At 63.1% G+C, this 68,637-nt stretch overlaps 2 protein-coding genes across 2 annotated transcripts in view; both read left to right on the top strand.

Moving 5' to 3' along the window:
• The first annotated feature begins 15,531 nt into the window (after positions 1-15,531).
• CTNNBL1 (catenin beta like 1) lies at positions 15,532-55,803 on the top strand. Its single transcript, XM_029049339.2, has 16 exons — positions 15,532-15,614; positions 22,455-22,667; positions 24,140-24,246; positions 24,547-24,686; positions 27,628-27,725; positions 28,969-29,062; positions 30,203-30,294; positions 30,971-31,043; positions 31,225-31,283; positions 31,958-32,106; positions 35,692-35,873; positions 40,776-40,873; positions 41,791-41,871; positions 48,442-48,579; positions 48,687-48,759; positions 55,591-55,803. The coding sequence occupies exons 1-16, from the start codon at positions 15,585-15,587 to the stop codon at positions 55,677-55,679; spliced, it is 1,716 nt and encodes a 571-aa protein (XP_028905172.1). The 5' UTR covers positions 15,532-15,584; the 3' UTR covers positions 55,680-55,803.
• Positions 55,804-64,762: 8,959 nt separating this feature from the next.
• Positions 64,763-68,637, top strand: part of VSTM2L (V-set and transmembrane domain containing 2 like) — an 18,187-nt gene continuing 14,312 nt past the window's right edge. The window contains exon 1 of the mRNA XM_029048681.2: positions 64,763-65,096. Within this exon, the coding sequence (XP_028904514.1) occupies positions 64,985-65,096 (112 nt within the window). The 5' untranslated portion in view covers positions 64,763-64,984. The remainder of the gene's footprint in view (positions 65,097-68,637) is intronic.

The following is a 68,637-nucleotide window of genomic DNA, read 5'->3' on the forward strand; positions in this document are numbered from 1 at the left end:
CCGGTGGCCGATTTTCTCCTCCAGTTATAATCCGTTCCATTTTCCCGTTTCAGTGAAAACGAGAGCAGCCGGAAACTTCACCGAGGCGACGGAGGGGTCGGCGGGGGGCGGGGGGCGGACCACGACGCCCGGTTTCCGACCATTTATCATCTCTGCTCCCCGACACCTTGAGGCTTCATTTGCATTTCCTAATGACCCCGCATTAATATTCACGAGGCGGGGAGGGCGACGTCGGTTGAGCGCGCACCGGTAATTCGGTTTCCAGCGGCCTCGGCGTGTTTAGTTAATCGCCAGGGGGGGGGAACGTCCCCCTCCCTCGGTCCGATGATTTATTCCAAATTAAAACCTCGGGGGCTCTGTATTGAACGGCGAAGCGGGGGTCGGGTGGGAAGGAGAATCTCCCCTCCCCAGTCTGCACCGGTTTCCCCGCCCGACGCGCACGCGACCGGCGCCGCCGCTTCCGGACGTCGTCAGTTCGCCTCCACAGAGGAGAGCGTGGCCCGAGAGTCGGAAGGGCCTGGGTGCGAATCCCCGCTCTGCCACTTGGCAGCTGGGTGACCGCGGGCGAGTCGCTTCACTTCTCTGGGCCTCAGTGACCTCGCCTGTCAAATGGGGATGAAGACCGGGAGCCTCACGTGGGACGCCCCTGTATCTCCCCCAGCGCTCAGCGCAGCGCTCTGCACGTAGTGAGCGCTTAACAGATACCAACGGTGTTACTATCGTCCGCTGGGTGACCCTGCGCGAGATGCTCCACTTCTCTTGGAGAGGGAGCCTGGCCCGGTGGACAGAGGCCGGGGCTGGCAGTCGGAAGACCTGGGTTCCCATCCCGGCGCCGCCACTCGTCTGTTCTGCGACCTTCAGTGGCATTTCCTGAGCGCTCACTCCGTGCGGAGCGCTGGGGACGGACAATACGGGCCACGGTTAGAGACGATCCCCGCTTCTCTGGGCCTCGGGTCCCCCGGCTGCGAAAACGGGGATGGGGAACGTGAGGCCCCCGGGGGCCGGGGACGGGGTCGGCCCCGGCGCTCAGAAGGCCCGCTCTTTTCCTGCGGCAGACTCCGCTCCTCTAACGCCAACCTTCTCCCCGTCCTTCCATCTCGTCTCCGTCGCCGACCTCTCGCCCACGTCCCGCCTCTGGCCTGGAACGCCCTCCCTCTTTATATCCGACGGATCGTCGCTCCCCCTGCCTTCAAAGCCTTATTAAAATCCCATCTCCACGGGAAGCCGTCCCTGACTAAGCCCTCCTCTCCTCCCACTCCCCGGCACTTGGATTTCCTCCCTTTATTTCCTCCTCCCCCGGCCCTTCTATCCACATCGGCCACGGATCTATTTAACGTCCGTCTTCCCGCCCCGGACCGTCGGCTCCGTGGACCCCGGTACCGCGCTCTCCCGAGCGCTAGGTTACAGTGCTCTGAAGCAGGGCTGGTCCATCGATCGTATTTATTGATAATAATAATAATAACGTTGGTATCTGTTAAGCGTTTACTACGCGCAGAGCACCGTTCTAAGCGCCGGGGTGGACACGGGGGGGAATCGGGTCGTCCCACGGGGGGCTCACGGTCTTCATCCCCATTTTACAGATGAGGTCACTGAGGCACCGAGAAGTGAAGCGACTCGCCCACAGTCACCCAGCTGACGAGTGGCAGGGGCGGGATTCGAACTCATGACCTCGGATTCCCGAGCCCGTGCTCTTTCCACTGAGCCGCGACCCGTCAGCTCGTCTGGGGCGGGTCATGTGTCCGTTGATTGCGGTATCCTACCCCCCCCCCAAGCGCTTACCGCAGCGTTCCGCGCCCGCTATGCGCTCAAGACCGTCCCCTGGGTTCGGGGCAGTGTACTGAGCGTCTGGGGGAGGCCAGCGGGAGCAACACACCTCCCCCCCGCCCTCCGTCTAACGAGAGAGGCACACGAGAAATCGATTTCCAGTCAGCGTCGGCCGGAGGCAGAACACGGCAAAAGCAGGAGGCTCAACAAGCCCTTTGGGGGGAAACCGTGGAAAAAGAATTATAATAGAATCCACAGAAAAATATCGTTACGGGCAGGGAACGTGGCCGTTAATTCTGCTTTATTGCGCTCTCCCAAGCGCTTGGTACAGGGCTCTGCACGTAGTAAGCGCTCCATAAATACCAGTGATTGATTGGGTGACATAAATAAAGAAGAATCACCAAAGATATAGATACAAATGCCTAGTGTATAATAATAATGCTGGTATTTGTTAAGCGCTTATTACGTGCCGAGCACTGTTCGAAGCGCTGGGGGAGATACAGGGTCATCGGCCTGTCCCACGTGAGGCTCCCGGTCTTCATCCCCATTTTCCAGATGAGGGAACCGAGGCCCAGAGAAGTGAAGTGACTGGCCCGCAGTCCCACAGCTGCCGAGTGGCAGATCCGGCATTCGAACCCATGACCCCTGACTCCCAAGCCCGGGCTCTTTCCATCGAGCCGCCCTGCTTCTCCAAGGTAGAGCCCGGGCCTGGGAGTCAGAGGACCTGGATTCCAATCCCGGCTCCGCCACATGTCAGCTGTGTGACTTTGGGCAAGTCGCTTCACTTCTCTGGGCCTCGGTTCCCTCATCTGGAAAATGGGGATGGAGACCGTGAGCCCCACGTGGGACGACCCGACGACCCTGTATTTACCCCAGCGCTTAGAACAGTGCATGGCACATAGTAAGCACTTACTAAATACCATTATTATGATGATGATGATGATGGAGTGCGTCTGTTTATTGTTATACCGGACTCTCCCAAGCTTCCCTCTCTCCTGGGATTGAGACTGCCAAGTGGGACAGGGACTGCTGAGAAGCAGCGTGACTCAGTGGCAAGAGCCCGGGCTTGGGAGCCGGAGGCCCTGGGTTCTAATCCCGGCTCCGCCACTCGTCAGCCGTGTGACTTTGGGCAAGTCACTTCACTTCTCTGGGCCTCAGTTCCCTCATCTGGAAAATGGGGATTAACACTGGGAGCTTCACTTCTCTGGGCCTCAGTGACCTCATCTGTAAAATGGGGATGAAGACCGTGAGCCCCACGTGCGACTGCCTGATGACCTTGTATCTCCCCCAGCGCTCAGAACAGTGCTGGGCACATAGTAAGCGCTTAACGAACGCCAACATCCTTATTATTATTATTATTAGAACAGTGCTTGGCAAATAGTAAGCGCTTAACGAATACACTTATTATTACTTCCGACGCGACTCGCTTGTATCCGCCCCAGCGTTTAGTCCAGTGCCTGGCACATGATAAACGCTTCACAAATACCAGAATTATTATTAATAGTAGTAAGCGCTCAATAAGTACGATTAACTGCGCTTGCCTGCCTTAAAGGGGGGTACGTTTCGGAACCTTCTCGCGTCTCCTCGACCCCCTCTCCCCCTGAGAGGCCGGCCGACGGCTTATAAGGTCGGGAACGATGACGACGCGGAGAGAACGGCTGCGGGCTTGGGTCGAGGACGCGCCTCGGAACTTCGTCTGCGGGACGGGACTCGTGCGAGCCGGGCGACGGAAGCTCGGCGGAAGCTCCCGACACCCCGACTTTCCCGTCTCCTCCTCCGCTCTGCCTCTGCTCCCCACGTCCCGTCTCTGCTCGCTCTTCACGCTGTCTTCCTCTCCCTCACTCGCTCGTTTAAGGTATCTGTTAAGCGCCTGTCGTAATAATAATAATATTTGGGCTATTTGTTAAGCGTTTCCTATGTGGCAGGAACTGTAATGATAATAATAATGTTGGTATTTGTTAAGCGCTTACCATGTGCCGAGCACCGTTCTAAGCGCTGGGGGAGATACAGGGTCATCAGGTTGGCCCACGTGAGGCTCACGGTCTTCACCCCCATTTTACAGATGAGGGAACTGAGGCACAGAGAAGTGAATTGCCCCGAGTCCCACAGCTGACAAGTGGCAGAGCGGAGATTCGAACCCATGACCCCTGCCTCCCAAGCCCGGGCTCTTTCCACTGAGCCACGCTAAGCTCTGGGGCAGACACAAGCAGATCGAACTGGACACAGTCCCTGTCTCACATGGGCCTCATGGTCTTCATCCCCCTTTTACAGATGAGGGAAGAATAGTAATAATAATTATGGAATTTGTTAAGCGCTTACTATGTGCCAGGCACTGTACTAATCGCTAGGTGGGGACGAGCAAATCGTATCGTACACAGTCCCTGCTCCACGGAGGGCTTGCGGTCTCAATTCCCATTTTACAGAGGAGTAACTGAGGCCCAGAGAAGAGAAGTGACTTATCCAAGGTCACCCAGCAGACAGGAGGCGGAGCCGGGATGAGATCCCGGGTCCTTCCCACTTCCAGGTTTGGGCTCTACCCGCTAGGCCACGCTGCTTCTCATCCTCTGCCTCTCTTTTTTACGCTTCCTCTCTGCCTCCGCGCTCTCTCGTCCTCTCGCTCACACCCGCACTTTTAAAAAATGGTATTTGTTGAGCGTTTACTTGGTGCCGGCCACTGTGCCGCGTACCGGGATAGATACGAGATCATCGGGTTGGACACGCTCCGTGTCCTACGTGGGGGTCGCCATCTTAAGTCACTTCACTTCTCTGGGCCTCAGTGACCTCATCTGTAAAATGGGGGTGAAGATTGTGAGCCTCACGTGGGATAACCCGATGACCCTGTATCACCTCCAGCGCTTAGAACGGTGCTCGGCACATAGTAGGCGCTTAACAAATACCAACATTATTATTATTTCCCGTTTTACGGACGAAGGAGCTGAGGCACAGAGAAGTGAAGTGACTTGTCCGAGGTCACGCAGCAGATGTGTGCGACAGACACTCTCTCGCAATTCCCCAGATTATCCTGAGTCTCTCACATCTCTCCATCTCCCCCTCCTCACGTTGTCTGCCTCTGCTCTCTGTCCCACTTGACTTCTCCTGACTCTCACACTCTCCCCTCCTCTCCTCACGTCCTCTGCCTCCGCTCTCTCCCACGGTCTCTCGGCTTCCGTCTCTCATGCTCTCTCGGTCTCTCCTCCCTCGTATTCTCTGCTACTGCCCTCTCTCGCACTCAGTGTCTCCTCTCTCACGTCCTCTGCCTCTGCTCACACTCGCCTTCTCCCGTCTCTCACACTCTCCCTGTCTCTCCTCTCTCATAGTCTCTGCTTGTGTCTCTCTCACAATCTCTCAGCTTCTCCCGTCCTCTCTCATAGTCTCTGCTTCTGTCTCTCTCACAATCCCACAGCTTCTCCCGTCTCTCCTCTCTCATAGTCTCTGCCTCAGTCTCTCACAATCTCTCAGCTTCTCCCGTCTCTCACACTCTCCCTGTCTCTTCCTCTCTCATAGTCTCTACTTCTGTCTCTCTCACAATCTCTCAACTTCTCCTGTCTCTCCCCTCTCATAGTCTCTGCCTCTCCTCGCTCACACACTCGCCTTCTCCAGTCTCTCACACTCTCTGTCTCTCCTCTCTCATGGTCTCTGCCTCTGCTCTCTCTCACAATCTCTCAGCTTCTCCCGTCTCTCACACTCTGTCTCTCCTTTCTCACGGTCTCTGCCTCTGCCGTCTGTCCCACTTGACGTCTCCTGACTCTCACACTCTCCCTTTCTCTCCTCCTATTCTCTGCCTCTGCTCACACTCGCCTCCTCCCATCTCTCACCCTCTCCCTGTCTCTCGTCTCTCACAATCTCTGCCTCTCCTCGCTCTCACACTTGTCTTCTCCCGTCTCTCGCACTCTGTCTCTCCTAGTCTCTGCCTCTGCTCTCTCCCACAATCTCTCAGCTTCTCCTGCTCTCACGTTCTCCCAGTCTCTCCTCCCTCTTATTCTCTGCCTCCGCTCACACACTTTCGGCTTCTCCTGTCTCTCACACTCTCCCTGTCTCTCCTTTCTCACGTTCTCTGCCTCAGCTCTCTGACACATTTGACCTCCTCACTCTCACACTCTTTCTCTCCTCACGCTCTCTGCCTCTGCTCTCTCTCACACTCGGCTTCTCCTGTCTCTCACGTTCTCTCGGTCTCTCCTCCCCCGAATTCTCTGCCTCTCTCACACTCGGCTTCTCCTGTCTCTCACGTTCTCTCGGTCTCTCCTCCCCCGAATTCTCTGCCTCTCTCACACTCGGCTTCTTCCGTCTCTCATGTTCTCTGCCTCTGCTCACACTCGCCTTCTCCTGTCTCTCACGTTCTGTCTCTCCTCTCTCCTCACTCACACACTCGCCTTCTCCTGTCTCTCACACTCGGTCTCTCCTCCCCCTTATTCTCTGCCTCCGCGCACACGCTTCAGGCTTCTCCTGTCTCTCCTTTCTTACGTTCTCTGCCTCTGCTCACACTCGCCTTCTCCCGTCTCTCACACTCTCTCGGTCTCTCCGCCCTCACGTCCTCTGCCTCTGCCCTCTCTCACACTCGGCTTCTCCCGTCTCTCATATTCTCTCCGTCTCTCCTCCATCGTATTCTTTATCTCCGCTCACACGTATTCTGCATCGTCTCCTGTCTCTCCCACTTTCCCTGTGTCTCCTCTCTCACACTCTCTGTCTCTGCTGTCTCTCATACTTGGCTTCTCCTGTCTCTCACACTCTTTGGGTCTCGCTTCTCTCACATTCTCTACTTCTGTTCACGCATATTCAGCTTCTCCCAGCTCTCACTCTCTCTCTCTTCCCTCATTATCTCTGCCTCCGATCTCTCCCTCGGCTTCTCTTGTCTCTCAAACTCTCTCTTCTCTCAGGCTCTCTCACACGGCTTCTCCCGTCTCTCACACTCTCCGTCTCTCCTCCGTGACATTCTCGGCCTCGTCTCTCTCTCACCTTCGACTTCTGTTTCTCACACTCTATCTCTCGTCTTTCACGTTCTCTGCCTTTGCTCTCTCTCATTCGGTTTTTCCCGTCTCTCACGCTCTCCCTGTCTCTTTCTCATAGTCTCAGCTTCAATCTCTCTTATAATCTCTCAACTTCTCCTGTCTCAGTCTCCCTCTCTCCCCTCTCTCCTAGTCTCTGTTTCAGTCTCTCTTACAATCTCTCAGCTTCTCCCATCTCTCACAGTCTCCCCGTCTCTCCTCTCTCCTAGTTTCTGCTTCTGTCTCTCTCACAATCTCTCAGCTTCTCCCGTCTCTCACAGTCTCCCTGTCTCTCCTCTCTCCTAGTCTCTGCTTCTGTCTCTCTCACAATCTCTCAGCTTCTCCCGTCTCTCACGCTCTCCCCGTCTCTCCTCTCTCATAGTCTCAAGCCAAAACTCCTCACTATTGACTTCAAAGCTGTCCATCACCTTGTCCTCGCTAACGTCGCTTCCCTCCTCTCCGCCTCCATCCCAACCCGCCCACTCGGCTCCTCCGGTGCCGCTGACCACCTCGACGGGCCTCGTTCTCACCCGTCCTTCCTCTGGCCCGGAACGCCCTCCCTCCTCAAATCCGCCAAACGATCACACTTCTCCCCTTCCAAGCCCCCCGAAGGGGCACCTCCTCCGGGAGGCCTTCCCAGACTGAGCCCCCCTTTCCCTCTGCTCCCATCTCCCCGACTCGCTCCCTTTTCTCTCCTCCCGCCCGCGGCACCTGTGTGTATATGTACCTGTTTATAATTCTATTTATTTCTACTAATGATGCGTATATATCTATGATTCTATTTATTTATACTGATGCCCCTGATGCCTGTTTACTTGTTTTGATGCCCGTCTCCCCCCTTCTACACCGCGAGCCCGTTGTGGGCAGGGATGGTCTCTATTCGTCGCCGAGTGGTACTTCCCAAGCGCTCAGCACACTGCTCTGCACCCAGTAAGCGCTCCATAGAGACGATCGAATGAATGAACGAATGAATTCTCTGCCTCTGCTCTCTCCCAGGCTCTCGGCACCTCTTGGCTCTCTCACACTCCGTTTCTCTCTCTCCCTTTCTTTTCCCCAAATGACCTTGGAGTTGAAAAATGAGTTTCTCCAAGAATCAGGGGAAGGAAAATTCCAGAGTGTAAAGGGACTGAGTAGCCTGCCTGATTGATTGGTTTTTGCTTTTCCTGCTGACAGATTTGGTCTTGACGGGTCTACGTGACGCCTCCTCGCTGCCGAAGCCGCTAGCTTATCTGCTCTTACCTTTCACGGCTGCCATTTGTCTCCCCGATTTCTCCCTCCAGGATCCCTCCTGCTGCCGCCCCCTCGGCTTCCGGAGGGGACGGGGGGTCTCCTGGCCCGGATTTGGGGGGGGGCGGGCGCGGAACCGGGGGCCGGGAGACCTGGGTTCTAACCCCGGCTTCGCCGCGTGTCCGCTGCGTGACCTTGGGCTAGGCGCTGAACCTGATAATAATGACGGTGTTGGTTAAGCGCTCACTATGTGCCAAGCACCGTTCCGAGCGCTGGGGGAGCTACAAAAATAATAATAATTTGTTTTTTGTTAAGCGCTTACTATGTGCCGAGCACTGTTCTAAGCACTGCACAGATACGAGGTAATCAGGTTGCCCCATCTGGGGCTCCCCGTTCTAATCCCCCTTTTCCAGATGAGGTCACTGAGGCACCGAGAAGTGAAGTGACTTGCCCAAGGTCCCACAGCGGATAAGTGGCAGAGCCGGGATTAGAACCCATGACCTCTGAGTCCCAAGCCCGGGCTCTTTCCACTGAGCCGCGCTGCTACAAGGTCATCAAGGTGGAAAGAGCCCGGGCTTGAGAGACAGAGGACATGGGTTCGAATCCCGGCTCCACCACGCGTCCGCTGTGTGACCTTGGACAAGTCACTTCACTTCTCTGTGCCTCAGCTCCCTCATCTGTAAAACGGGGACGAAGCCTGTGAGCCCCACGTGGGACAACCTGATTGCCTTGTATCTCCCCCAGCGCTTAGAACGGTGCTCGGCACGTTGTAAGCGCTTAACAGATACCACCATTATTATCAGGTTGCCCCACGTAGCGCTCAGTCTCCGTTTTACAGATGAGGCCGCTGAGGCACAGAGAAGTGAAGTGGCCTGCCCAAGGTCACCGAGCAGACAAGTGGCGGAGCCGGGATCTGAACCCACGCCCCCGGACTCCCAAGTCCGTGAGCTCACCACTAAGCCGCGCGGCTTCTCTGGGTGTCGGTGTGGGCTAAAATAAATAAAAAGCAGCGTGGCTCAGTGGAAAAAGCACGGGCTTTGGAGTCAGAGGTCATGAGTTCGAATCCCAGCTCTGCCACTTGTCAGCTGGGTGACTGTGGGCGAGTCACTTCACTTCTCTGTGCCTCAGTTCCCTCATCTGTAAAATGGGGATGAAGACTGGGAGCCCCACGTGGGACGACCTGATTCCCCCGTGTTTACCCCAGCGCTTAGAACGGTGCTCTGCACGTAGTAAGCGCTTAACAAATACCAACATTATTAAAAAATGATTTTGACTGGACTTTCCAGTCCTCCACCGGTCTCGGCTACGGGAGGGAGGGCGGAGCAGTCCAGTCCATTCCCGGACCAGCGGCCCGCGAGGGAAAGGCCATCGGCCACAAGTCCAAACTCCCCCGGGCCGGCCACCGGCGGTCGGGAGTCGAGGCCGGAGACTCGGGATGGCCGCGCGGAAGCCGGCGGCGGTCCCCCGCTTCCGGATTTTTCCCGAGAGAACTCTACGGATCCGGAACGACGGCGGACGGAGAGCGGGGCGGTCTGGGAGAGACGTGCCCGTGGCGTCGCTACGGGTCGCCGACGACTCGACGGCGAAAGACGCGAAGGGGCGACGGGCGCTTACTCTGTGTCGAGCACTGTGCTGGGCACTGGGGGAGGGAGAGACGAGATGATCAGCTAGGACACAGGCCCTGTCGCACACGGGGTGACCGGCCTCAGTTTCCTCGGGATTGTGTCCGGTCTGACCGTACTGTATCCACCCCAGTGCTTAGCCCAGTGTGTGGCATAGATTAATTAGTCTAGAAACGCTATGCTCTCTGATCTGTCCCCATTAAGCCTTTTTTTTAATGGTATTTGTTAAGCGCTTGCAATGTGCCAGGCACTGTTTCGAGCGCTGGGGCAGATACAAAGTAATCGGGTCGGACCCAGTCCCTGTCCCCCGTGGGGCTCACGGTCTTGACCCCAATAGTATTTAGAATAAACAGATACTATTGAATTCACCCCCATTTTACAGATGAGGTGCCTGAGGCCCGGAGAAGTGAAGCGACTCGCCCCGGGTCCCGCAGCCGATAAGCGGCGGAGCCGGGATTAGAACCCGGGTCCTTCCGACGTCCAGGCCCGGGCTCTATCCCCTAGGCTATGCTGTGACCTTGGGCAAGTCACTTCTCTGTGCCTCAGTGACCTCATCTGTAAAGTGGGGATGAAGCCTGGGAGCCCTACCTGGGACGACCTCATTGCCTTGCATCTCCCCCAGCGCTTAGAACGGCGCTTGGCACGTAGGAAGCGCTTAATAAATACCAACATTATTATTAATTCTTCTCAAACACTTGATCATCACCCCACCCTCCGCTCCACGGCACTTATCTCCATATCCTTAAATCCCTCTCACTTCCCCTCTCCGTAATTTTATCAGATACTTGCTCTCCTCCACTTCAAAGCCTTACTGAAGGCCCGTCTCCTCCTCCTCCTCCTCCTCCTCCTCCTCCTCCTCCAAGAAGCCTTCCCTGACTACGCCCGCCCCTCCTCTCCTCCCGCTCCCATCATTCATCCTCCCGCCCAACCCCGCGGCACACACGTGTAGATCCGCAACTTATTTATTCATCTAGGTAATAAATAAGAATGTTGGTATTTGTTAAGCGCTTACTACGTGCAGAGCACTGTGCTAAGCGCTGGGGGAGATCCGGGGTCATCGGGTTGTCCCACGTGAGGCTCGCAGTCTTCATCCCCGTTTGACAGATGAGGCCCAGAGAAGTGAAGCGACTTGCCCACAGTCACAAGTGGTAGAGCCGGGATTCGAACCCACGACCTCTGACTCCCAAGCCCGGGCTCTTTCCACTGAGCCGCGCTGCTTCTCTGGCACAGTGCTCTGCACGAAGTGAGGCCTCGGGAAATACAAATGAATGAAAGAATGAATAATAGCAGCAATCGTACCAGACCATGAGTCTGATATGGTTTATTCACCCTCTCCCGAGCACTGAATGCTCCGCATAGAGTAGGCGCTCAATAAATAGACCGATTATAATGTTGGTATTTGTTAAGCGCTTACTATGTGCCGAGCACTGTTCTAAGCGCTGGGGTAGACACAAGGCAACTGGGTTGTCCCACATGGGGCTCACAGTCTTAATCCCCATTTTACAGGTGAGGGAACTGAGGCACTGAGAAGTGAAGTGACTCGCCCAAAGTCACCCAGCTGACAAGTGGTGGAGCCGGGATTAGAACCCATGACCTCTGACTCCTAAACCCGTGCTCTTTCCACCCAACCACGATTAATAGTAGAGACAATAATAGGAGCAGAAAGTCATGGGTTCTAATCCCGGCTTCGCCACTCGTCTGCTGTGGGACCTCGGGCAAGTCATTTTACTTCTCTTTTTCTCGGTTCCCTCATCTGTAAAATGGGGATGAAAAGCGAGAGCCCCACGCGGGACAACCTGATGACCCTGTGTAATAATAATAATAATAATGATGGCATTTGTTAAGTTCTAAGCGTTGCTCTAAGCGCTGGGGGGATACGAGGTGAACAGGTTGTCCCGCGTGGGGCTCACGGTCGACCCCGGCGCTTAGAACAGTGCTTGGCATTCATTCAGTCGCATTTATTGAACGCTTACTGTGTACTGAGCTCTTGGAAAGTACAACCCGGCAGCGGAGAGAGACAATCCCCGCCTGCAAGGGGCTCACGCGTAATAATCGCTAAAGAAATACCCCGATTATTATTATTATTAGCCGTAGTAATAGCATTTATTTATTAGTAGCAGTGTTCTGCGGTGGGAAGTACAGATGAAAGCCGTGACACATTTGCTGCCCACAGGGAGGTTACACTTCAACGGGGCACAAAAACCTTAAAACGCTGCCAAACGAGGAGTCAAAATAAACGTCGCGAGCGGACGTACGCTCACCGCGCAGCAGGAAAGTTGTGGAGCTGGGATTCCTCGGCTCTCATTTTTCCACCGTGCCTCGGTTTCCTCACCTGTAAAGTAGCGACCGGATACCCATTCTCCTTCTCCGTAAGACAGGGAAGTCTCGTCAGGTGCGGGGACGGCGTCCGACGGGCTCGTATTGTTTCCGGCCCAGTGCTTCGCGCACAGTCAGAGTTGAACACCGTCCGTCGTCACTGTTATTACTATCGCAAAGCAGCAGGGTGTAGTGGGTAGAGCCGGGGCCTGGGAGTCAGAAGGTCACGGGTTCTAATCCACGTGTCTGCTGTGTGACCTTAGGCCAGTCGCTTCACTTCTCTGGGCCTCAGTCTCCTCATCTGTGAAATGGGGAGTGAGACTGTGAGCCCCACGTGGGACGGGGACTGTGGCCAACCCGACTGGCTTGTATTCAGCCCAGCGCTTAGAACAGTGCCTGGCACATAGTGAGCGCTCAACAAATACCATCGTCATCACTATTATTATTATTACTATTATTATAGAACAGGCTTTACCAATGCTTGGTCCACCACACAGGAGGGCCTATGAGAAGCGACGGAGCCTGGTGGAGAGAGCCTGGGCGTCAGGAGGACCTGGGTTCTAATTCTGCCTCCGCCACTTCAGTCAGCCAGTTCTATTTACTGAGCTCTTAATAATAATAATAATAATAATGGTGGCATTTAAGCGCTTACTATGTGCAAAGCACTGTTCTAAGCGCGGGGGTAGATACAGGGTCATCAGGTTGTCCCACGTGGGGCTCACAATCTTCATCCCCATTTTACAGATGAGGTCACTGAGGCACAGAGAAGTGAAATGACTTGTCCACAGTCACCCAGCTGGCAAGAGGCAGAGCTGGGATTCGAACCCAGGACCTCCGTCTCCCAAGCCCGGGCTCTTGCCACTGAGCCGGGCTGCTTCCCTAATAATAACGGTGGTATCTGTTAAGCGCTTACTATGGGCAAAGCACCGTCCTAAGCGCTGGGAGGATACAAGGTGATCGGGTCGTTCCCCCGTGGGGCTCACGGTTTTAATCCCCATTTTACAGATGAGGTCACTGAGGCGCAGAGAAGTGACTTGCCCACAGTCACACAGCAGACAAGTGGCAGAGCCGGGATTAGAACCCGTGACCTTCTGACTCCCAGACCCCGGCCTTAACCCACTACACCGTGCTGCTTTTCAATAGTAATAACAGTGATGATGGAGGAGCCAGTTTTCCAACCCAAGACCCCTGACTCCCAAGCCCGGGCTCTTTCCACTGAGCCACGCTGCACAGCATTCATTCATTCATTCAAAAGTATTTATTGAGCGCTTACTAGGTGCAGAGCACTGTACTAAGCGCTTGGAATGGACAAGTCGGCAACAGTTAGAGACGGTCCCTGCCGTTTGGCGGGCGCACGGTCTAATCGGGGGAGACGGACAGACGAGAACGATGGCGATAAATAGAGTCTCCCCCAGCGCTTAGAACAGTGCTCGGCACATAGTAAGCGCTTAACAAATGCCCTTATTATTACAATATAACAATATCAGAGACATATTCCCGGCCCACAAGGAGCTGACAGTCTAGAGGGGGCGAGGGACAGGAAGAGAAATAAATAAATGAGGGACGGGGACGTGAGCGGCGCGGGGCCGGGACGGGGGAGGAAGAGAGGGAGTCGGGGTGACGCGGAAGGGAGGGGGAGAAGAGGAGAGGAGGGCGCAGCCAGGGAAGGCTTCTTGGAGGAGGAGGTGGGCCTGTGATAAGATTTGGAAGGTGGGGAGAGGGATAATAATAATAATAATAATGGTGGTATTTGTTAAGCGCTTACTATGTGCAGAGCACTGTTCTAAGCGCTGGGGGGATACAGGGCGATCAGACTGTCCCACGTGGGGCTCGCGGTTTTAATCCCCATTTTCCAGATGAGGTCACTGAGGCCCAGAGAAGGGAAGCGACTCGCCCACAGTCACACAGGTGCCAAGCGGCAGAGCCGGGAGTCGAACCCACGACCGAGCCCGGGCTCTTTCCCCTGAGCCACGCTGCTTCAGGGATGGTCTGCGGGGCTTGAGGCGGGACGCGGCCCGGGGGTCGGTGGCGAAAGAGACGAGACGGAGGGTGGGTTGGCTTGTCCACTGTGTGACTTCGGGCAAGTCAATTCGCCTCTCTGAGCCTCCGTCCAGCGTGGCTCAGCGGGAAGAGCCCGGGCTCGGGAGTCGGGGGCCATGGGTTCGAACCCCGGCTCCACCGCTTGTCCCCTGACTTCAGGCCTGTCCCTTCGCTTCTCGGCGACCTCACCTGGAAAATGGGGATGAAGACGGTGAGCCCCACGGGGGTCGACCCGATGACCTTCTATCTGCCCCGGTGCTTGGAACAGTGCTCGGCACAGCGTAGGCGCTCAACAAATACCATCGTCATCTGTAAAATGGAGATGAAGACCGTGGGCCACCGACTGTGTCCGACCCGATGAGCTTCTATCTGCCCCGGCGCTTAGAACAGTGCCTGGCACATAGAGAAGCGGCGTGGCCCAGTGGCAAGAGCCCGGGCTCGGGGGTCCGAGGTCATGGGTTCGAATCCCGGCTCCGCCCCTTGTCAGCTGGGGCGACCGTGGGCGAGTCACTTCACTGGGCCTCAGTTCCCTCATCTGTCAAATGGGGATGAAGACCGGGAGCCTCACGGGGGCCGACCCGATGCCCCCGTCTCTCCCCCAGCGCTTAGAACAGTGCTCGGCACCTAGTAAGCGTTTAACCAATCCCACATTATCATTAATAATACTGTCGGTATCTGTTAAGCGCTTACTAGGTGCCGAGCACTGTTCTGAGCGCTGGGGTAGACATAGGGCTGTGTGACTGTGGGCAAGTCACTTCACTTCTCGGTGCCTCAGTTCCCTCATCTGTCAAATGGGGATGAAGACTGTGAGCCCCACGTGGGACAACCTGCTTCCCCTATGTCTACCCAGCGCTCAGAACAGTGCTCGGCACATAGTAAGCGCTTAACAAATACCGACATTATTATAGGGGAATCGGGTCGTCCCACGTGGGGCTCACAGTCTTCATCCCCATTTGACAGAGGAGGGAACTGAGGCACCGAGAAGTTAAGTGACCTGCCCAAAGTCACACAGCTGACAAATGGCCGAGCCGGGATCTGAACCCATGACCTCAGTCTCCAAAGCCCGTGCTCTTTCCACTGAGCCACGCCGCTTCTCATTATTAGTAGGGGCTTAACAGATACACTGTGCCCATCGCTATCACTTGAGTTCTAACCTTGGGCAAGTCACTTCACTTGCCTGGGCCTCGGTGACCTCATCTGCAAGATGGGGATGAAGCCCGGGCGCCCCACGTGGCGCCACCTGAGGACCTCCTATGTCTCCCAGCGCTTAGTACAGCGCCTGGCACACGGTGAGCGCTAAGCACATCCCCTTATAAGCAAAACGAAACAAAGAAGGGATGGATCAAAAGGAGAGGCGGCGTGGGGCAGCAGCGCAGGCCTCCCTCCTGCTGCTTTACGACAGTGTGGGCCCGGAGGCTCCCGCCCGCCTCTCGCTTTACGGCAGTGTGGCGTCGCGCCCCCTCCCCCCCGCGCGACTTCCCGCCTTTTTGCTTTACGGCAGCGTGGCCGGGCGGTGGTTTTCCCTGGGCCTCCCTCCGCGTTTACGACGCCGTCCGGGCGCGCTTGACGGCGGTGTGGCGGTTGCGCGACGCGTGCGGGCGCGCTTGACGGCGGTGTGGCGGCGGCCGCGGCGATGGACGTGGGCGAGCTGCTCAGCTACCAGGTCAGGCCCGGCCCCACCCCCGCCGCCCCCCCCCCCCCCCCATCCCGCCTCACCTCTCACCCCCGACCCCCGACCCGCCCTGCCCTTTCTCCCTCCCTCCCTGCCCGATCTTCTCTTGCTGCCGCCCCCTCCCTCCCCGCAATCTCCTTCTCCCCCCCGAGTCTCCCTCTCCCCATAATCTTCCTCCCCGCATTAAAATCTCCCTCCCCGCAATCTCCCTCTCCCCAAAGTCTCCCTCTTCCCCCAGTCTCCCTCTTCCCCAAATCTCCCTCTTCCCCAAATCTCCCTCTTCCCCAAATCTCCCTCTTCCCCCCAGTCTCCCTCTCCCCAAAGTCGCCCTCTCCCCAAAGTCGCCCTCTCCCCAAAGTCGCCCTCTCCCCAAAGTCGTCCTCTCCCCAAAGTCTCCCTCTGTCCAAAGTCGTCCTCTCCCCAAAGTCTCCCTCTTCCCCCCAGTCTCCCTCTTCTCCCCAGTCTCCCTCTCCCCCCAGTTTCCCTCTCCCCAAAATCTTCCTCTGTCCAAAGTCTCCCTCTCCCCCCAAGTCTCCCTCTTCCCCCCCAATCTCCCTCTTTCCGCCAGTCTCCCTCTTACCCCAGTCTCCCTCTCTCCAAAATTTTCCTCTCCCCAAAATTTTCCTCTCCCCAAAATTTTCCTCTCCCCAAAGTCTTCCTCTCCCCAAAGTCTCCCTCTCCCCAAAGTCTCCCTCTCCCCAAAGTCTCCCTCTCCCCAAAGTCTCCCTCTCCCCAAAGCCTCCCTCTCCCCAAAGTCTCCCTCTCCCCCAAAGTCTCCCTCTCCCCCATAGTCTCCCTCTCCCCCAAGTCTCCCTCTTCCCCCGATTCTCCCTGTCCCCCAGCCCCCTCTCTGTCCCGACCCCCCGGCCCATCTCTCCCCAAGATCTTCCCTCTCCCCTAACCTCCCTGTGCCCCGGCCTCCCTCCGCCCCAACCCCTGACCCATCTCTCCCCAACCTCCCTCTGGCCCGACCCCTTCCCCCTTCCCCCTCACACCCCACCCTTCATCCTCCCCACGCCCTCCTCCGCCTTTTCTCTCCTTCCACTTCCGTCCACCCTCCAAAATGTGGTCGGGACCGTCCGCCTCACGGCGGTGGGGCTGTGGGAGAAGACCCGGGTCTGACAGGACGCCGGGGAGGGGGCTTTGGAGAAGCAGGGATGGGGTCCCTCCTTCCCCCATATCCGAAACTCCTTTTTCTTCTCTGACAGACCACCATTCTCCCCCCCCCCCCCCTTCAAAGCCTTACTAAGGTGACATCTCCTCCAGGAGGCCTTCCCCGATGAAGCCCTCTCTTCCCCCCGCTCCCTCTCCCTCCCGCGTCGTCCGTGGACTCGGATCTCTACCCTTGGGGTACTCACCCCACCCTCGGCCCCACGGAACTCGTATCCCAAGTCATCCTTGATTTACTGCTATTAATGCCCGTTTTCCCCTCTAGGCTGTCAACTCGTGGGCGGGGAACGTGTCTGCCAACTCGGCTTGATTATACTGTGCCAAGTGCTTAGTACACTGCTCTGCGCGTATTAAGGGCTCCATAAACACCTCTGACCGACAGCAGGAGCAGCGATGTTATTTACCGAGTGCCTGCCGAGGGCAGGGGACTGGAGTAGGCACCCGGGAAAGCCCCAGAGCAGCCCCAGAAGTAACCCGTTATGGTATATAGAAGCCTACAGTGTGCCGGCCCCTGGGCTAAACGCCGGGGCATCCAAGTTAATCAGGTTGGACACGGTCCCCGTCCCACGTGGGGCCCACCCTCTCGACCCCCATCTTACAGACGAGGGACCTGAGGCCCGGCCAAGTGACCTGCCCGGGGTCGCCCGGCGGACGGGAGGCGGGGCCGGGACGAGAACCCGGGTCCTCCCGATGTCCACCGGGCCACGCTGCCTCTCGGTCCTGCCGGACGGCGGGGGGATCCCGAGGAGCGGAGAGGAGTCGACACGCAGCTGGGTTGGAAATGGGATAAGATTTGTGGAGGCCTTGTTATCCAGAGATTAGGGGAATGAATCTTCATCGAGCCAAGGAAAATAGCCCGTAATGTCGGAAGACGTATGCTAATTCAGCCGATTATGCCGTGCTTCGTTAGTAAACCCCCAGAGGTACCTTCTCCCAGGGAGAGGAGGAAAAGCCCCTCGTCTGCCGAAAGTTGGGTTTTTTCCCCCTCTGTGATGCCCGGCGCTTACTACGTGCCGGGCATCGTCCTGGGCGCCGGGGTAGATTCCTTCAATAGTATTTATCGAGCGCTTACTATGTGCAGGGCACCGTCCTAAGCGCTCGGAACGGACAGTTCGGCCACAGATAGAGACCATCCGAGCTCACCGGGTTGGACTCGGTCCGTGTCCCGCGTGGGGCTCACGGTCTTCGGCCCCATTTGAAAGGTGAGGGAACGGAGGCCCAGAGAAGTGAAGTGACGGGCTCAAGGTCACCCAGCAGACAGGTGGCGGAGGCAGGATTAGCACCCAGCTCCCCTGGACTCCCAGGCCCGGGCTCTACCCACTAGGCCACGCTGCCTCTCTAAGACAAGTGAGGTGACTGGCTCAAGGTCACCCAGAAGACGAGCGGCGGAGCCGGGATTAGAACCCAGCTCCTCGGGCCTCCCGCGTGGCTCGTTTTGACATCATTGGCTCTCTGCTTCTCCCGTGAGAGCGGGAGCTCTTGGAGGGCGGGGAATGTGTCGCTTGCCTGCTCTGGACTCTCCCAGGTGCTCAGCACAGTGCACCGCACCCAGCGGACGCGCAATAAGTGGTACCGCTCTCGTTCGGAATTGGTCTTGGGAAGGATGGCGCATTTTGGCGTGGTGGTAGGACTGTCGGCTCGCTGCGGGCAGGGAGTGTGTCTGTTAGATTGTTCTGTCCCAAGTGCTCAGTACAGTGCTCCGCACACAGTAAGCGCTCGATAAATACCATCGATTGACCGTTAGTGGTGTGTGCCGGGCTGCCGCTGGCCGCCGGGCTACGTTCGAAACGACTCCAGAGAACGAGTCACGGGCCCCGCCCGCGATCAGTCGATCGGTGCTATTTTCTGAGCGCTAACTACGTGCAGAGCACCGTATTGAGGGCTTGAAAGAGGACAACACGACGGGCACATTCCCTGCCCAGAACGAGCAGGCAGGCTAGAGGGGGAGACGGATATTAATAAAGATAAATGAATGAGGGATGAGGAGAGGGAGCGAGTCGGGGCGACGCGGAAGGGAGCGGGAGGAGAGGAAAGGAGGGCGCAGTCAGGGAAGGCCTCCCGGAGGAGGAGACGGGCCTGCCATAAGGCTTCGAGAGTCATGGTGGGATTTCAGGTATTCATTCAGTAGTATTTAGTGAGTGCCCGCTGTGTGCAGAGTAGAAAAACGACGCGGGCAGCAGAGCGAAGTCCGGACCGGAGCGGGGAGAGACGGGAGGCCGGGGGCGTCGGAGAGGAGGCCGACACAGTCGTCGGGGCGGGAGAGGAGAAGTGCTTGGATTAACGCGAGAGCGGCCTGTGGCTCGACAGCGGAAGACAAGTTCGGAGGCAGAGGAAAGGGCGGACTTTAGCAACGTCGCGAAGGTCAGACCGGCGGGATTTAGTGACGGATCGAATATGTGGGCGGAATGAGAGAGAAGTTGAGGGTGATGCTAAGGATACAGGCTTGGGAGACGGAGGGGGATGGTGGGGTCTTCTACAGGGATGGGAAAGTCATGGGGAGAAATGGGGTTCGGGGCGGGGGACGAGCTCTGCTTCGGCTCTGGTAAGTTTGAGGTGACGGCGGGACATCCGAGGGGAGACCAAGGCGGGAGGAGATGCGAGACGGCAGATCGGGGCCGGAGATGGGGATTTGGGAATCGTCCGCACGGAGGTGGGAGTTGAAGCCGTGGGAGGGAATGAGTTCTCCGAGGGAGGGGGCGGAGATGGAGAAGAGAAGGGGATCCAGGACCGAACCTTGGGGGATCCCCACGGGTAGACGGCGGGAGGAGGAGGAGGAGGAGAATTGGGAGAGGACGGCGTCCGGGACGCCGAGGTTGGGTAACGTTTCCAGGAGAAGGGGGTGGTCCACGGTGTCGACGGCGGCCCGGAGGTGGAGGGGGATGGGGACGGAGTAGGGGCCGTTGGGTCTGGCGAGGAGGAGGTCACCGGTGACCTCTGAGAAGGGCGTCTCTGTGGCACGAAGGGGACGGAAGCCAGACGGGAGGGGGCCGAGGAGAGAAACGGAGGAGAGGAATTGGAGACGGCGCGTGGAGACGACTCGCTCAGGGAGTTCGGAGAGGAGGCGTAGGAGGGAGGGGGAGCCGCGGGGTCAAGGGAGGGGTTTTTCTGAGCGGCAGAGACGTGACGGTGTTTGAAAGCAGTGGGGAAGAAGCCGTCGGAGAGCACCGTTCTAAGCGTCTGGGAGAGTCCAACCCGACACGGTCGGTAGGCGCGTTCCCCGCGTCAAGCTGACCGTCCGGGGGACAATCGGTGGTATTTCCCGAGTGCCGACTGTGTGCAGGACGCCGGGCTTAGCGCGTAGGAGAGTCCGACCCAACAGGGTTGGCCGACGCGCTCCCTGCCCACAAGGAGCCGCCCGTCGAGAGGGACCCGATCGGTGGGATGAGCCTAGGGCTTCCCGCGTGCGCAACACTGAGCTAAGCGCTCGGGAGAGTTCCGACCCAGTCGGAAGACACGCCCCCCCCGCCCGCGACCCGCCGACGGGCGAGAGGGAATCCGTCGGTGGGATTTACCGGCGGAGCCCAGTCCAACGGAGTCGGTAGACCCGTTCCGGGCCCGCGGTGAGCTGTTAGTCTAGGGGGAATCACTCGTTGGTATTTATTGGGCGCTCACTCTGCGCGGACCACTGCCCTAAACGCCAACCTCCCCCTCCGATCCCCGACCGATCTGGACGGGCAGCGCCCACGGGAAAAATGAAAGCCCGGCCACCTCGCCGACGCCACCCAAGCGGGCGATGGGCCCCGTCCCTCCCGGCGGGGGCGAGGAAGTGTAATTGAGGTCGAAGCAGATCGTCAGCGCTGATAATTCCCATCGCCCGGCTCGGGGGAAATTGAGTTGGCTCCGTGGCGGAATTTTAATTTGGGCTTCCGTTCCGGCGATGTAACCTCTTCCCGTGGTACGTTAGTCCGAGCCCCACGTAATCGGTTGTTCCCGCAACCCCCGGCTTCCCCTCCTTCCGCTCGCTGCTTTTTAATTAAAAATAATAATAATAAGGGGGTGCAGGGGAAGGAGAAGCAATGAAAAGGCAAAGCTGCGGTTGGATAGCGCCCGAGTACCTAGGGGAGTCTGCCTCGTCGGGGGCGGATTTAGCGTCTGAAGCCTCCTGCCGCAGCGTCTCGCGCCCGGCCCCGGTTCCGGCGGTCGAGGGAAGTGTCTTGGACACCTCCCTCCCCTCCCAGGGACCCCATGGGAGATTCACAGAAGGAGCTGGGAGGGTGAAGACCCCCGTGTCGGATTCCTGCCGCCCTGCTGTCGTGGGCCCAGGTGTGAAGCGCCGTGGCCTAGCGGGAAGAGTCCGAGCCTGGGAGTCAGATGGCCTGGGTTCCCATCCCGGCTCCGCCGCCTGTCTGCTGTGTGACCTTGGGCCAGTCTCTTCCCTTTTCTTTTTTCCTTTTTTTTTTTTTTTTTGGTATTCTTTAAGCTCTTACTGTGTGCCAGGCACTGCTCTACTAAGCGCTGGGGTGGATGCAAGGAAATCGGGTAGGACGCAGTCCCTGTCCCGCATGGGGCTCCCAGGCTTCATCCAGATGAGGGAACTGAGGCACGGAGAGGTGAAGCGACTGGCCCGAGGTCCGGCAGCAGACAGGCGGCGGAGCCGGGATAATAATAATCATAATGTTGGTATTTGCTAAGCGCTTACTACGTGCAGAGCGCCGTTCTAAGCGCTGGGGGAGATACGGGGTCATCGGGTTGTCCCAGGGGAGGCTCCCGGTCTTCATCCCCATTTTACAGATGAGATCGCTGAGGCCCAGAGCAGTGACGTGGCTTGCCCAAGGTCACACAGCTGACAAGCGGCAGAGCCGGGATGAGAACCCACATCCTCTGATTCCCAAGCCCACGTTGAACCCACTAGGCTACGCTGCCCCTCTTTTATTTATACATAGAGTATCTGTTAAGCGCTTACCGTGTGCCAAACGCTGTCCTAAACACTGGGAGAGCTACAAGTCAGGTTGGATGCAACCCCCGTCCCGCACGGGGCTGGCAGCGTTAAAAGGAAGGGCAGTGGGAGGACCGAGGCTCAGGGAAGCGAAGTTACTCGCCCGAGGTCACACGGCAGACGGGCGACGGAGCTGGGGCGAGAAGGCAGGTCCTCTGACTCCCGGCGCTAGGCCGTGCTCCTCCTCTGAGAGAAGTGAAGTGACTTGCCCGAGGTCACCCCCAGCAGGGGTGAGAAGCAGAAGCAGAGAAGCAGCGGGGCTCAGTGGAAGGAGCCCGGGCTTGGGAGTCAGAGGTCCTGGGTCCGAATGCCGGCTCTGCCACTTGGCAGCTGTGTGACTGTGGGCGAGTCACTTCACCTCTCTGAGCCTCAGTTCCCTCATCTGTAAAATGGGGATGAAGACTGCGAGCCTCACGGGGGACCACCTGATGACCCTGTATCTCCCCCAGCGCTTAGAACGGTGCTCTGCACATAGGAAGCGCTTAACAAATACCAACATTTAGGGAAGCGGCCGGGTCGGCGTGAGAACCCAGGTGAGAACCCGCGTTCTACCCGCTAGACCGCGCCGCTTCTCCCCGCCTCGGGAGGTTAGATGGAAGTCCGTCTCCCGAGGCCTCCCCGAGGGAATTCCGGAAAACCGGAATAAGGCGGCGCCCCGTCCGGGCCCGTGGGGCCCCGGGGAGTCCCTCCGCCCGCCCCCCGCCGACTCCATCCTCCTCTCTCAGCCCAGCAGGGGAACGCGCCGGCCCCGGGAGGAGGAGGAGGAGGAGGGGGCCGCGGCAGCCAAGACCCGCCGGAAGCAAGGCGGGGGAGGCCGGGACCGCGGACGGTTCCGGGAGGACGAGGCGCCCGGCCCGGACGAGCCGGCGGCGGCCGACGACAGGAAGAGAGCGCTGCCGGTCGCCGACAAGCCCGCCGACGAGGAAGAGGAGCAGGAGGTATCCGGGGCGGGGGCGGATCTCTGGGCGCTTTCTCTCCGGAGTCCTCGACGATGATGACGACGATGGTGGTATTAAGCGCTTACTGTGGGCTAGGCACCGTGCTGGGCGCGGAGTGGATACAGGCAAAGCGGGTCGGACACCGTCCCCGTCCCACGGGGGGGGCTCCGGCTCTCCACCCCCCGTTTTCCAGACGAGGGAACCGAGGCCCGGGGAAGCCAAGCGACCCGCCCCAGGTGTCGCAGCGGCCAAGTGGCCGAGCGGGGGTTGGAACCCGTGACCTTCTAAATCCCGGGTTCTAGCCACCGGGCCGTTATCGTCGTCACCGGTCCGTCAGTCGGTGGTATTGATTGAGCGCTTACCGGGCGCAGAGCCCTGTACTGAGCGCTGGGGAGAGCCCTTTAGGCACGTTCCCTGTCCACGACAGATCTAGAGGACGATCTGTGGTATTTATCGAGCGCAAACTGGGTGCGGAGCCCTCTGCCGAGCGCTTGGCAGAGCCCATTCCGAAGGAATTTATTCCCCCTTCTCTCCCCGCCTCCAAAGTCCCGTTCCGCAGAGACGTGGGAGACCCCGCCCTCATCCGCCCCCGCTTCCCCACGTCGAGTAAAATATCGCCGTCCCTCTCGGGGAGCCTCCCCTTCTGGCCACAGCGAGAGGGTCCGGACGGGTCATCTGGGATTGGGCCGACGTCGGATCCGGAGCGCCGGATCCGGCTGCCCGCTGTGGGGATTTCCCGACCCATCCCGCCACTGTGGTCTCGAGTGGATCCCTTGGAAAGGAACCCCGGGCTTCCCGCCCTCTCCGCCACCCTTAACCTCCCCGCCGGGTGGTGGGTGGGTGTCACCCCCCCCCCGGTTGCCCAGGCGACGGGGTCAACAACCGACCGGGGGGGGGGGGGGGCGGAAATCGACATTCCCGGGTCGCGGGCTCGCACCTCAGCGCTCAGAACAGTGCCCGGTACTTGGTAAGCACTTAACAGGTACCGTTATCATCATCGGTACCGTCACCCGGCCGGTCCAAGACGGTCGCCTTCTAGACGTCTCTGGTTCGGGTCCCCTCGAGGCCCCCCGAGGCTGCTGGGATTCGGCGGGGGGGCGTGGAGGGGGTCCACGCTCCGCGGCCCCGGTGGGATCGGCATCGACCCTCCCTGAGACGGCAGCGGCTCCGGTGTGCCGCTGACCCCGGTCGGCCCGCGCCTCCCTCGGGCGTCGGGGTCGCCGAGCGGCGACCTCGATCCCGCCGATGCGATCCCCGGCCCCGGCGTCCATCAGTCGTTCGGGTGACGGAGCGGTGACCGCCGACGCAAGTGATGACCTCCACCCCGCCCCCGGTCAGCCGTTCGGGTGACCGAGCGGTGACTTCCAGAGGGGACTGGGGCCTCCTTTCTGACCGGCCCCGTCCCGCCCGAGGCACCGGGGGGTCCCCCGCCCGCGGAGACCCGCGCCCACCCGCGCGTCCGTTCCATCCAGGACGAGCCCCTGGACGAGAGCTCGGTGAAGAAAATGATCCTGACGTTCGAGAAGCGGTCCTACAAGAACCAGGAGCTGCGCATCAAATTCCCGGACAACCCCGAGAAGTAAGGCCCCGGGGCCGGTCCCGCCCTCCCCTGCCTTTTCCCCGGCCCTCGTCGGTATCGCGGTAGCCGCCGGCAGCGGGCGCGGTGCCGGGTCTCCGTCCCCATCCCGAGGGGCCTCGCGGCCCCGGAGAAGCGGCCCGGCCCGGCGGATAGAGCCCGGGCCGGGGCGTCAGCGGACCCGCATTCCCACCGCCACGGGCCGCCGCCGTGGCCGAAACAGCGGCTGGGTGGGAACGGGGTGGACGCTCCCCGTCCCGACCACGCGGCCCGGTCCCCCCCCGCGCCCCCGTCCCTCCGCAGGTTCATGGAGTCGGAGCTGGACCTGAACGACATCATTCAGGAGATGCACGTGGTGGCCACGGTGCCGGACCTCTACCACCTGCTCGTCGAGCTGAACGCCGTCCAGTCCCTGCTCGGCCTCCTCGGACACGACAACACTGATATCCTTCGCCCCGCGGCCCGGGCCCCCGCCTCCCCACGTCCGGCACCCCCCGCCGCCTAAAGGGACCCCCCCCCCCGTCACCCGTGGTCAGCGGGGCCCGCACGCTCGGCGGGTCCGAGTCTCCCGTTGGTCCCGCCCCACTCCGGCCTCCCTAGCGGGTAGAGCCCGGGAGTCCGAAGGACCCGGGTTCTCATCCCGGCCGCGCCGCGTGTCTGCCGGGCGACCCCGGGCGTCAGTCCCCTCACTTGTCAAACGGGGATGGAGACCGTGAGCCCCGCGTGGGACGGGGACCGCGTCCGACCCGTCCGACCCGACGCTGAAACCGCGCTTCGCGCCGAGTAAGCGCTTAACGAGCACCGTGATGACGACGATTAATCACGAGGCTCCGGGCCCCGAGCCTCCCACGGTCGGAACCCCTCAGAATCCCTCTCCAATATCCTTCTCAAAACACGCTCCTAATTTCCAGTCCTCGGGGCCCACCTAAACGGACCGGAGCATAAAATGGGGTATTAAGCAGTAACGGCCCCCGGCGCGAGAGCCTCCCGGACCTCCCCGATAGCCGCCCCGCGCTTTACGCCTTCCCCGTGGCCGCCCGGCCCCGGACCGCCTCTCCCCCGTCGTCCGAGGAGAGCCGCCGTGGCCCGGCTGACCGTCCCTCCGGGATCGGTAGGCCGGAAACTCCTCGCGGGCAGGGTACGCGTCCGCCGGCTCTGCCGGCGGACGCTCCCCGGTGCCCGGCGCGGTGCCCCGCACACAGTAAGCGCTCAGTAAAGGAGAGGCGGCGTAGCGGGACGCGGAAGGTCACGGGCCTCTCGTCCCGGCCCCGCCACCTGTCTGCCGCGCGACCTTGGGCGAGCGGCTCCGTTTCTCTGGCCTCGTTTCCCGCGGCGTTAAAATGGGGATTGAGACCGTGAGCCCCACGAGAGACAGGGAGAGGGTGCTCAGCACAGTGTCCGGCCCAGAGCGAGCGCTCGACAGATACCGTGGTCGTTATCGGTATCGTTAGACGCCATCGATCGGCCACCCGCACCGAGGGGGAAGAAGTTGGCCCCGTCAAAGGAGGGTCCAGACTTCCTCCGCCGCTCCCGGCGGCATTTAAAACGGGGGGGGGGGGGAGAAAAATCGATTTTTCCATCCTTCATCCCGTCACCCCGTTAGAGCATTTTCTTCATCGATTTAATTGCGGTAATTAGAAGCAACGATTAGTAAGGTATTTGCTGGAAGATGGCATTTTTTGCCCTCCCTCCCGAAACTCCCGCCGAGGGCCGGGAGGCCGGCCGGTCTCCCCTCGAGAAGGCGCCCCCCCCCCCAGCCCCTCGTCTCGGATCTATAATGGAAATTCTTCTGCAGGAGCCGCTCGTTAGCCATTTGCTGTTCTACAGCTGTTTCGCCGGGAAACGCGGCCCATGAATAACCAATTTCACGGGCGTCGGGACTGATTTTATTTTCATTTTTTTCTTTTTTTTAACCCTTCCCCCTTAAGCCCCGACGGGGGGTGGCGGGCGATATGGCGCGGGAGGACCCTCCCTCCGACACACGTACACCCCGTCCCCACCCCCGGCTGGCTGTTCCCTCAAATTGTGGGTATTTTTTTTCCCCCCCCATCCGGGGCCTCACCCTTTTGAGAACGATAACGGTGTCCGTTAAGTGCTGAGCGCTGGGGTCGATACAAGCAAAGTGGGTTAGACACGGTCCCCATCCCCATTTTACAGATGAGGGAACCGAGGCCCAGAGGAGCGAAGCGACCGGCCCCGGGTCACACAGCAGACGAGCGGCGGAGCCGGGATGCGAACCCGGGACCTTCTGACTCCCGGGCCCCGGCCGTTAAACCGCACTGGTTCTCCCGGAGTTATTAATAATCGACGATTCCGCTCTCTGTGCTTACTCCGAGGCCGGGCACCGAACTGAGCACCTGGGTAGATAATAATAATAGTGTCGGTATTTGTTAAGCGCTTACTATGTGCAGAGCACCGTTCTAAGCGCTGGGGTAGATACAGGGTCATCATGTTGTCCCACGTGAGGCTCACGGTTAATCCCCCTTTTACAGATGAGGGAACTGAGGCACCGAGAAGTGAAGTGACTCGCCCGCGGTCACACAGCTGACAAGTGGCAGAGCCGGGATTCGAACCCAGGACCTCTGACCCCAAAGCCCGCGCTCTTTCCACTGAGCCGCGCTGCTTCTCTGGCTCATCCGGTCGCGCGGCTCACGGTCCTTCCTCCCCGTCTTCCGGATGAGGAAACTGAGGCCCGGAGAGGTGAAGTGACCGGCCCAAGGTCGCCCAGCGGACGAGGGGAGGAGCCGCATTAGAGCCCAGGGATTTCCAGCCACGCTGCTTCTCTAACCCTGGGCTTAGCACAGTGCCGGGCCCATAGTAAGCGCCTCACGAATACCCCGGTTATTAGGAGCCGGGGAAAAGGGGGTTCCCGCGGACGAGGTGACAGCAAGAGGGGACTGGGCACCGGGGGAGGCCGAGGGCGGCGTGTTGAGAGTCTCCGGCTCACTTTATCGGACTCCCCCGAGCGCTCAGCCCAGTGCTCTGCGCGCGGTAGGTCCTTGAGAAATACCACTGTCCGTCCGTCGGATTTATTGAGCCCTCCCTGGGCGCAGGGCGTGGTGCTGAGCCCCGGGGAGAGTCCGATACACCGATAGCCAGACTCCCCGCCTACACGATAAGCAGCGTGGCCTAGCGGGTGGAGCCCAGGCCCGGGAGTCGGAAGGACCCGGGTTCTAATCTCGTCTGCTCCCGGGTGAAGACCGGGAGTCTGTGTCTCCCCCGGCGCTTAGAACGGCGCCTGAGACATAGTAAGCGCTTAAACGGACGCCGTCGTCATCGTGGGCAGGGAACGGGGATGGGTTCCCCGGGTCCCCCGTCGTCGGGGCCGGGGGCATCCGGGGGTCCCGGGTCCGTCGAGCTCCCTTAACGCCCCCCGCCCCGAACATGTGTCGATCGCGGTGGTGGACCTGCTCCAGGAACTCACGGACATCGACACCCTGCACGAGAGCGAAGAGGGGGCCGAGGTCCTCATCGACGCCCTGGTACCTCACGGGGGGCCGGCGGGGGGAGGTGGGCGAGGCGGGCGGCGGAGCGAGAGGAGCCCCCTTTCTGTGGGGGACCCTGGGGCTCTGTGCGTGCAAGGGCCGGTGGGTGGTACACGTGTGTGCCTGTCCCGCCGAGCCCACCTGGGATCGACGTGTACGGGAAGAATAATAACGTTGGGACGTGTTAAGCGCTTACGGTGTGCAGAGCACTGTTTAAGCGCTGGGGGAGATACAGGGTCGTCGGGTTGTCCCGCGTGAGCCTCACGGTCCCCGTCCCCGTTTTCCAGATGAGGTCCCTGAGGCCCAGAGAAGTGATCTGCCCACCGTCACACAGCTGACGGGGGGCGGAGCCGGGATTCGAACGCGTGACCTCCGACTCCCGAGCCCGGGCTCTCGCCGCTGAGCCCCGCGGCCTCTCCAGCTCTTTGAGGGCAGGGATCGGGTCGCTCTCCCCCCCCGCCCCGGCGGAGCAGCTAGAACCCGGGCCTGGGAGTCCGGAGATCGTGGGTTCCGATCCCGGCCCCGCCACTCGTCTGCCGTGTGACCTCGGGCCGGTCCCTTCTCTGGGCCTCAGCTCCCTCATCTGGCACGTGGGGATGGAGACGGTGACCACCGGACGCGGACCGGGTCCGGTCCGATCGGCTCGTATCCGCGCCAGCGCTCGGTCCCCGGCACGTACTAAGCGTTCAACGCAGACCGTGATTATCATTTATCGAGCGCTGTGTGCGGGGCGCCGGGATGAGCACTCGGGAGCGGACGACGCAGATAAAGAGACCCGCTCCCCGCTCACAGCGAGCTGACAGCGTAGAGGGCCGTAGGTCGTGAGCCCAGCGCGGGCGGGGAACGCGTCTTTTCCGTCGTCGCATCGTCCTCGCCCAAGCGGCCGGTGCCGTTCCCCGTCCCCGCTCGGGGGGCTCCCGGCCTAAGCCGGAGGGAGAAAGAGGCGTGGAATCCCCGCGGGGAAACTGAGGGACGGGAAACTGAGGTCACCCAGCCGGGAAGCAGCATGGGCCCGGGGAAGAAGGCTGGTATTTGTTAGGCGCTACCTACGTGCCAGGCACCGTGCCGAGCGCTGGGGGGGGGGGATGACGAGCTCCTGGAAGGGAGAGGTCCTGGGTTCTAACGCCGCCATCTCACCCGCTCGCCTAGCCCTCGACCCTTAGAGGTGTGTGTGTGTGTCTCTCTCTGTCTCTGCGCGTCCCGGGTGGCGGCCCCGACTGTGACGGCGGCGTCCCCACAGGTGGACGGGCAGGTGGTGGCCCTGCTGGTTCAGAACCTGGAGCGACTGGACGAGTCGGTGAAAGAAGAGGCCGACGGCGTCCACGACACGCTGGGTAAAGCCGCGACCGCCCCGGGGGGAGGCGAGGGGGCCGGGGGCGTCTCCCAGCGCCCGCCGGGGGGATTTAGCCTTTGATTCGGGCTAGCGGAAATCCACTCAGGTCAGTTTCCCGGGTGGAAATGACGGGCTTCCTTCGGACCCGCCCGGAGACGAAGACCAAACGCCGACGGTTCGTTTGCTCCCGGGAGTTGGATCTCCTTCCCGGTCGGCACTTCTTTGAACGCTCAGTGGCGTTCGCTCCGAGCAGGGCGCCGGGCTAAGCACTGGGGAGCGTGAATAGAGCTGGGACACGCAGTCCCCGCCCTGGGGGGGCTCACGGTCAGTCGGCCGGTGGCAATAATGATAATGTCGGTATTTGCTAAGCGCTTACTACGTGCAGAGCACCGTGCTAAGCGCTGGGGGAGATACAGGCTCATCGGTTAATCCCCGTTTTAGGGATGAGGGAACCGAGGCCCGGAGAAGCGAAGTGACTCGCCCACGGTCACACAGCTGCCAAGGGGCAGAGCTGGCATTCGAACCCGTGACCTCTGGCTCCCAAGCCCGGGCTCTTTCCACTGAGCCGCGCTGCTTCTCTAATTGAGCGACTCCTGGATGCACAGCACTGGACTGAGCAGCAGCTGGGGCCCTTTGGACGTTTGCCAGTCACCCCCCGCCGCCGTTGGAGCCGGATGAGGTCGGGTCCCCCCAGAGTAGGAGGGAGAACCCCGTCTGGATCCCCATTTTACAGACGCGGTAACTGAAGGCCAGAGAAGCGACCCGGCCGAGGTCCCGCAGCGGGCGGTGGCCAGAGCCGGGATCGAAAGCGGGGGACGATCGGCCCCCGGAGGCTCGCCCCGCCTCGGCCCCCGGCCTGCCGCTCACCTCGGCCCGGTCCCTTCACCTCTCCGGGCCTCGGTTTCCTCCTCCGTAAGACGGGGGGGAGATCTTGTGTTCTCGGACTGCGGAGCTCCCCTCGGAGCGCAGGAGCCAGTCCTCGGCCGATATCCCCCCGCCCCCCGCCGGGGTGCTTAGCGCAGGGCCAGGCAGGAAACAGTAAGCACTTAACAGATGCCGCGGTGATTTTAAAAGGTTGGGGGAGAAGCGACCACCACGATGGGTCTCCCCCGGCCCCCCCAAAACTCCTCGCCCCCGACAGCTATCGTGGAGAACATGGCGGAGTTCCGGCCCGAGGTCTGCACGGAAGCCACCCAGCAAGGCCTGATGCAGTGGCTGCTTAAGAGGTTGAAGGTGGGTTTCGGCGGGGGCCGGAGGGGCGGGTGACAGGCCCCGTACCGAGCGCCGCGGTGGATGCGAGCTGACCCGGTCGGACACGGTCCCCGTCCCCCACGGGGCTCCCGCCTCAATCCCCGTTCTCCGGGAACTCTGAGGCCCGGTGAAGTGACCGGTCCGAGGTCACACGGGAGACGAGGGGCGGAGCCGGGGCGAGGTCCTTCCGACCCCCCCGGGGGGAAGCAGATCGGGTCCCCCCCAACTCGCCTTCCCCCGCCGCCCCTTGCCCTCGGCATGGTCCTCCTCCCTTCACGGCGCCCTCGTTACTAACAATAATAATAATAATTACGGAAGCTGCGGGGCCTAGCGGCTAGGGCCCGGGAGTCGGAAGATCACGGCTTCCCGTCCCCGCTCTGCCGCTGGCCTGCTGCGTGACCCTGGCTGAGTCGCTTCACTTCCCTGAGCCTCAGTTGCCTCATCGGTAAACCGGGGCTCGAATTTGGGCCGGGGACTGCGTCCAACCCCTTTTGCTCGTATCCGCCTCGGCACAGAGTGAGCGCTTAAGAGACGGCGGCGGCGGCGTGGTATCCGTTAAGCGCTCGCCGCGTGCCGGGCACCGCGCCGAGCGCCGGGAGAAACCCATCCCGCTCCTCGTCCGGCGATCGGACCCCGCTCTTCCGTCCTCTCCGCCCAGGCCAAGATGCCGTTCGATGCCAATAAGCTGTACTGCAGCGAGGTGCTGGCCATCCTGCTGCAGAATAACGACGGTGAGGACCCCCGCCCGATCCCCGCGGCCCCGGCTCCGAGGAGCCGCGTCGATTTTTGATTCCCCCCACCCTCCCGTCCCCGCCGCGCCTCCGGGCTGTGAGACGTGACGGTCCGTGTCATCCCCGCTGTTGTTTTTTCCGTCTGTCGCCCCCCCCCCCCCGCCCCCGCCCCCGCCCTCAGACAACAGAGAATTCCTCGGGGAGCTGGAGGGAATCGACGTGCTCCTCCAGCAGCTGTCGGTGAGTGGGGATGGGGCATCTCTCCCGGCGGGGGACCGAGGGGCCGGAAGCCGCGGGAGGAGGGAGGCGGCGGAGGGGCGAGGGTTGGCGGTCGCGGGGCGGGGGTCCGGCCCGCTTCCCCGTCTCCCGCCTCAGCCGAAATGGCTGGATTTCCCGCCGGCGGGTGACGGACGGGACCGGGGCGGGGGGGCCGGGCGTCGCCAGCCTTCCCGCCCAACCTTTCGATTCAAAAATAAACGATGCTGGTATTTGTTAAGCGCTTGCTATGTGCCCAGCGCTGTCCTAAGCGCTGGGGGAGATCCAGGGTCATCAGGTTGGCCCACGTGAGACTCCCAGTTAATCCCCGTTGGACAGATGAGGTCACTGAGGCCCAGTGAGGTGACTCGCCCACAGTCCCACAGCTGCCCGGCGGCGGAGCCGGGATTCGGACCCGTGTCCTCCGACTCCCCAGCCCGGGCTCTTTCCGCTGAGCCGCGCTGCTTTGCGATTCAGTCCCATTGAGCGCCTCCCGGGTGCGGAGCACTGTACTGAGCGCTCGGGAGAGCCCGACAGGCCCGCAGCGAGTTCCCCAGAGCTCCGCAGGCAGCAAGTGGAGGCGGGGGGGGCGGCGAGGACCCCCCACCCCAGCCCCCGAATCGAACGGCGTCTTCCGGGGGGACCGTGGGGGAGAACAGGTGTTCAAGCGGCACAACCCGAGCACCGCGGAGGAGCAGGAGATGATGGAGAACCTGTTCGACTCGCTGTGCTCCTGCCTCATGCTCAGTTCCAACCGCGAGCGCTTCCTCAAGGGCGAAGGGCTGCAGCTCATGAACCTCATGCTCAGGTACCCCCGGGCGCCCGCCGCCCCCCCAGACGCCCCCCCCCTCCGCGCTCCAGCCGGATTCCCTCGTTGGTTTAATGGAACTCACCGCGCGGGTCCCGGGTGCGAAACACTGTTCCGAGCGCCCGGGAGAGGGCGGCTAGAGGATACCGGTGGCGTCCGTTAAGCGCTCGCTAGGTGCCGGGCGCCGCACTGAGCGCCGGGGCGGATGAGGACAGATCGTCCCCTCGTGGGGCTCACGGTCTCGGCCCCCGTTTTCCAGAGGAGGGAACTGAGGCCCAGAGAAGGGGAGGGACTGATCCAAGGTCACACGGCAGGAAGGGGCAGAGCCAAGTGGAGCACCCGGGGCCTTCCGACCGGGCAGGCCCGGGCTTTAACGCCGGTTTTCCCGTGCCCGGTACGGGGACGGGGCATCTCCCCCAGGGCTGGGCGCAGCCCCCGGCACACAGCGAGCACCTCACGGGGACCACGGGTCCGGCCCAGCTCGGGCCGGCGGCGTCCGGACCTCCGTTTTCCCCGACGGGCCGTTCGTCCCCGAGGACGCTGGGATCCGAGCGGCCCGGAGGCTCCGCGTCTGGCAAGGGGTCGGACTCTCGCGGCCGCTCAGTGCAGCGCTCCGCCCGCAAGCCAGCGCTCGGTTCGGCGCCCGGCACGCGTGGGCGGGGGACGTGACCGTCGACCGTGCTCTGGCGACGCGGCGTGGCCTAGTGGAACGAGCCCGGGCTTGGGAGTCGGAGGTCGTGGGTTCTGATCCCGGCTCGGCCACTCGTCTGTCGTGTGACCTTGGGCAAGTCGCTTCTCTGTGCCTCAGTGACCTCATCGGCCAAAATGGGGATTAAAAAATGAGCGCCGCGTGGGACGGTCGGATCATCCTGCATCTACCCCAGCGCTTAGTGCTCCGCCCGCAGTAAGCGCTTAAATCCCATAATTGTTATTATTCTCCAGGACCCTCCCAAGCGCTCAGTCCAGGGTTCTGCACACGGGTGCTCAGTAAAGACAATTAAACGGAACGGAGCGCTTAACGAACGCCGTGAACGGAGGCCGCTCGGAGGAGACGATGGGATTTTAATAAGGCCTCGCAGGCGGGGAGAGCGGTGGTCTGCGGGATGGGGTGAGGGAGGGCGGTCGGGGCCGTGGGGCGCCCGGTCGGCGTTAGGGGAGCGGGGGGCGCGGCTTGGGTTCGTCAGCCAGAAGGATTCACGCCCTTTGTTTTCGAGCAAGAGCAACGATCCGCCCGCCCTCCCGTCGCCCTCCCTTTCTCCGGCGCACAGGTTTCATTGTGACACCCCCCCGGCCGCCGTTGGGTTTTGGTTCTCCCCTCTTCCCCGTCCCCACCGCGGGGACCGGCGGCAAAATGAAATCATTAATTCCGAGAGATAAAAGAGGAGCGGTAATTAAAATGATAGACTAAAAGCCGTTGGCCTGAAAATGCCACCTCCCCAGCCCCCCCCCCCCCCCCGCCGCCCACCCCCAGGAGAAGGGCAATTTATAAAGACAACTCGGGCTCGCTGAAGGTCAGGGAGTTGGCCCGCCGCCAGGCCGGGGAGGCGGGGGAGGCGGGGGAGGAGGGTCCCCCGGGGGCCACTTCTCCAAGAAAAATGCCACCTTCGGCTCCCTCGACCTTCCGCGCCCGGGGATGTCGTCGGGACGGGGAGGAGGGCGGCGGGGGGGAGGGGGCTTGGGAGAGGCGCTTGGGAGAGGACTGTGGGGGACTCGGAGGGGACGGTCCCCAGCGGGACCGGGCCTTTTTGAAGAGGCCCCGAACCGATAGAGGCGATCGAATGAATCGAGCCCTTCCTGCGCGCGGAGCGCTGCGCCGAGCGCTTGGGAGAGGACGAGAGAGCCGTAGTAGAGACCCCTTCCCCGGCCCCGACGGGGCCGGGTCCAGAAGCGGCGCGGCCTAGGGGGTCGGGAGTCGGAAGGATCCTCGTCCCGGTTCCTCCCCTCTGCCGCGCGACCTCGGGCGAGCCGCCTCCCTTCCCCGGGCCTCGGCTCCCTCGTCCGGAAAACGGGGATTGGGACGGGAGCCCCGCGGGGACGGCCCCGATGGGCTTGGCTCCACCCCAGCGTTTAGAACGGTGCCTGGCGCGTAGGAAGCGCTTAACAGATACCGTTAGAGAAAGAACGGGAGAAAGTCCGAACGGCGGGCGGAGGGGCGGAGGCTGCGGCCCCGGGGCGGCGGCGGCGGCGGCTCGGACCCCCCCCCCCCCCCCCCCGTTTCCGCGACCTCCCCCGAGACCGGAGCCCCGGACGCCGGGTTTCGTTAAGGTCCGCTCTCCGCCCCGCCGGGTCCTGGTCGGCTCCGAGCACCTCCTCTCCCCCCGCCTCCGCCGCCGAGCCTCTCCCCCCTCCCCGCCCGGCCCCTCGCCGCACGTCCCGGTGGTAAAATAGGCTCCGTGTTCTTTAAAAGGCAACAAAGGGGAAAAAACACAAGAATGAGCTTGTCAGTTCCCGTGAAAGCCTTGACACGAGCCTTATTACTTTCGCCGGAAAGCCCTGTCTCAGCAAGAGAGAGAGACACCAGAGAGAGAGAGGGGGGAGGCCGAGGAGCTCCCGGGGGGGGGGGGGGGGAGAAGGAGGAGCCGCTGTTGAGTCGGGGGGACGCGGGGGGTCATTAACTGAACGCACGGAAGAGACAGGCGGAGGCGGACGGGGTGGCTACGGGTTCCCGTCGTCGCCTCCCCGGCTCGCCCCGCCCGACTTGTTCCGCGGGGCATCCGGGGCTGGCTAGGAGCAGGCCCGCTCCCTCTCGCCTGGGGGAGGATCCCGTCCCACGGGGGAAGGTGTGAGATCTTCTTCTCACCGGCGGGAAAAACCCGTCCCGCCGGAGCGGCGGGCTCTTCTCATCCGGGGCGCATCTCTCGCCCGTGAAAACAGCCCACCCCAAGGGAGAGGGGCAGCGCAGGGTGGGATGCCGTCTACCGAGCGCCCGCCGGGCCGCGCCGGGGGCCCGAGACCCCCCCATCCCTGCCAACGGCGGCCTCCCAGCCGGGCGCCGAGAGGGGCCGGGGAGGCCGGCGGGACCCCCGGCTCCCCCCGCCCTCCTCCGCCTCTCCGAGGGCCCCCCGTCCCCCTCCCGGGCCGAAAGACAGCTCGATGAACCCCGACGAGGCTAAGACAAACCACCCGTCCTCAGGCGGAATAAATATTTCACATCAAGATCACCCCAAGACGGTCCGGTCGAGCGACTAGTGATCTCTAAAAGCCCGCCCTCCAACCCGGAGGATGTGCCGGGGATCAGCTCGCTGCGTCGCGCCTAAGCGGCGATCGATATGCAATTAAGCGCCCCACCCCCGCGCCCGGCCGGCGCCCGCGGCCCTCCCCCCCGAAGTAGGGAGGGGGGCTGTCGCTCCTCAGGTTCCCCTCCCGGGTCCGGGGTCGGGAGGGGGAGGCGGCGACGGGCCTCCAGCCTCTCCGGGACGTGTCCGGTAAGCACGGCGCTCTGCGCGGCCCTTGCGTCTCCCCCGGCGCCCGGCACGCAGCGAGCGCCCCGAGCGATGAAACGGTCGATCCGCGGAGGCGGTCAGGGGTCCGCGGGCCTTCCCGCGCCCCCTACTCACGTCCCCCCCCGCACCCGTCCGCCCGCAGGGAGAAGAAGATCTCCCGCAGCAGCGCGCTCAAGGTCCTGGACCACGCCATGATCGGGCCCGAGGGCGCCGACAACTGCCACAAGTTTGTGGACATCCTCGGCTTACGCACCATCTTCCCCCTCTTCATGAAGTCCCCCAAGAAGGTGAAGAAGGTGGGCGCCACCGAGAAGGAGCACGAAGGTGAGAAAGGCGGAGGGCGGGACGCGGTGTCCCCCTCCCTCCCACGCCGGGAAGCCCCCGTTCTCCCCACCCGCCGGGGAGCGCCTCGCTCCGCCGGGGCGCTTCGTCGGCCGACGGTATTTCCCGTGTGCGGAGAACTGCCCCGAGCGCTTGGGAGAGTCCAGTCCCCGCCTACAGGGAGCCCACGGTCTAGAGGGGGGAGGCGGACGGTAATAGCAAATGATTAATAATGTAGAATCGATCGGTGCTACTTACTGAGCGCCCGCTGGGTGCGGGACGCCGCGCCGAGCGCCTGGGAGAGTCCAACGCGGCGGCCGGCGGATTCGTTCGCCGCCTCCGCTGAGCTGACGGTGTCGAGGGGGGAGACGTTGATATCAAATAATGGGTAATACAGAATCAACGAGTGGTATTCATTGAGCGAGTATTGGGTGCAGGGCATTACGTTTGTACGTTCCAAGCGCTTAGTACGGTGCTCTGCACAGAGTAAGCGCTCAGTAAACACTATTGAATGAGATACTATTGAATGAATTACATCGAGCACTTGAGAGAGTCCAGTAGAACGGAATGAGCAGACACACGCCCCGCCCACGGTGAGCTTTCACTCAACTGTGTTATCTACCGAGCGCCCGCGGGGTACAGGAGGCCGCCCAGAGCGCCCGGAGGAGTCCAGTACGACAGAGTCGGCGGGACACGTTCCGTGGCTCGGCGGCTAGATCCTGGGCCGGGGAGTCGGAAGGACCAGGATTCCGATCCCGGCTCCGCCACGTGACCTTGGGCAGGTCGCTTCCCTTCTCTGTGACTCAGTTTTCCCGTTCCACTCAGACTGCGAGCCCCCCCCCCCCCCCCCCCACCGTGGGACGGGGACCGGGTCCCACCTGATAATGATGTTGGTATTTATTAAGCGCTTACTGTGTGCCGAGCACCGTTCGGGGCGGGGGTACAAGGTCCTCAGGTGGTCCCACGTCGGGAGGCTCACGGTCTTCCTCCCCATTTTCCAGATGAGGGAACTGAGGCCCAGGGAAGTGAAGTGACTCGGCCACGGTCACCCGGCTGACAAGGGGCAGAGCCGGGATTCGAACCCCTGACGTCTGACTCCCAAGCCCGGGCTCTTTCCACTGAGCCGCGCCGCTTCCCTAATTCACCTGTATCTCCCCCGGCGCTTAGAACCGCGTCTGACGCATAGGAAGCGCTTCCCAAATACCTTAAAAAGCGGGCGGGAGGGATGTCCCCGTTGCGGGCGGGGAACGTGTCTGCTTATGGTTCTGTCGTCCTCTCCCAAGCGTTCAGGACAGCGCTGTGCACAGAGTAAGCGCCCAGTAAGTCCGATCGAATGAATAAATGAATGTCCGGGGAGGCGAAGCCACCCCAGCGACGAGCAGCTCCGCTTAGTGGGAAGACCCCCGGCCCGGGAGTCCGAGGACCTGGGTTCTAATCCCGCGCGTCTGCTGCGTGACCTCGGGCAAGTCACTTCTCTCCTTGTGCAAAAACGGGAGCGAAGACCGAGGAAACCCCCCCCGGGAGACACAGACCGCGACCGACCCCGCCGAGCTCCTGTCTTCCCCCGACGCTCGGTACGGGGCCCGGCCCCTAGGGAGCGCTTAATGAATAGCCCGACGATTATGCAGTCCCCGGCACGTAGTGGGCGCTTAACGAGTCCCCTTAATTATGATCATTAAGGGAGTTTAGACGGCATCCAGAAATGTCGTTTGACCTTTTCCTTTTCCGTCTCTATTTTTAAATTCTTATTAAAATAAGTCCAATTCCCCCGAATTGCTTCATTAGGTAGGTGAGTTATTGAGTTCGCTATCGAGCCCGAGTTAATTGAGCGGCTTCGACATGGTTTTCCCCGTTCGCGGCGTTAACCGTGTGTGTCTCGGAGCGGAGGGGAGATGCGGGAGGTTCCCCCTCCCCCGGCCGGCCCCCCGCCTCGGCCCGGTGGGAGACGGGGGGGGGGGGGGGGGGCCGGGGGTAGGAGGTCGGGGCCGGGAGGTCGCCCGGGGTTTTCTCCGCGGTGTTGGTTAAGCGCTTGCCACGTACCGGACCCCGCGCTGAGCGCCGACGTAGCTCACGGCGTGGCGTAGCGGACAGAGCCCGGGCCTGGGCGTCAGAAAGTCACGAGTTCCGATGATAACGCTGGCGTTGGTTAAGCGCTCACTATGGGCCAGGCACTGCTCTGAGCGCTGGGGGAGATCCAGGGTCATCGGGTCGTCCCCCGGCGGGCTCCCGGTCTTCACCCCCGTTTTCCGGATGAGGTCACCGAGGCGCAGAGAAGTGAAGTGGCTTGCCCGAGGTCACCCGGCTGACGAGGGGCAGGGCCGGGATTAGAACCCAGGGCCTCTGACTCCCAAGCCCGGGCTCTTTCCACCGAGCCACGCTGCTGCCCTGGGCCTCGGTTCCCCCCTCTGTAAAATGGGGATTGAGTCCGGGAGCCCCATTTGGGCCGGGGACTGGGTCCCACCCGATTTGCTTGTGTCCACCCCAGCGCTTAGTCACAGAGCTTGGCGCGGAGGAAGGGATGAATGATCATTACTGTCGTCGTCGGTCGACGGGTCGTATTCTGTTGAGCGCCTACCGTCTGCCGAACGCTCCGCTGAGCGCCCGGGAGAGTCCGGTACGGCAGCGTGGGTAGGCACGTTCCCCGCTCGCCACGAGCTGAGGGTCTAGAGGCGGACGTCGAGAGAGAGAGAGAGAGAAATAAAGGACGGATCTGGACGGAAAGGCCGGGGGGCCGAGGATGGAGGGAGCGAACGCGAGGGCCGGGGGACGCGGAGGGGGTGGGAGGAGAGGGGCTGCGGGCCTAGTCGGGAAAGGCCTCCAGCGGAGATGGGATTTCTAATAAGGCTCCGAAGGCCGGGAGAGCGGCGGTCCGGCAGATGGGAGGAGCGGGAGGGAGCTCCGGGCCAGAGGCGGGACGTGGGCGAGAGGCCGGCGGAGACGGGGAAGGGGGTTGGCGTGAGAGGAGCCGAGTGTGCGCGGGGGAGAGCGGCGAGGGGATCGAGGGCTCGAAAGCCCACGGAGCCCAGTTTCCGTTCGCCGCGGAGGTCGGATGGGCGACCGCTGGACGTCCTTGAGGAATCGATCGTGTGCTGAGCGCTCGCTGTGGGCACGGCACTGTATTAAGCGCTCGGGAGAGTCCGGTGGAACAACAGAACTGACACGTTCCCCGCCCGCAACGAGCTGACGGTCCGGAGGGGGAGACGGGCACGGGTAGAAACGAATAAGTGAGGGAGGTGGACGTGAGCGGTGCGGGGCTGGGGAGCGGGGGAAACGAAGAAAGGGAGCCGGTCGGGGCGACGCGGAGGGAACGGGGAGAAGAGGAAAGGAGGGCGCAGCGGGGAAGGCTTCTCGGAGGAGGAGGCGGGCCTCCCGGAAGGATTCGAAGGCGGGGAGAGTCATCGTCCGTGGGATGGGGAGGCGGGACGTGGGGCGGAGGGCGGCGGCGAGTTCGATCGAAGATGATCGGTTGGACCCGGTCCCTGCCCCCCGTGGGGCTCCCGGCCTTCATCCCCCCCCTTTCCGGAGGAGGGAACTGAGGCCCAGCAAAGTGACGTGACTGGCCCGGGGTCACACAGCAGACCGGGGCCAAGGCTCTAACCCCTAAGCCACGCCGCCCCTGGGGTAGATGAAAGATAGATGCCCCGGTCTCCCCCCGCGGAGACGACGGCGCGGCCGGCGCCGGCCCCGAGATAAACCCGTTGTCGCGGCCTGCCCTGCCCGCCCGCTGCCGCTTCCGCCCGGCTCCTTGCCGCGGGAAGGATCGGCAGCCCCTCGGGCGGGAAGCTCTGTGCCCGAGGAAGCGACGTCCGTGTCTGTCTGTCTGTCTCTCCCTGCTGTGCGTGGGCTCGTTCCTCTGTGAGGATGACGACGACTGTGGTGTTGGTTAGGCGCTCGCTACGTGCCAGGCGCCATTCTGAGCGTCGGGCCGAGTGACGGTGACGATAAATAACCGCGGTATCCGTTAGGCGCCTACGACGTGCCGGGCGCCGTCGCGAGCGCTGGGGTGGAGGCGAGCAAATGGGGCTGGGCCCGGCCCCCGTCCCACCCGGGGCTCGGGAATCTGCGTCCCCATTTTCCAGATGAGGAACCGAGGCCCGGAGAAGTCACCCGGCGGACGAGGGGCGGGGCCGGGATGAGAGCCCAGGTCCTTCCCACCCCCGGGCCCGGGCGCCATCCGCTCGGCCGCCCCGCCTCCCGGAGGGTCCGGCTGGGTGTCCCCGTGGGGTCGTGGGGGTCTCCGCGGTTGTGCGGTTTTGGCCGTGTGGCCGGTCGGGGCTCTGGTTGTGACGGCTCCGCCGCACCCATCTCAGCGCCCCTGTCTGCTGCGCGGCCTCGGGCGAGCCGCTTCGCTTCCCCGTGCCTCGGTTCCCTCTCCCGTCAAGTGGGGATGAAGACCACTTGAGCCCCGAGTGGGACGGGGACCGTGTCCAACCCCATCCACCCCAGCGCTCAGTCCAGAGCCCCGGCGGATCGGGAGCCCTTAACAAGTACCGTTCATTATTATCACCACCGTAGCGCTTAGCGCGCCGCTCGGCGCGTAGCGAGCGCCGACCAAGTAGCGCGGTGGTTATCGCCGTCGTCATTCTCCGCGTCGCGGTTTCGAGCGAAAAACGGGGAGCCGGGCCCCGTTCTCCCCCATCATTCGCCCGACCCGGATGGACTCGGCCCCTCTCCGGCGTCCGGCACGGTGCTGGGCACAGGGTTGGGCCATCAGCCGGTAGCGTGACGGCGACGATGACGCGAAGGGTCCCCCCTCCCCGGGAGCTCGCAGCCGGCGGGGAACGTGTCTGATGTCAGGCTGTACTCTCCCAAGCGCTCGGTACGGTGCTCGGCATTCAGTAGGCGCCCGATAAATCCGATTCTTACTATTACTGATGATGACAATGTCGTGGTCCCCTCCCGCAGAGCACGTCTGCTCCATCTTGGCCTCCCTCCTGCGGAACCTGAAGGGTCAGCAGAGGACCCGCCTCCTGAGCAAATTCACCGAAAACAACAGCGAGAAGGTGGGCGGCCGTTCATTCGGTAGTATTTACCGAGCGCTTACTGTGTGCAGAGCGCTGGTCCCACCCCGGGCAGGGGAGGCGACGGGAAGGGGGGAGGGCCAGCTAGGCCCTTGGCCGCACCCCGGCTCCCTCCCCCATCTCCTCCCTCGGGCTCTCCCCGGGAGAAGCAGCCTAGCGGCAAGAGCACGGACTTGGGAGTCAGAGGTCGCGGGTTCTAATCCCGGCTCCTCCACTTGTCTGCCGTGTGACCTCGGGCGAGTCGCTTCACTTCTCCGGGCCCCAGTTACACGTCTGGAAAATGGGGATTGAGAGCCCCGTGTGGGACAGGGATTTGTCCCACCCGATGACCGCCTGTGTCTACCCCAGGGCTTAAAGCAGTAAGCGCTTAACAAAAACCATTATCATCCAGATCACCCCCTCAGGCGCTCCCCATCCTTTCGCGCTCTCCCCACCTCCTGCACTCCGGCTCTCAGTTTCTCGCCGCCGACCTTGTGCTTTTTCCCCCGCCCGGTCCCCTCAGCCTCTCCCCTCCTCGCGCATTCCCAGCCCCCGACCCTCCTCTCTGGTTCTCTTGGCCCACGGCCTCTCCCCGCCTCGTGCCCTCCCTGTCCCCTCAGCCTCTCCCCGCCGGGTGCGCTCCCCGTCCCTCTCCCCCTGACCCGTCGGTGTTCTCCCCGTCCCCTCGGTTCCTCTCCTCCTCCTCCTCTCCGCCCCAAGTGCTCTCCCCGTCCCCTCGGGCTTCCCCGGCCCGCAGTCTCTCTCCCCGTCCCCTCGGGCTCTCCCCGCCTCGCTCCCTTCCTGGCCCGTGCGGCCCCCGTGCTCTCCCGGGCCCGTGACTTCTTCTCCTCTCTTCCTGGCCCGCGGGCACTCCCCGCCCGGCACGCTCACCTCCGACGCGGGTATCCCCCCCACCTCAGGTGGACAGACTCATGGAGCTGCATTTCAAGTACCTGGACGCGCTGCAGGTGGCGGACAAGAAGATCGAAGGAGAAAAGCATGTAGGTGTCTCCGGACCCCCGTGGACCCCCCCCCCCCCACAAGCCCCCCCACTTCCCCGGGGGATCGGCGGGAGTCCCTGGGGCAAGGAGCGGCGGGCCTGCGGACGGAGCGGGAGTGGCCAGCTGGACGAGGGGCTCCGGGCGGGCGGAGGACGGGCGGGGACGGAGCCGCCCGGCGCGTCTCCCCTCTCCCAGCAAGGGGAGGCCTTCTTCGCTCCATGAGAAATCCAACCCACAGTCCGCCTCCTCCCGGTACGAGGGGACTGGTTTTTATATGGCATTTTTTAAGCACCTATTATGTTCCAGGCACCGTACTACGCGCGGGGTAGATACAAGGTGATCAGCTTGGACATCGTCCTTGTCCCACGGGGGGCTCCCAGTCTTCTTCCCCGTTTTACAAAGGAAGGCACCCCAGAGAAGTGAAATGACTTGGCCAAGGCCCCGCGGCGGACGAGTGGCGAAGCTGGGATGAGAACCCAGGTCCTTCTGACTCCCGGGCCCGAGCTGTATCCGTCGGGCCGCCGCCGCTTCCCAACTGAAGTGACCCGCCCGGGACCTGGGATTAGGACGCGGGTCCTCCGACTCCCAGGTCGGGCTCTATCCATTAGGCTTCGCTGCTTCTCTAAGAGAAGTGAAATAATAATAGTAATAGTAATGTTGGTATTTGTTAAGCGCTTACTAGGTGCAGAGCACTGTTCTAAGCGCTGGGGGAGAGACAGGGGAATCAGGTTGTTCCACGTGAGGCTCACAGTTAATCCCCATGTTAATCCACGGTCACACAGCTGACGAGTGACAGAGCTGGGAGTCGAACCCATGACCTCTGACTCCGAAGCCCAGGCTCTTTCCACTGAGCCACGCTGCTGGCCGGAGGTCACACAGCTCACGCGCGGCAGAGCCGGGATTAGAACGCAGGACCCTGACTCCCAGGCCCGCGTTCTAGCCACTGGTCCACGCTGCTTCTCCGGGGCCGTGGGGCGGAGTCCTGCTCTCGTTCATTCAGTCGTATTCGCTGAGCGCTTACTGTGGGCAGAGCGCTGTCCTAAGCGCTTGGGAGAGGATGACATAATAGCACCCCGCACCCCAGAGGCTGCGCAGATGTCGGGGGGTGAGGGGGATAGAACGGCGAAGCGCATTTCTAAAATTCAAAAATAGCACCCCCAAAACCATCTGTCTTAAAGCCCCCGTCCCCCCTGGTCGTGGTGTCGGCGGGTCCAGAATCGGGGGTCGGGTTTTCGGTGAAATAATCCGTCCACGGTGCAGAGGAACTGAACGCGTTGAATATGTAAATATTTTAATGCTCTCCGGGAGCTGAGCCCGTTCCAGCGAACTGCACCAAAATGCTTCACGTCCCCGGTCGCAGAGCAGCCCCCGCCCCAGCGGGGCACGGCGCGGCCCTCCCCGAGGAGCAGGGGGTTAGGGACCCCCCGGGGGTCCGCCGGGGCCGGACAGACGGACGGACGGGGAGAGAGGCACGGAGAGAGAGGCGTGAGACCGAGGAGCCAGAGGAGGAGGAGGGAAGGAGGCAGAGAGGTGAGGTAGAAGGATGGGAAGGAGACAGATGGATTAGGGACGGATGAGGGGAGAGCTAGAGACGAGAAGGAGGGAGAGACAGGGAGAGACGAGAAGGAGGGAGAGACGGGGGAGATGGGAAGGAGGGAGAGATGGAGAGACGGAGAGATGGGAAGGAGGGCGAGATGGAGAGACAGGGAGAGATGAGAAGTAGGGAGAGACGGGGGGAGATGGGAAGGAGGGAGAGATGGAGAGACGAGAAGGAGGGAGAGACGGGGGGAGATGAGGAGGGAGAGATGGAGAGACAGGGAGAGATGAGAAGGAGGGAGAGATGAGGGGAGATGAGATGGAGAGACAGGGAGAGACGAGAGGAGGGAGAGACGGGGGGAGATGAGAAGGAGGGAGAGATGGAGAGACAGGGAGAGATGAGAAGGAGGGAGAGATGGGGGGAGATGAGATGGCGAGACAGGGAGAGACGAGAGGGAGGGAGAGACGGGGGGAGATGAGAAGGAGGGAGAGATGGAGAGACAGGGAGAGATGAGAAGGAGGGAGAGATGGGGGGAGATGAGATGGCGAGACGGAGAGACGAGAAGGAGGGAGAGACGGGGGGAGATGAGAAGGAGGGAGAGATGGAGAGATGCGGAGACGAGAAGGAGGGAGAGACGGGGGAGATGAGAAGGAGGGAGAGATGGAGAGACAGATGAGAGAGACAAGGATGGGAAGGAGAGACAGAGGTGAAAAGGAGAGAGACAGGGAGAGATGATGATAAGGAGAGCGAGAGAAAGAGAGGGGAAGAGGAGGAGCCCTGTATGAAGAGTTTGGGAGAATTCAATACAAGAGAGAAGGAGCTCACGATGTAGAAGACGCCCTAGCAGATTTGGAAATTTCCTAATCTCCCCCCCCCCACACCCTCGGATGGCGAGTCCCGGACGGTTAGCGTTGACCCCGGCCCCGCCACTCATCTCTGGGTGACCTCAGACAAGTCACTTCACTCCTCTGGGCCTCGGTTCCCTCGTCCCGGAAAACGGGGGTGAAGACCGGGAGCCCCGCGTGGGGGACGTAGACCGCGTCCGACCCGATCAGCTCGTACGTCCCCCGGCGCTCAGTACGGTGCCCGGCGCGCGGGGAGCGCTCATCGAGTACCATAAAACGTGAGGCCCACGGGGACGGCGGACCGCGTCCGACCTGATCGGGTCGGATCTCCCCCGGCGCTTAGAAGGGCGCCGGGCACGTGGTAAGCGCTTAGCGGATCACACGGACCGTGTCCGACCTGAGGAGCTCACGCGTCCCCCGCGCTGGGTACACGGTTCCTAGCCCATAGTAAGCGCTTAACGAATACCCTGAGAACGAAGAATGCGTGGAGACGAGCGCCGGCGTTCCCTCGTCCGCTTTTTCCGTTAAGGGTGACGAGCCCGTCTTCCAACGCCGCAGGGGTTGGGGGGCCGAGGGGAGAGGGAGGGGAGGCCCTATTTTCCATCTGTTCCCCTCCGCGGGAAACAAATGGGATGACGGCGCGCCGATTCCGAGCCCCGATTCGCGTCCACGCGGCCTCCGGCCGGAGAGGCGCCCCCCCCTCCCCGCCTCTTTACGGAGAAGCGACGTGGCCTAGTGGGTAGAGGGCCCGGGTTCGCATCCCGCGTCTGCCGGGTGACCTCGGACAAGTCACTTGACTTTTCTTAGAGACCGGCCTTGCGGAGAGAGCCCGGGCCCGGGAGTCAGAAGGACCCGGGCTCTCATCCCGGCCCTGCCGCTCGTCCGCTGGGGGACCTCGGGCCCGTCGCTCCTCTCGGAGAAGCAGCTCGGGCCTCGTGGATGGGGCCCGGGCCCGGGCGACGGGAGGACCTGGGTTCTCCTCCGCTTTCGAAGCGGGGTGAGACGGAGGGAGCCGGGGCTCCTCTTCCGGAAGGGGAACGGGACGGAGCCACCCCGGGGCCTCCTCTTCGAGAGCGGGGACGAGATGGAGGGAGCCCGGGGCTTCTCCCCTGGAAGAGGGGGACGAGATGGAGAGAGCCCGGAGCCCCTCTTTCAGGAGGGGGATGAGACGGAGAGCCCGGGCTGCCCTCGTACTTTCCGAGAAAAAGGGCCGTCAGCAGGTTCGCCCGCGCCAGAGCCGGAGAGCGGGGGAGCCTTCTCACCCCATAATTGGCACCGTAATGACTTACAAATCGCATGCTAATTGTGCCACCGTGAAATCGTCGGCGGGCCCGCCCCCTCGGAGGAGGGGGGAGAGGGGGAGGCCGCGGCCCCCGGTCGCGCCCCCACCCCCGGATGCCCTTGCGGGTCTGCATTTGCACATTTTGCCGGCTTTTGTGTCACCCCCGGAAAATGGCTCGCACGGCGGGCGGGGAGGGCAGGGGTCGGTGCCGCCGTTTCAGACAGAGCCGAGGCCGAGGCCGCGGGCTCCAGATGTGTGCGGCCGCCGCCGCCTTTGAAGGGGGCGGGGAGAGCACGGTGGGGTCCGGGAATCGAAGCCTGCCCGGGAGAGAGGGAGAGAAAAAGGGAGAGGGAAAGCTAGAGGGAAAGAGAAGGGGCGGGTGGGGAGAGGGAGAGAAGGGAGAGAGGAAGAGGGGAGGTGGGAAGAGAGAGGGGGAGAGGGAAAGAAGAGAGGGAGGGAGAGAGGTAGAGGGGGAAAATGGGGAGAAGGGGAGGCGGGGAGAGTGAGGGAAAGGGGAAAGAGGCACGGGGAGAGAGAAAGGTAGAGGGAAAGAGAAAGGAAGAGAGGAAGGGGGGATGTGGGGGGAGAGTGAGAGAGGGGACGAGGCAAAGAGAGAGGGAAAGAAAAGGAGAGAGACAGAGGGGAAGACGGGGAGGTGGGGAGAGGGAAAGAGAAAGAGGGAGAAAGGTAGAGAGGAAGAGGGAGAGGTGGGGAGAGGGAAAGAAAAGGAGAGAGGGTGGGAGAGAGAAAGGTAGAGGGGAAAAATAGGGAGAAGGGGAGGTGGGGAGAGTGAGGGAGAGAGAAAGAAAAGGGGAGAGGGAGAGAGAGAGGTAGAGGGAAAGAGAAAGGAAGAGGGGAATGGGGTTGTGGGGGGAGAATGAGAAAGGGGACGAGGGAAAGAAAAGGAGAGAGAGAGGAAGGGGGGAGGTGGGGAGAGGAGAGAGAAAGAGGGAGAAAGGGGGAGTCGGAGAGAGGGCGAGGGAAAGGGAAAGGCAGGGAGGGGAAGAGAAAGGGAGAGGGGGACAAAGAGCCAGAGAAAAGGAAGGAGAGAAAGATGAGGGGAGAGGGCGCGATGGAGAAGGAGAGAGCTAGAGAGGGATAAAGAGCTGGAGGGAGGGCGGAAGAGGGCCAGAGGGACACCGATGCCAAGGTGGAACGTGGGCCAGAAACGCAGAGGAGGCCGAGGCCGCCTCCGGCCCGGCCGCCGTCCCCCCGCCCGCGCCCCCGGCCCCCCGGGGCCCCCGGCGGGGCAGCCTCGGGGCTTCCTGTTTCCCGGCAGAGGGACGTGGGGGTGAGGGGAGGTTGAGGGGCGGCTGGGGGGGCAGAAGCAGCGCGGCTTAGTGGAAAGAGCCCGGGCTTGGGTGGCGAAGGTCGTGGGTTCTAATCCCGGCTCCGCCGCTGACCAGCTGCGCGCCTTTGGGCAAGTCACTTCACTTCTCTGGGCCTCAGTGACCTCATCGGTAAAAATGGGGATTGAGACCGGGAGCCCCACGCGGGACGACGTGATGACCTCGGATCGACCCCAGCGCTCAGAACGGTGCCTTGCGTGTAGTGAGCGCTTAACAGATACCACGGTTATTTACGGCACACCGGCTGCGAGCAGAGCGCCGTACCCAGCGCCTGGGGGAGTCCGGGAACCATCGGAGGCCCGGACCCACCCCGGAGGGGCCGACGGAAAGCCGATGGATTTCCAGAGGCGGGGGGCCGACCGTCCAAGCCGGCCCCCTCCCCGCGGTTTTCCGGTCGCCTCAAGCTCGGGGGCCCGGACCCCGCCCGTCCCCGGCTGCGTTTACTAGCACGTTTCATGGCCATCTGGTAATCGTGGGAAAAATCTACACGGGGTCCAGCGCACGAGCCGGGAGTGACTTGCGGAGCGTGGCGAAAGTAAAGACCCCTTTTAGTTCCTCATTTAGACACGATCCTGATTTCCCGCTCCGCAACTCCTAAGCTTCCCGGATGAGGGGGGATCGGGCGGGAAGATGGGCTCCGACCGGGACCCCCCGGCCGGATGCGGGAGATTCCCAGGATGGCGAAGCGAGGCCCCGGGATCGCTGTCGTACGAGAGGTCCCGGAATCGCCGGGGGGAGATCTGACTCGGTATTAAAATTTGAGACGGGAATTCGAAGTGCAAGTCCCGCTAGACCGGAAGCCCCCTTCAAACGGTGGTATTTACTGAGCGCTTACCGTGTAAAGAGCACCGTGCTAGGCGCTTGGGAGAGGACAACCTAACCGAGGGATTTTTTGCTTTTGTCTTTTAATGGTATTTGGTAAACGCTCGTTCTGTGCCAGGCACTGGAGTAGAAACAAGCCAATCAGTCCCACGTGGGGCTCCCAGTCTTCGTCCCCATTTTACTGACGAGGGAACTGAGGCCCAGAGAAGCAAAGTGACCGGCCCAAGGTCACGCAGCAGACAAGGGGAGGAACCGGGACGCGAACCCGGGTCCTCTGACTCCCAGACCCGGGCTCTACCCGCTAGGCCACTCTGCTTCTCCGCCCGCCAGGAGCTGACAGTCCAGAGGGAGACGTTAATATAAAAAGCAGCATGGCACAGTGGAAAGAGCCCGGGCCGGGGAGTCAGAGGTCATGGGTTCTAATCCCGGCTCCCGCCGCTTGTCTGCCGGGTGACCTGGGGCAAGGCACTTCACTTCTCTGTCACCGCATCTGTAGAAAGGGGATTAAGGCTGTGACAACCCGATGATCTACCCCAGCACTTAGAATAGTTCTTGGAACGCTTACCGAATACCGTCTCAATATAAATCGATAAATCACAGATCTGGACACAAGTGCTGGGGGGCTGAGGGAAGGGGGGAGGCTGGTCTCCCGAGCGCTCAGTCCAGCGCCCACAGTAGGCGCTCAGTAAACGGGCCCGACCGCCTAAATGAGCGGGCCGGTCCCTTTCCCCGCAGGACATCGTGCGCCGGGGCGAGATCATCGACGACGCGGCCGAGGACGAGTTCTACGTCCGCCGCCTGGATTCCGGCCTCTTCGTCCTGCAGCTCATCTGCTACGTCATGGCCGAGATCTGCAGCGCCAGCGTCCCCCAGGTGAGCGGGCCGGCCCCCGCCGGACCCCCGGACGCGTCCCCGTCCCCCCCCCGCCCCGGACTCCGTCCCCGCCCCCCTCACCTCTCTCGGCCTCTCCCCTTCCTCAGATCCGACAGAGGGTTCACCAGATCCTGAACATGAGGGGAAGCTCCATCAAGATCGTCCGGCACATCGTCAAAGGTGAGCCGCCCCCGCGGCCCCCCCGCGCCTCCCGGCGGGGGGGCAGTCGGTGGTGTTTATGGAGCGCTTACTGGGTGCAGAGCACTGGACTGAGCACTTGGGAGAGTCCTGGGGACCAGAATTGGTCAACGTTCCCTGCCCGCAGAGAGTTGGCAGTCTTTTCATTCAGTAGCATTTATTGAGCGCTTACTATGTGCAGAGCACTGGACTAAGCGCCTGGAATGGACACGTCGGCAACGGGACGACCGTCGGCCAGACAACGGCATTTATAATAATGACGGTGATAATGATGTTGGTATTCGTCAGGCGCTTATTATGCGCCGAGCACCGTTCTAAGCGCCGGGGGAGATACGGGGTCATCGGGTCGTCCCCCGTGAGGCTCCCGGTCTTAATCCCCATTTTACAGATGAGGGCACTGAGGCACAGAGAAGTTAAGGGACTTGCCCACAGTCACACAGCTGATAAGTGGCAGAGCTGGTATTGGTTAAGCGCTTACTGTGATGACGACGATAGCGTTTGTCAAGCTCTTACGCTGTGCTAAGCGCTGGGGTGGATACGAGGTAATCAGGTCGCCCCACCTGGGGCTCCCAGTCTTAATCCCATTTGCAGCAGAGGGAACTGAGGCCCAGAGAAGTGAAGTCACTTGCCCAAGGTCACACAGCAGACAGGCGGCGGAGCCGGGATTCGAACCCACGACCTCTGACTCCCAAGCCCGGGCTCTTTCCACTGAGCCACGCTGCTTCTCTTGAGCACTTACAGTGTGCAAAGCACTGGACTCAGTCAGTGGGATTTATGGAGCGCTTACTGTGCGCTGAGCGCTGAGGAGAGTCCACTCCAACAACGTAACAGACGCATTCCCTGCCCACAATCCCCCTCCCCTCCGGGCCTGGACCGACCCGCCCTTAGGGCAAGGGACCGGTGGCCATCGCCTTTCCCCCGCCCGATGGTGTTTGTTAAGCGCTTACTCCGTGCAAGGCACTGTACTGAGCGCGGGTGGAGATACAAGCCGATCAAGGTGGACTTAAGCCGTGTCCCACGTGTGGCTCACAGTCTCAAGCCCCGTTTTACAGAGGAGGGAACCGAGGCCCAGAGAAGTGAAGAGACTCTGGTTTTTTGTTTGGTTTCTGTGGTGTTCTAAGTGCTTACTAGACGCCAGGCACTGTAGTAAGCGCCGTGGAAGGTAGGAGATCGTCAGGTTGGACGCGGTCCCGTCCCGCGTGGGGCTCACAGTCATCATCCCCATTTTGGAGATGAAGGAACTGAGGGTCAGAGTGAAGTGACTTGGTTTTCTGCTCAGTTTTAATGGTATTTTTTAAGCGCTTACTATGTCCCAGGCACTGTGCTAAGCGCTGGGGTAGATATAAGCTAGTCAGATTGGACACACTCCCTGCCCCACATGGGGCTCACAGTCTTTATGCCCATTTGGCAGAGGAGGGAACTGAGGTCCAGAGGAGTGAAGCGACGGGCCCAGGGTCCCGCGGCCGACAAGGGGCGGAGCCGGGATCAGAACCCAGGTCCTTCTGACTCCCGGCCCCCGGGCTCCGCCCACTAGGCCACGCTGCTTCCCTCCTCAGGAGAAACGGGGAGTCCCACCCCCGTCCCTCCCCCTCCGCCGGCCCGGGACGGGGACCGTGTCCGACCTGCCTGCCGCGTGCCCCTCCCCAGCGTCTGGTACAGCGCTCGGCCCCGCAGAGCCACGAGGCCGGGCTGAGACGGAGCAGAAGCGCCTCTGCTTTGGCCTGAAAACACTCCCCCCCCCCCCCCCCCCCAAAAAGATACAAATTTAAAAACCCAGCCACCGGCGGCCTCGGAAACAGCAACAGCTCAGCGTTTTGTCCTGCGGCTTTCATTTCGGGCTCCGGTTAGAGGCCGGCGTTGGGATTTTTTTCGGGGGGGGAGGTGGGTTTCCGGTGGAGGGGTTTTTTTTTTTTGCGCACTAATTAGACGTGAGCTTTTTTCCCTTTGATTTTATGGCCGACATATTTTGCCGGTCGCTCTGGCAGCTGACGGGCCCCGGGGGAAGCTCAGAGAAACGCTGAGAAGGCAGAGCCCGGCGGGGGGCCGCCTCCCTCTCCTCCTCCTCCTCCTCCTCCTCTCCCCCTTCCCTTTCCAGCCGGCGGGGGGGCTTCCCCCCCGCCCCCCCCCCCACTCCCGCCCCCATTCCGGGCGGGAAGCGGAGCGGGAACAACGGACTCATTAGAGTTAGTCTCCGTCGACCGCTGACGCCTCTCTCCCTCAAGTCCGGCGTTCTCGGAGGCCGGATCCCGCAGGGGGAAACAGGCGGCGGTTCCAAGCGCTGGAGGGCAGGGATCGGCGCTCTCCCCGGTGCCCGGTACGGTGCTCTGCACAGAGTCGAGGCTCGGTCGGTTCCGTCGGCTGATGGACCGAACCTTCTCAGAGCGGGGATCGTACCTGTCGCCCTCGCGCTCTCCCGGGTGCTCGCTACGGTGCCCCGCACCCGGTCGCGCCTCAGTAAATGCGAGGGGTCGACAGACCGTAAGGTCCCCGAGGGGAGGGACTGTGACTCCCGGCGCTCTCGTGCTCTCCCCGGTGCCCGGTACGGTGCTCTGAAACTGATGGATCGTAAGCAGATCGATCTTACCAATTGCCAGTCAGATCAATCAGACCACACCAGGGTCAGGGATGGTGTGCCCTAACCGCTCTGGACCCTCCCGAGCGCTCAGAGCAGTCCTCCGCACGCCGTAGACCGACAGCTCCCGGAGGGCGGGGAGCGTGTCCGCTGACTCCGTCGGACTCTCCCGGGCGCTCGGCACAGTGCTCCGCACACGGTAGACAGCCGCGCTCCGTATCGGGAGCGTCTGCCGAGTCCGTTGGACTCCCCCAAGCGCCCGGTACACGGCCCCGCACGCGGCCGACTTGCGGCTCCTCGCGGGCAGGGAGCGGGTCTGCTGACTGAATGGGACTCTCCCGAACGCTCAGTCCAGCCCTCTGCACGTGGCAGGAGGTCAGCAAATCCTCTGAGAGTGAGAGAGAGAGGGAAAGGGACAGAAAGAGGGAGAGAAAAAAGAAGGGAGAGAGAGGAGAGAAAGAGGAGAGGGAGAAAAAGAGAAGGAGAAAAAGAGGAAAGGGAGAGAAGGAGAGGGAGAGAGAGAGAGGAGAGGGAAAGAGAGAAGGAGAGGGAGAAAAAGGGAGAGAGTGGAGAGGGAGAAAAAGGGAGAGAGAAAGAGGAGAGGGAGAGAAAGAGGAGAGGGAAAGAGGAGAGGGAGAGAAAGAGGAGAGGCAAAGAGGAGAGGGAGAGGAGAGAGAGAGAGGGAGAAAGACTGACTAAACTCTGGACATTAAAGAAAGGAGGGAGAGAGAAAGAGAGAGGAGAGGGAGAGAAAGAGAAGGAGAGGGAAAGAGAAGGCGAGGGAAAGAGAGGAGAGGGAAAGAAAGGAGAGGGAGAGGAAGAAGAGAGAGGGAGAATGACTAAATTCTGGACATTAAAGAGAGGAGGGAGAAAGAGGGGAGAGGGAGAGAAAGAGAGAGAGAAAGAGGAGAGGAGAGGAGAGAAAGAGGAGAGAGGGAGAATGACTAAACTCTGGACATTAAAGAGAGGAGGGGGGGAGAAAGAGAGGAGGGAGAGAGAGAGGAGAGGGAGAGAAAGAAAAGGAAAGGGAAAGAGGAGAGGGAGAAAGGAGGAAAGAGAGAAAGGGAGAAAGAGAGGAGGGAGAAAGAAGGAGAGAGAGAAGGAGAGGGAAAGAGAGAGGGAGAGAAAGGTGGAAGGGAGTAAGAGAAGGAGAGAGAGAGAGAGAGGAGAGGGAGAAAAAGGGAGAAAGAGGAGAGGGAAAGAGGAGAGGGAGAAAAAGAGAGGAGAGGGAGAGGGAGAGAAAGAGGAGGGGGAGCAAGACTGACTAAACTGTAGGGTACCTCCCTAATCCCATAAGCCTCGAGGGCAAAGACGCCCCACGGCTCCCCTCGGCCGCCCCCCACAACCCCAGAGAGGCTGGGGGTCCCCGGGCGGGACAGCCCGCGGGGCCTCGGAAGCCCATGGGCGAAGATCCCAGCCAAGCGCCTGTCCGGGAAGATAAGGTTTCCTCATCCACCATCTTCCCTCGCTCTCTCTCCCCCGCTGCCCCCGCTCCTCCGTCTCCCCCCGCTCCCCCTCTCCCTCTCTCCCTTTTGCTCTCTCTCTCCCTCTCAAACATAAACCGAACAGCTTGTATTCAGCGTCTGAATAGTAAACCCGCTGTCGAAAGTTTGCTTGAATATTTATGCGCGCCCAGCCTGGCTACGTGTTCCGGGCGGCATCAAAGCCTCCCTCGGAAGGGCCGGGGAATCCAGAGAAGGCGGCAGAAGTTGCGGGGGAGCCGGGGGGGGCTGTCTCTCCCCCTTCCCCACCCCCGGCCCCAAAACGCGCACACACACACACACAGAGGCAGAGCAGGCTCTCTCTGTTTAATATTTATAAAGCGCTCCAGGGGCGGAGAATAACCGGAGGTAGCCGGCCGACGCGCCCCATCAATGCCCCCGGGCGTGAAGGCAGAGAGGGCGGGAGGGGGCTCGCCGGGGACCACCCCCACCCCCGACGTGGGGATGGACCGTCGGTTCGTTGGGCCGTATCTGTCGAACGCCTCTCGCGTGAGCGCCGGGGAGAGGGCGATAGAACGACGGACCGGGGGTGGGGGGAGAGGGCCCCGGGGCGCACCCGGGCATCGTGCGTCCACTCCAGCCGGGGCGGCCGACGGGCTCCTGCGGCGGGTGGTCGGGCGGTCGCGATACTGGCACCCGTTAAGCGTTTACTGCGCGCCGGGCGCTGTCCTGAGTTCATCGGGTCGGACACGGTCTCCGTCCCACGCGGGGCTCACGCTCTCGTCCCCATTTTGCATATAAGGCAACCGAGGCACCGAGAAGCGAGGAGACTTCCCCAGGGTCACGCGGCGGACCCGTGGCGGAGCCGGGTTGCAAACCCGGGTCCTTCCGACTCCCGGGCTCTGTCCGCCGAGCCACCCTGCTTCTCACCCGCCGTCTCCCCGGGGCCCGGAAGTCCTGGGATCCGGGTTCCAAGCCCGCCTCCGCCGCCTGCCCCCCGCGGGGTCGCTGCAGCGGTCAGTCACGTCTACTGAGCACTTACTATGTGCGAAGCACTGGCCGAGCGCTTGGGGAGAGGACGGTGTAACAGACGCATTCCCTGCTCACGACGAGGTCTAGAAGGGGGTTCAACGGGCCTCGGTTTCCTCCGCTGTATAAAGGGGGGTTCAATCCCGGACCCGTGGGGGACGGGAACGGTGTCCGTCCCGATCGGATCGTACCCACCCCGGCGCCTGACGCCTAGCAAGCGCTTAACAGACAGCCCCGGGGCGGGACGCGCCGACCCGGAGAATCGCCGTGCCGGGCTCGAGGCACCACCCGGGTGCCCATCTGCCCCCCACCCCTTTGCCGGAGGACCCTGGTTCCCCCCCCCGCAAGACTGTCGGCTCCCTGTGGGCGGGGAACGTGTCCGTCTATTGTTAGATCGGACTCTCCGAAGCGCTTAGTACAGCGCTCTGCACACAGTGAGCGCTCCATAAATACGATTAAATGAACGAAGGACAGTCTGGAAAAGGACCGATGCCGGACCGCGGGGCGGTGGGCCTGGGAGAGAAGGAAGGGGGGGTCGGAAGGCAAGCGCGGTCTAGTGCCCGGCCTTGGGAAGCAGAAGGACCCGGGTTCTGGTGCCGACTCCGCCGCCTGTCTCCTCGGTGACCTTGGGCCGGTCACTTGGCTTCTCCGGGCCTCGGTTCCCTCATCTGGAAAATGGGGACGAGAAGCGGGAGCCCCACGTGGGACGGGGATCGGGTCCAACCCGCTTGCCTCGTCTCTCCCCCAGTGCATAGTATATAGTAAGCGCTCAACAAATGCCGTAAAAAACAAATGGACCTGGGACAGGGGTGGGTGGGAGAGAAGGCCGGGCCGTCGGAAAATGACCCGTCCCGGCTTTCTCGGAAAGACGTTAGCGTGCCCCCTCCCCTTTTCCTCGCCGTCCCCCCCCGAAAAAAACCCAGCTACCGCTCCGGGAAGATTTTTCCCCCCCGAAAGCGGGAAAGAGCAATCCCAGCCTCCCCGCGACGTGGCCGGGCGGGCCTTAGAGGGGAGCCGGCGTTAGTACAATTCATTAAGACCCCCGCCCCCGGGACGGTCCCCGGCGGGTTCGGGGCGGCCCCCCCCGCCCAAGCTTTCCCGGGACCCCCCCCCCCCCCCCCCAGGCGGGGACCGACCAGGAGCCGAGACCGGGGGCCGGTTCAAGTCCCCTCGGCCTCGGGCGTCACGATGGTTTAACCGCGGAAGTGATGGACGGCCCTCCGGCAAGATGATGATTTCAGGTGGGAGACGAACAGATGGAACACGTCCCCAGCCCTCCGCCGGCTCGCCTGCGGATGTCTGCGGCAATAAAGAGGACGGGGACATGACGGGGCGGGTCCGGGGGGGGCGACGGGGAAGACGGACCCGCCCCGAGGGGGCACGAGTCAAACGGTCTCTGCGCACGGCCGATCTCTCCACCCCGTCCCCCTCGCGCCGGCTTTCTCCTCGGGCTAGGAGCGGCAGATGTTCGGCTTCTCTCCATCCGGAGGAAACCACCCAGCCCCCTAAAACGACCTCCCCGCCGATATAACCCAGTCCCCCTAAAACGTTCCCCCTCGAACGACCCGTCTACTAAAACCACCCCCCCGCTAAAACACGCCGTCCCCCTAAAACAACCCCCCAAAACCACCCGCCGAAGCAAACCGTCCCCCTCGACCCGCCCCCAAAGCCGAAACCCCCAAAACAACCCTCCCGCCCCCCCGTATTTCCAGCCTATCCCCCGAACGCCGCGTGCTCAGCGCCCTTGTCCCGTGGCTCTTCTCTCCCCAGAGTACGCCGAGAACATCGGAGACGGGAAGAACCCGGAATTCCGGGACGGGGAGCAGAAGCGGATCCTGGAGCTGCTGGACAATTTCTAGGGGGCGCCGGGGTCCCCGGCCCCCTCCCCCCCTCCGTCCCCCAGGATCCTGGGAGGACTGGACTTGGGGGGATATCCTGCCTCGCTTGCCTTTTGGACCTTATTAAAAGTTAGTTTTTCTATCTCCGGCCGAACGTCCTCTGTGGTGGAAACCCCGGGGCGGTGGGAGGGCCTCGGGCGGGGGTTCGGCGCGGGGTTCGGGCGGCCGCCGGAGGGTCTGCGGACTGGGGGCGGGGGGGGGAGGGCGACGAGGGGCGGAACCGCCAGCCCCTCAGCCTCCTCTTCTTCCGCCTCTCTTCTCCCTCCTCACCTCCACCTCTTCCTCTCCCGCCTCCTCTTCTTCCCTCCCGTCTCCCTCTTCTACCTTCTCCTCCTCCTATTTCCCCTCCCCTTGTCCTCTTCTTCCTCTCTTCCTTCTCCTCCTCTTCCCTCCTGGCCTCTTCTCCTCCTCCTGCTCTCCTTTCCTCCTCCACTTCCTTCCCTCCTTTTCTCCTCCCTCCTCACCTCCTCTTCTTCCTTTCCTCTTCCTTTCTCCTCCTCCTCTTCCCTCCTGTCCTCTTCCCTCCCCCCCTCTTGCCCCTGCTCGCCTTTCCGTCTTCCTCCTCCTCCTCTCTCCTCCTGTCTTTTCTTCTTCCCATCTGTCCTCTTCTCTTTCCTCCCTTCTCGTCCCCGCTCACCTTTTCTTCTTCCTCTCTTTTTCCCCCTCCTCCTTCCTCCCCTCCTCTTCTCTTCTCCCTCTTCTTCTCTCCTGTCCTCTTCCCTCCCCTCCTCTTCTCCCTGCTCACCTTTTTGCTTCCTCTCCTCTTGCTCCTCTTCCCTCTCCCCTCCCCTCCTGGCCTCTTCTCCTCCCTCCTCACCTTCTCCTCTTCCTCTCTTCCTCCTCCTCCTCCTCCTCCACCAGCGCTTCGTGCAGGTACCATTAGCCAGCCCGATAGCCACAGGGAGTGGTACGGGCTCTCACGGACATACGTTTGCATTCCAGCTGTGTTCCGCGCCTACTTTTGGAGAAGCGGGGCAGGGGAGCTGAAATGCTTCCTCGGCCTTGAATTCTACCCTTGGCCCACCACTGTCCGGTGACTGGGCGCTTCCTGGGGGCCGAACACTGGGCCGAGCCCTTCGGTACCCAAATCCCACAACACTTCGGTCCGCATCATTAAACCGCGGAATTGATTTTGAACGCCTTTCCCCACCCCCGCCCCGCCGGACCGTCGCAGACGGGGAACACGTCTACCCAACCGTACGGTATTGGACTCTCCCAAGCGCTCGGGGCAGCAGCCCGGGCCCGGCAGGCAGAAGGACCCGGGTTTTAATCCCGGCCCCGCCACTTGTCCGCCGGGCGACCTCGGGCCGGTCGCTTCACTCCCCCGGGCCTCCGTCCCCTCGTCCGTCAGACGGGGATCGAGACGGCGGGGGCCCGGTGCCCGACCCTATCGGCCCGAATCTCCCCCGGGGCTCGGTGGACGCTTTAACCGACGCCTTTCCAAAATAAAAGGACAGAGCAAGCGCTCAGTAAGTACCCCCGACGGATTCCCCGCGGCTCCGGGCCGGCAGCCCCGGGCGGGGCCCGCGGAGCCCCGAAGTATATAAATATCTTTAATGAATAAATAGAGGCGCTTTTAGGGCTGTGAAGGCGTATCATTTCCACCTGCAGTAAAATTTCATTAGCAGAGAGAACTGCAGCGGGGCGAGAGAGCCTGCCATAAATCCTACCGTCCGCGGGGGACCCGCCGGCAGCGGAGCATGCCGGGAAGCCGGCCCGGGCCCAGCTGCTCCTCTCGCCCTCCGGCCGGGCGGGCGTCTGAATCCTTCCCCCCCTTTCCCACCTCCCTCTCTCCAGGCCCGGGGTGGGCCCGGGGACCGGCGTCCCTCCCGCAACCGGGCAGCGTCCCGAGAGCCCCGTCTCCGGCCGTCGGGGCCGGGCGGGCCGCCCGCCCGCCGTCGTCAACGGCGCCGGTCACGCCGCCGAGGATGTGCCGCGCCTCGGGCCGGCCCGCTCTGGGCGCCGATGACTCAGCGGGTCCCGGCGGCCGTGAGGGAGGGGGACGCCCCCCCGGGGTGCCCGCGACCCGAGCGGGCCGGGCCTTGCCCGCCGGCGGCCGCCTTGAGGGACGGGCCCGGGGCCCCCCCCCCCCCCCCCCCCGAGACCCCGGGCGGGCCGGGCCCCGTCCTCTGCCTGACCTTCAGGCTCCAACTAGGCCCGACCCATGACCCTATTTAGTAAGGGTTTCCCGTACCGGACGGGACGGCCTCGTGGCCGGAGCCCGGGCTGGGAGACGGGGGACTCCCCTACCCGCCTGCTGGGTGACCTTGGGTGAGTCACTTCACTTCTCTAATCCCGGCTCTGTCGCTTCTCCGCTCTGCGCTCGTGGCCGCGTCCCTCGACTTCCCCGGGTCTCGGTTCCCTCATCCGTATAATGGGGATTGAGACCGTGAGCCCCACGTGGGACGGGCCCGTGTCCAACCCGATTACCTTCTATCTGCCCCAGCACTTAGAACAGGGCCTGGCACCTGGTAAGGGCTTAACCAAAACCATCGCTAGCGTTATCGTTCTCCGGGCCTCAGTCTCCTCACCTGTAAAACGGGGATTAGGATGTGAACCCCACGCGGGACTGCGTCCGACCCGATTTATCTCGTATCTACCCCAGGGCTTGGCACGGTGCCTGGCGCGTAGTAAACGCCAATAAATACCGTAAAAACGACCCCAACGTTAAGAAGTCAGGGAGGCGAGGCCTGGAACGTACTCTGTCCGATCAACCATCGATCCATCAGTACCTACCGAACACCTTCTGTGCGCAGAGCACTGCAAGGAGCACGAGAGAGCATCCAGTAGAGTCAGAAGCCACCATCTCTTGCCTCAGTGACCTTACGGCATAGCGACCGATCAACGGTACTGGGCGACGACTGCGCGCACAGCCCCGTGCTGAGCGCTTGGGCTCCCCTCCCTCAACAGCCTTAAAGTCGAGCAATCGGCGGCCCGTATCGGACAACCCCTGCGTGCAGAGGATGGCGCCGGGCGCTCGGGAGAGTCCAACGGAGTCCACCCCGATGCCAACCCGGCCGTCAACTAACGGTGAATCATCGAGCACTGCGGTGTGCGGAGCGCTGCGCTGAGCGCTGGGGAGAGGCCGCCTGAATCGGCGGTCCCGATCCCCGCCGGCACGCGGCTCTCAATCTAGGGGGAACGCAGGAGAGCGAAGCCGCCGTAGAGAGAGAGAGCTGAAGTCGCAGATTGGGAATTTTCCCCGGCAACTTCGCTCGGAGACTCTGGAAACATTAAGTGAAGAGAAATGCTGTCAAAACTGGGAAACAGAACTTCAAAAAATACAAATCCGGTCGCTTACGGCGTTGATTTTTTTTCTTTTTCCCCGCTGTTGCTTTTAGTTGCAGCTCCCCTTTCCACCAGTCAGCACTAAGTCAAAGGAGAAATCTGATTTCTCTTTCCAAGCGCGATTTCACCAACTCCAGTGGACTGGAGTCTCCCGAGCGCTCAGTACGGCGCTCTGCACGCAGGGAGGGCTCGAGAAACGACGGCGATGGTATGTGTGGCTACGTGCCGAGCGCTGGTCTAAGCACCAGGGTGGGTACGAGGCTGTCGGGTCGGACGAGGTCCCCGTCCCCCGTGGGGCTCACGGTCTTCACCCCCGTTCGACAGATGAGGGAGATGAGGCCCGGAGAAGCGAAGCGACTCGCCCGGGGTCACGCAGCGAGCAAGTGGGGGAGCCGGGATTAGAACCCAGGTCCCTCTGGCTCCCCGGCCCGGGCTCTATCCGTTACGCCGCGCTCACCGATTAGATTGACTGAGAGCTCCCCGGGGACGGGGGATCATATCCGTGAACTTCGTAGCGCTCGTCCCGGTGCTCACTCCAGTCTTCTGCGCACGGGAAGCGCTCAGGAAATACCACCGATCGATCCATCGACGGAAATCGGGACGTACCGAGTCTCCGGATTCCTCACCCACCCCACCCTCTCCCCCTCTCCCCCCGGGACCCCTCGGCCTGCCGGGGGCCGGGTGGGGGGTGAGGCGGGGACGGGGAAGACCCCCCCTCGGCTGCCGCTCCCCGGGACCCCCAGGGCCCCAGAGCCGTCCGATAAAGTCTCTCTCCCTGGGGGCGGGGGGGGGGGGGGGGGGCGTTACGACCCTCCGAGGAGGAGGAGGAGGAGGAGGAGGAGGAGGAGGAAATGATATGGACGAAAGGAATTCCACGGGGACGATTCCATTAGAAGGCCTTTCAGCTCCATCGGCTTCTTGAAAAGGAGCCATTCATCACGCCCAAGGACAAGGCCCAGGGGATTGTTTAGATGCCCCACACATGAGGCTCGGGATGCCGTTTTGGGGGCGAGCTCTCCCATCTCGTCCCCCACGTCCCCTCTCCCATCACCTCGGACCCCCACCCGCCCCCGGGCCCGTCCTTCAGCCACCCGTTCCGCGGAGCCGACCCCAAGAAATCCCATTTTCCGCCTCTCTCCCGCAAGGGCAGCGGGACCCTCCCCTCCCCTCCTAGCAGCGAGGCGCCTAATGGATATCTCCGTCGTCGTAGGCGATTAATTGCACCTGAGGGGACAGACGGCTCGCGCTTTAACCGGCCGAGACGGGAGCGGGGGGCGGCGGGGGTCCCCGCCCGCCCCCCAACGCCGGGCACCGGGTGACGCCCAACCCAATTAAAGCAGCCCCGGCCATCCACGAACGGTTCTGAAAATCCGGAGGCGACTTTAACGGCACCGTGGCGCCAGCCTAAATACCTGGTGTTTTGCGAATAATTAGATTTCTCCCAGTGAAGAATTAGCGTTCACGTTTCCACTTGGCAGATTTCCCCTCCCTCCTTTCCTCTTCCCCGCTGCTCACAGGGGAAGGTGGGATGGAAAAATCATCATCATCATCATCGTCGTCGTCGTGGCGGCAATAACGATGAGTTCCTATCATCCCCCCCCCCCCCACCCCGGACCGTCGGCTCCTCTCGGGCCGGGAACGTCTCTGCTAATTCCGTGGCGTTGGACTCTCCCAGGCGCCCGGTACGGTGCTCGGCGCGGAGTAAGCGCTCCATAAATACCGTGGGGTCTTTTGGGTCCGGGGGATTAAACGCTCACCGTGCGGCCGGCACCGTGCCGAGCGCCGGGGTGGGCGGGAGCCGATCGGGCGGGACACGGTCCCCCGACCCTCGTGGGACTCACGGTCTCGATCCCCATTTTCCAGACGAGGGAACTGAGGCCCAGAGACGTGAAGTGACCGGTCCGAGGTCCCACGGCGGACGGGCGGCGGGGGCGGGCCGAGAACCCAGGTCCTTCCGACACCCGGGCCCCGGCTCCGCCCGCTGGGCCTCGCTGCTTCGAGGAGGCGCGGGCTCTGAGCCCGGCTCCGCCACCTGTTCAGCCGTGTGACTTTGGCCGAGTCACTTCACTTCTCGGTGCCTCAGTTCCCTCGTCCGTCAAATGGGGATGAAGACCGGGAGCCTCACGGGGGACCACCCGATGACCCCGTATCCCCCCCGGCGCTCAGAACGGTGCTCGGCACCTAGTGAGCGCTTAACAGATGCCAACGTTATTATTTTGGGAGGCGCGCCTCCTCCAAGAGGGCTTCCCGGACTAAGCGCCGCGACGGTACACGTCAATCCCGTCGGACACAGCCCCCGTCCCGCACGAAGCTCCCCGGCTAAGGGGAGGGAGACCGGGGACGGATTCCCCGATGTTCCTCTTCTCCCACTCCCGCTGCCCCGATCGAATCCCTCTATTCCCCCCCTCCCTCGGCCTACGTCCAGATCCTCCATTTATTTATTCAGATCCCCGTCCGTCTCCCCGTCCGGACAGTCCGCTCCCCGCGGGCAGGGAACGTGTCTATCACGTTGTTCCGCCGGACTCTCGTAAGCGCTCGGCACAGCCCTCCTCCGCCGGTAACCGCTCAATCGACGCCACTGAAGGATCGATGAGCCCATTCCGTCCGTTACCGCACGCTCCCGAGCGCTCAGCACGGCGCTCTACGCTCGCCAGGCGCTCAATAAATACGATCGATCATGTCTGACGAAGGATAGTCTGTAATCCTCCGCGGGGTGACCTCGCGCCGAGCGGGGAGGGCCCCGGGCCTGGGGGCCGAGGGCCCCGGGTTCGAAACCCAGCCGCGGCCGCTTGCCTGCCGCGTGACCTCGGGTGAGTGGCGCGACTCCCCCGGGGCCCCCTTCTCCTCTTCCCGTAAAACGGAGGTCCAAACCCCGTCCTCCCTCCCCTTAGACCCCGGGGCCCGGTGCGGGCCGGGGACCGGGCCTGACTGGATTAACTTGGATCTCCCCCGTGTTTAGCACAGTGCTCGGCACGTAGCAAGCACTTACCACGTCCCCTCGGGCGCGGTTATCACTTCCAGACAGAATCACGGGGGGCGGGGAAAAAAACCCCATCTCCGGGCGAAGAATCCGGTGGTAAAAATCTAACGCCGGGAGAATTTCCTCCAATAGGCCTCGTTGTGAGTTTTATTTACCGAGGCAATGAATAACGGGGTGATAGCTTGCTACGCACGGGCGCGGACGTCCTCTCCGCCCCCCCCCCCCTTTAGCCAGGAGTATTTATTGAGCGCTCATCCTGCGCGGAGCACTGGACCGAACGCTTGGGAGGGCACCGGAAGCTCGGTGGCCATATTCCCTACTCCCGGGGAGCTTAAAAATCGACCGTTCGCTAATAGTTGGTGAGCAGCCGTTTCTCGGACCCTGGCCCGAGCGCTCGGGTGAGTCCAGTAGAGTCGAGGAATAGTAAACAGCGATGGCGTCTCTTAAGCGCCTACTATGTGCCAGGCACCGTTCTAAGCGCCGCAGCACCGTTCTAAAGTAGAGTCACCGGCGCGGCCCAGCGGGGAGAGCCCGGGCCCGGGAGTCGGAAGGACCTGGGTTCCGCTCCCGGCTCCGCCGCTTGTCGGCCGCGTGACCTCGGGCGCGTCTCTTCTGGGCCTCGGTCCCCCCCACCTGTCAAATGGGGATGAAGGCCGCGGGCCCCACGCGGCCCAGGGACCGGGGCCTGTGTCGGCCTGTATCTCCCCCGGCGCTTAGTACGGGGCCTGGCACGCGGTAAGCGCTTACCAGATACCAGATATTAATTGATACGATTGACTGACCCCCCCCATGGAGCACTTTAAGTCCCTCTCCGTAATTCATTTATTTCTCTTCACGTCCCCCCTCCCCTCTCGACCGTCAGCTCGTTGCGGGCGGGGAACGCGGCCGTTCACGGTTCTGTCGGACCCTCCCCGGCGCTCGGCGCGGCGCTCTGCCCACGGCGTAGCCATTTCCCTTCACGGCCGTCTCCCCCTCCGGACGGTCAGCTCGTTATGGGTCCGTCTACTCTCGTAGCGGGCTCTCCCGAGCGTTTGGTCCAGCGCTCCGCACGCCGCGAGCGCCCGATAAATACGACCGACCGGAAAACACGTCCGTATCGGCATTTTATCGATTTCCGCTGACATCCGACTCCCCCTCTAGACCCGTCGGCTCGCGGCGGACGGAGGACGTGCCTACGTGTCGATCCACCGCCCGCCCCCGAGCGCTCCGTACGGCGCCCGGCACGCGGCCGGCGCCCGACGGACCACCCGACGGACGCGTTCCCCGGCCCGGCCCCCGGCCGAGGAAGGCGCCCCTGGGAACGGGGCCATCCCGAGCTCGGGCTCCTGGCCTTCCCTACTAAAGAACAATAATAACGTCGGTATTCGTTAAGCGCCTACTACGCGCAGAGCACCGTCCTAAGCGCCGGGGGAGATACGGGCTCATCGGGCGGTCCCCCGTGGGGCCCGCAGGAGGGGAGGATCCCAGGGGCGGGGGCGGAGGGCGGCGCTCTCCCCTTCCCCAGCTCCTCGGCCTCCCGGCCGGGCCCCGTCGCCTCCCGCCTTTTGGGGTCCGGGAGCGCCGGGTTGCGATCCCGCCTCCCCCTTGTCTGCCGCGTGACCCGGGGCAGGCCACTCTGCTTCCCTGGGCCTCGGTGCCCTCATCCGTCAAACGGGGATGAAGACCGCGAGCCCCACGGGGGACGACCCGATCGCCTCGCGTCTCCCCCCAGCGCTCAGAACGGCGCCCGCCCCACGGCGAGCGCTTCCCCCAAACCGTCGTCATCATTACGATCACCCCGGCGCTCAGAACGGCGCCATCCTCACAGTGAGCCCTCAACAGATACCGTGACTATCACGACGATTACCCCGGCGCTCAGAACAGCGCTCGGCCCACAGTGAGCGCTTCGCGAATACCATCATCATCATCGTCACGATCTCCCCGGCGCTCGGCCCAGAGTAGGCGCCTACCGGATACCGTAACGCTGACAATAAATACCCTCATGGTTATCACGATCACCCCAGCGCTCGGAACGGGGCCCGGCCCACGGCGAGCGCTCAAGCGACACCCTCATCGCCGTCGTCGTCACGATGACCCCGGCGCTTAAGAGATATCTCCTGTATCGTCACGGTCACCCCAGTGCTCGGAACGGTTCACGGGCCATAGCGAGCGCTTAACGAACACCGTAATGATAATGACACAGAATACCACCATCGTCATCGTCACGATCACCCCGGGGCTCAGAACAGCGGCCGGCCCGCAGCGAGCGCTTCGCGGACACCCTCGCCGTCACGACGGTCGCCCCGGCGCTCGGAGCGGCGCCCGCCCCACGGCAAGCGCTTCACGGGTACCCTCGCTGTCATCGTGACCGCCCCGGAGCTTCACGGACACCCTCGTCACCGCGACGACCGCCCCGGGCGCTCGGGACGGCGCCCGGCCCGCGGTGAGCGCTTCGCGGACGCCCTCGCCCTCGCGACCGTCGGCCCGGCGCTCGGGACGCTACCCGGACACCCTCGCTATTTTGACGACGCCCCCAGCGCCCAGTACGGTGCCCGGGCGGGAGCGAGCGCTCCCCCAGCCCCCTCCTCACGGAGGAGAGTGGGCGCGGGCGTTTTCCTCTTTAAACGTGGGCCGGCTGCGAAAACTTTGCCGATAAATCAAGGAGTGGATCCCTCCGCCTGGTGGGAGCGGCCTGAGCGGCGACGACGACGACGACGACGACGACGACGACGAGGAGGAGGGAGGCAGGAGGAGCAGGAGGAGCAGGAGGGAAGCGGCGGCGGCGGCGGCAGGAGCAGGAGCAGGAGCAGGAGCAGGAGCAGGAGGAGGAGAGGAGGAGGGGAGAGGTCCGCAGTCGGCGGCGTCCGGAGGGGTGCGGGGGCTCCCGGGGAGCCGGTCCCCCCGAGGCCGGGGCTCCTGCCGCCGGGGGTCCCGGGGGTCCCGGCGCGTCGGCGGCCCCCGATGTGAGGGTCCCCCGGGGGGGGGTGCGGGCCCCCCGGCCCCGGCCCGGGGAGCAGGGATGGGGCCCGGCCCCGCCGCCCGCCTCCCGGCCCTCGGCCGCTCCCTGGGGCTCTGCCTGGCGCTGGCCCTCTGCTCCCGCGGCCACCGGGACCCCCAAGCCGCCGGACACGGTCAGTGCCGCCGCCCCCCGCCCCGTGTCCCCCCCCCCCCCCCCCGCCTCATCGTCCACCCCGGCCTCCCCCCACCGCATCCTCGGCCGGGACCCTCCTCCCTCCCTCCGTCCTCCTCCTCCCCCATCCATCCCCCCCCCCCACCCCCGAGTCCTCCCGGGTCCTGGCTGGGACCCCTTCTTCCTCCTCCTCCCCCGGGAGGTGCTCCCTGCTTATCCCCCCCCCTTCTGGGGTGCTCCTCTGGGACCCTTTTTTCCTCCTCCTCCCCCGGGGGTGCTCCCTGATCGTCTTCCTTTTGGGGGGGGGTGTTCCTCCTCCGGGACCCTTTCTTCCTCCTCCCCCGGAGGGTGCTCCTCCTCTAGGACCCTTTTTTCCTCCCCGGGGGTGCCCCCCGATCGACTATCCTCCTTTTGGAGGGGCGCTCCTCCTCCGGGACCCTTTTTTCCTCCTCCCCCGGCGGTGCTCCCCGATCGATCGCCCTCCTTTTGGGGGGCGCCTCTCCCCCGGGACCCTTTTTCCTCCTCCCCCGGGGGTGCTCCCTGATCGATCGCCCTCCTTTGGGGGGTGCTCCCCGATCGCCCTCCTTCTGGGGGGCGCTCCTCCTCCGGGACCCTTTTTTCCTCCTCCCCCGGGGCGTGCTCCCTGATCGATCGCCCTCCTTCTGGGGGGCGCCCCTCCTCCGGGACTCTTTTTCCTCCTCCCCCGGGGGGTGCTCCCTGATCGATCGTCCTCCTTGTGGGGGGTGTCCCTCCCCCGGGACCCTTTTGCCCTCCTCCCGCGGGGGGTGCTCCCCGATCATCCTCCTTCTGGGGGGCGCTCCTCCTCCGGGACCCTTTTTTCCTCCTCCCCGGCGGTGCTCCCTGATTATCCCCCCATTCTGGGGTGCTCCTCCTCTTCCTCCTCCCCGGGGTCCCCTCCCTCCTTCATCCCCACCTCCCAGTTCTTCCCCCCGGACCTCCCTCCTCCCCCAGGGGGCGCTCCCCGATGACCCCCCCCTCTTCTGGGATGCTCCCCCTCCCTGGGGTCCCCTCCCCCCCAAACCCCGGATCCCCCTCCCTCCCTCCTCCCCCCCCCGCCCCCCAGTTCCTCCCCCCGGGGTCTCCCCTGGGGCCCGGCCTGCCGGTCGGGTGGATCCTTGGGGGGCTCCCGCCGCCGCCCCCGAACCCCCATCCCGTCCCCGTCCCCAGAATCACCCCGGTATCCGTCGAGAGCCCGCTACGTGCCGAGCCCCGTCCCGAGCGCTGGGGCCCGGGGGGGGGGGGGGGGGCGGGGGGATCCGAGGGAATCCGCCCGTCCCCCTCGGGGCTGGCGGTCTTCACCCCCATTTCCCGGATGAGGCGACGGTAGCGGCGGCGGGATCGGTGAGGCGCCCGCCACGGGCCCGGCACCGTCCCGAAGGCCGGGGGGGAGGCGGGGCGGCCACGGGGCGTCCCACGTGGGGCCGCCCCGTCCCGACCCCGTCCCCGTCGCCGGACGCGCCGGACGCGCCCCCGCCGACCCGCCGGGACGCCCCCGGTCCGGACGGCGAGCCCGTCGTCGGGCGGGGACGGTCTCTCTCCGTTGCCCGATCGTCCTTTCCGAGCGCTTAGCCCGGTGCCCCGCGCGGAGTAAGCGCTCGGGGAATACCATCGAGTGAACCAGTGGATTCCGCACACCGCCCCGGGCCCACACCGATGCCATCGACACCCGCCCTCCCCGCGACGGACGCGCGCGGACACGACGCCGCGCCAACAGTCCGTAACCGGAGGCGTCCGTGCCCTCACGCCGCGCCCGGGACGTACGGAACCCCGTCCGCGCCACACACGACGGCACACGCCATTCGCCGCGCGCGCCCGGGGTCGCGCGCCCCCCCCCGCTGCCCGAAGGGACGGTCGCACGAGACGCCGTTCACACAACCGCCTCGCGCTCTCTCACGCGCACGGACGCCGCCGTCCGCTCGCAGAATTCAGCGCGCGCGCACGGGCCCCGTACCCACCGCACACGTTCGCACGCTTACGCGGTGCGCCGCACACAAAGGCCGCCCTCTTCTCGGCCCCCCCCCCCCCCCGGCCTCCCGCGCACACGACGCGGGGCGCCCGGCCCGCGTTCGCCGCCCGCGCCCGGCCGCCACCCGCCGCCTCCGTTCGGTCGTATTTAATGGGCGCCCGCCTCCGTGCTGAGCGCCCGGGAGAGTCCCGTACGGCAGCAGACGGACACGTCCCCTGCCCAGGGGGAGCTGCCAGTCTAGAGGGGGAGACGGGCATTCCCTACCTCGCACAATAGACCGCACGCGCACACTCTCGCAGACACCACACGCGTTCCCTCACACAATAGAGCGCCGACGCACACAAACGGCACATGCGTTCCCACCCTCACGCGGTAGCGTCCCCCCCCCCCGCACCGCCCCGAACACCACCTGCCTTCCAACCCTCCCACGGCACAACAAACACCCACACAAAAGCCACACGCCTACGTAGACCCCTCGGCCTGCCCCTCCGGTCCGGGTCGGCGGGGATGAAGGCGAGAGGTCCGGGGTGGGAGGATGGGGAGGGCCGGGGGGGGGGGGGCCGGGGGAGGACGCGGGGGGGCCGAGGGAGGACGCGGGGGGCTGCGAGAGGACGTGGGGGGGGGCCGGGGGAGGACGTGGGGGGCCGCGGGAGGACGTGGGGGGGCTGCGGGAGGAGGTGGGGGGGCTGTGGGAAGATGTGGGGGGCTGGGGGAGGCTGAGGGAAGATCCGGGGCAGGATGTGGAGGGCTGTGAGAGGATGTGGGGGGACGACGTGGGGGGCTGCGGGAGGATGCGGGGGACCGGGGGAGGCCGGGAGAAGATCTGGGGGAGGGTGTGGGGGGCTGTGGGAGGACGTGAGGGGGTACGGGATGATCTGGGGGGGCTGTGGGGTGACGTGGGGGGGCCGCGGGAGGATGCGGAGGGCCGCGGGGGGCTGTGGGGAAGGGCCGACGACCCTCCCGTCCCCGGGACTCGGCGTCGCTCCGGGGTCTCTCCCCCTCCTGCACCCCCTCGAATCCATCCTAGCGTCAGAACCCCGGAGGTCGGCCTAGGGGTCAGTGGCGTGCGCGGGGGCGGGGAGGGGGTCTCGAGGGCCGGGGTCTCTCTGGAAAATCCAAGCCCGCGTCCTTCCCTTCCCGGGCCCCGGCAGCGTTCCCGGGCTCTGGGAGGCAGCGCCTTCCGAGGACAGGTCGGCATCCAGTCCTCGCCCCCCTCCCCGACCCCCCAACTCTGGGACCAGCAGCCCCCCTCCTCCCCCGGCCCCCGACCCCCGATCCGAGACGAGAGGCCCCCTGCCCCTAATAATGATAACCGCCCTGTCGGTTAGGCGCCGACTGTGTGCCGAGCCCCGTCCTGAGCGCCGGAGTGGACCGAAGCTAACCGGGGGCGGGGGGGGGGGGGTGTCCGACGAGGGGCTGACGGTCTTCACCCCCATCCGACAGATGAGGGAACCGAGGCCCAGAGAAGCGAAGCGGCAGACGGGTGGCGGAGTCGGGCTTAGAACCCGCGTCCTCCGACTCCCAGGCCCGGGCTCTTGCTTCTCTATCGAGGGCA

The sequence above is a fragment of the Ornithorhynchus anatinus genome, chromosome 21 (assembly GCF_004115215.2).
Source record: "Ornithorhynchus anatinus isolate Pmale09 chromosome 21, mOrnAna1.pri.v4, whole genome shotgun sequence".
Lineage (NCBI taxonomy): Eukaryota > Metazoa > Chordata > Mammalia > Monotremata > Ornithorhynchidae > Ornithorhynchus > Ornithorhynchus anatinus.

What these genes read in the sequence shown, in the direction of transcription:
- CTNNBL1 (XM_029049339.2), top strand. Translation starts at nt 15,585, where the DNA reads ATGGACGTGGGCGAGCTGCTCAGCTACCAG. An exon ending in ACGAGGAAGAGGAGCAGGAG is followed by an intron (nt 22,668 to 24,139) that starts GTATCCGGGGCG and finishes CGTTCCATCCAG; the next exon opens with GACGAGCCCCTGGACGAGAG. An exon ending in CGGCGTCCACGACACGCTGG is followed by an intron (nt 29,063 to 30,202) that starts GTAAAGCCGCGA and finishes CGCCCCCGACAG; the next exon opens with CTATCGTGGAGAACATGGCG.